We start from the raw sequence: 72,089 nt of genomic DNA on the forward strand, positions 1-72,089 counted from the left end.
TTACATTTGACCTAATAAAATGAACCACCTCAGACTTATCTGGTTTGAACTCCAGCTGCCACTGCTCAGCAAAGTTTTGCATCCTGTCAATGTCCCGCTGACAGCCCTCCACACTATCCACAGCTCTTTGACACATACGGGGTGATATGATAAGAACACACTCACCACCCCCCCCCCTACCACTAGACTGCTGAGTTTGATGGCCATGCATTAGGATTAGGGGTGGACTAGGACAAGCCCCCTGATGTTCTGCCTGTAACTGTCACTGAGGAAACTGGAGAGTTTATTCAATATTAAAATGTTTATTCATCACCACAGACAGACAGTTTCTTGGGGACCCTCTCATTAGAATGCGCCAAGCACAAACTACATGGAGAGTTTATATTTTTGAGGAGAATGGTAACAGTAGGTGATACAATATAATTTCACAAGCTACAGTGTCATAATTTACTTCAATATTCAGTGTCTGACAAATGCTTCTGTCACAACCACGGATTCAGCAGCGCGGCAGATTCGGCAATTGCGCTCGCGAATATGCACGTGGCAGCCAATTATTATTTCATTGTGATCGTATTTAACTACATTCGTCCCGTCGTAGTTTTTGTCCGGACTTGAACCTAGGACACAGCAACACTTCCCTTTCCGCCTTGCCTGTGAAATTGGACTGTTGAGTCACCTGAATCTGAAGACTAGCGGTCTTCGTTTAATTCTCACTTGTTCTTTTCAGCCGCAGTGTAGGCTTCGTTTTCCATTTGAGAGTTTTAGTTCACGGCCTGTTTGGCCGAGCGTTTTTGTTTGCTTTTCCCTTTGACATTGTTGGCGTTAAAGTCTGTGCACTGTCGAACTGCTTCAGTGTCTCTCGCTGCGCACTCTGGCCATGTCCGCACCGCTGTGACAGGTTCCTTTGAAGTTCATGTTTACAGTGGAAGCACAAATAATTGATAAGATACCTGTCAGGTTCAGTTACCTTTGTTGACCTACCAATGGTCTAAATATTAAATCTTTAATTTAATCACATTCTGTCACCGCGGGGATTTCACGTGTCTGACGTAAATGATTTGTAAATAATTAAAAAAATCTTTATTTTTAAATCTGTTGAAACCTGTCCCTGTGGACTCGCTAAATGGTTTTAAAAACCCAAGGCAAGTGCTGCCTCGACATGTCATTCCGAGAGATCACCTGTGGCACAGACGGATCATTGGACAGAGAAAATGTCTGCAATGCTGGATAGTTACAAGAGTGTGCAGAAAATATTGTTCGTGTTCATAGCCCTCGTTGGAGTTCCTGGTGAGTGAGCAGAACAATTCATGTTCGGTATTTCTGAGTGTTTACTGGTGTGAAGCTGTTTATGATCATTTAACAAGCTTTTAACTTGATGATCATTGTGTACATCTCCGTCAGAGGTATTGATCCTGTCAGTTCCATATTCTGATATTTTATATTTAACGACAAGCGGAACTAAACCGCTGCCTCTCCTCTAACTCACGGGACAGAATCGAACGTTGCTCTTGCCTTTAACGGGACGTTGTACAGAGTTTCTCCAGTGCTGGGGACAAGCAGCTCTCCGGGAGGGTGTGACGGGGAGGATTTCAGTGCAGCCTTTTCCAGAGCAGTCCCATTGCTGGGCACAGGCAGCTCCATAGAAAGGTGTGACAGGGTGGGTTTAAATGGGAATTTGTCCAGATTTTTCCCAGTGCGGGGGCAGCACCTTCCAGGGAAGTTGTATCTCGGAGGGTTTTACATCGTGAAGTTCCCAGTTACTGAGTTATTGATCAGAGAGAACCACTGGTCATGTGTTTTACGTCTCGTTACGAAGTCTGTCACAGTTCGATCCTACTGTCTGTTGGTCAATGATTTGGTCTGATCACCTGAAGCAGTGTTTACGGATCCGCTATCGTGTGATATCGAACTGAACTGCGCTGTAGAATTAATCCATTAACTCAGCCTCAGGTTACTAGCTTGACTCTGCTTTCCCTCTGAGACCCGTCGGGAATCGGGGCCCCGCTTCGTCCAGACGAGGGATGTCAGACCGAAACTAGAGTGTGTTCAATTCCATGGAAACTGCCTGAACTGCTGAGTTCCTTGAGTATTTTATGTGCGTTGCTCCCTTCTGTGTCGCTTCTCGGCCCCGTCAGATGCTGAGTTTCCAGAGACCTAGTCAGTCACGGTTAAATCAGTAAAAACGGCTCCATCAGCGTCTGGAATCGGGATCAGCACTGATTGTGTTGATCGTGCAGTTCATTTTTATCGCCGGTGTTTGCCCACACAGCGACTAAACTCCACATTGAAGAGGGCAAGTTAGAGACACTGTGACCCCTGTCTGATGTTGGATTAACAACGGTTCACAGACTCTCGCACTCCTGATCTTCAGATGAAAACCGATCCGTTGTAAATTTCCGCAGAATGTGTTCAGTAATGTCCAGTGTCTATCCTTTCTCTCTCTCTCCAGTGAATTTATTGGCGATTGTGATCCTGGCCCGGGGAAAGTGCGGCCTCTCTACCTGCACCACTCGCTACCTGGTGGCCATGGCAGCGGCGGATCTGCTGACGGTTGTTACCGAGATCATTTTATTTGAAATCAGTTGGTATTACTTCCGGTGGACTTTTCTGAGCATCACCCCTGTGTGCAGAGTTATCGCTGTATTCAGGTTCACAGCCACACACTGTTCTGTCTGGTTCACCGTCACTTTCACCTTTGACCGGTTTGTCGCCATTTGCTGCCAGAATCTGAAAACAAAATATTGCACCGGGAAAACTGCGGCTGTGGTTCTGACAACAACCGGTGTACTGTCCTGTCTGAGAAACGTTCCCCGCTACTTCACACGGGAACCCAAGGTGATCATTGACAATGTACCGTGGTTCTGTACGATCATGGACAATTATTTCACTGACCCCGGTTGGATAGCATATGACTGGCTCGATACGATTTTAGTTCCGTTCCTCCCTTTCGCTGTGATCCTGCTCCTCAACGCTCTGACAGTCAGACACATTTTAGTGGCCAGTCGGGTCCGTAAGGGGCTGAAGGGTCAGAACAATGGAGAGAACCGCAGTGACCCGGAGATCGAGAGCAGGAGGAGGTCTGTTGTTTTACTCTTCACCCTCTCCGGCAGCTTCATCCTCCTGTGGATGACACTGGTTGTAAACTTCATATATTATCAGGTCTCAGGGAAAGGATTCGATTTCAATGAATCTGAATGGATCTTTATGTACGTCGGGGTTTTGCTGATGTATTTCAGCTGCTGCACGAACACATTTATTTATGCGGTGACTCAGTCGAAATTCAGGGAGCAGGTGATCAGCGCGGTGAAATATCCGGTCACCTCTTTGCTTCAGTTCATCAATAAAGCCATATAACCATATAACCATATAACAATCACAGCACGGAAACAGGCCATCTCGGCCCTCCTAGTCCGTGCAGAACTCTTAATCTCACCTAGTCCCACCTACCCGCACTCAGCCCATAACCCTCCACTTCTTTCCTGTCCATATACCTATCCAATTTTACCTTAAATGACACAACTGAACTGGCCTCTACTACTTCTACAGGAAACTCATTCCACACAGCTATCACTCTCTGAGTAAAGAAATACCCCCTCGTGTTTCCCTTAAACTTTTGCCCCCTAATCCTCAAATCATGTCCTCTCGTTTGAATCTCCCCTACTCTCAATGGGAACAGCCTATTCACGTCAACTCTATCTATCCCTCTCAAAATTTTAAATACCTCGATCAAATCCCCCCTCAACCTTCTACGCTCCAATGAATAGAGACCTAACTTGTTCAACCTTTCTCTGTAACTTAAGTGCTGAAACCCAGGTAACATCCTAGTAAATCGTCTCTGCACTATCTCTAATTTATTGATATCTTTCCTATAATTCGGTGACCAGAACTGTACACAATATTCCAAATTTGGCCTTACCAATGCCTACAAGTATCTGGGAGTACAGTTAGACGAGAAGCTAGACTGGACTGCCAACACAGATGCCTTGTGCAGGAAGGCACAGAGTCGACTATACTTCCTTAGAAGGTTGGCGTCATTCAATGTCTGTAGTGAGATGCTGAAGATGTTCTATAGGTCAGTTGTGGAGAGCGCCCTCTTCTTTGTGGTGGCGTGTTGGGGAGGAAGCATTAAGAAGAGGGACGCCTCACGTCTTAATAAGCTGGTAAGGAAGGCGGGCTCTGTCGTGGGCAAAGTACTGGAGAGTTTAACATCGGTAGCTGAGCGAAGGGCGCTGAGTAGGCTACGGTCAATTATGGAAAACTCTGAACATCCTCTACATAGCACCATCCAGAGACAGAGAAGCAGTTTCAGCGACAGGTTACTGTCGATGCAATGCTCCTCAGACAGGATGAAGAGGTCAATACTCCCCAATGCCATTAGGCTTTACAATTCAACCGCCAGGACTTAAGAACTTTTTAAAAGCTATTATTAATGCTTTTTGAGATAGTGATTTAGATGCATATCATATTTTTTACTGAGTTAAGTATTGTATGTAATTAGTTTTGCTAATGTATGGGACATTGGAAAAAAGTTGAATTTCCCCATGGGGATGAATAAAGTATCTATCTATCTATCTATCTTGTACAATTTTAACATTACATCCCAACTTCTGTACTCAATGCTCTGATTTATAAAGGCCAGCGTTCCAAAAGCCTTCTTCACCACCCTATCTACATGAGACTCCACCTTCAGGGAACTATGCACTGTTATTCCTAGATCTCTCTGTTCCACTGCATTCCTCAATGCCCTACCATTTACCCTGTATGTTCTATTTGGATTATTCCTGCCAAAATGTAGAACCTCACACTTCTCAGCATTAAACTCCATCTGCCAACGTTCAGCCCATTCTTCTAACCGGCATAAATCTCCCTGCAAGCTTTGAAAACCCACCTCATTATCCACAACACTTCCTACCTTAGTATCATCGGCATACTTACTAATCCAATTTACCACCCTATCATCCAGATCATTTATGTATATTACAAACAACATTGGGCCCAAAACAGATCCCTGAGGCACCCCGCTAGTCACCGTCCTCCATCCCGATAAACAATTATCCACCACTACTCTCTGGCATCTCCCATCTAGCCACTGTTGAATCCATTTTATTACTCCAGCATTAATACCTAACGACTGAACCTTCTTAACTAACCTTCCATGTGGAACTTTGTCAAAGGCCTTGCTGAAGTCCATATAGACTACATCCACTGCCTTACCCTCGTCAACATTCCTCGTAACTTCTTCAAAAAATTCAATAAGGTTTGTCAAACATGACCTTCCACGCACAAATCCATGCTGGCTACTCCTAATCAGATCCTGTCTATCCAGATAATTATATATACTATCTCTAAGAATACTTTCCATTAATGTACCCACCACTGATGTCAAACTGACAGGTCTAGAATTGCTAGGCATACTTCTAGAACCCTTTTTAAACAATGGAACCACATGAGCAATACGCCAATCCGCCGGCACAATCCCCGTCTCTAATGACATCTGAAAGATCTCCGTCAGAGCTCCTACTATCTCTACACAAACTTCCCTCAAGGTCCTGGGGAATATCCTGTCAGGATCTGGAGATTTATCCACTTTTAAATTTCTTAAAAGCGCCAGTACTTCCACCTCTTTAATTGTCATAGGTTCCATAACTTCCTTACTTGTTTCCCACAGCTTACACAATTCAATATCCTTCTCCTTAGTGAATACCGAAGAGAAGAAATCGTTCAAAATCTCTCCCATCTCCCTCGTCTCCACACATAGCTGACCACCCTGATTCTGTAAGGGACAAATTTTATCCCTCACTATCCTCTTGCTTTTAATATAACTGTAGAAACCTTTCGGATTTACTTCCACCTTATTTGCCAAACCAAACTCGTATCTTCTTTTAGCTTTTCTAATCTCTTTCTTAAGATTCCTTTTACATTCTCTATATTCCTCGAGCAATTCCTTTACTCCATGCTGCCTATATCTATTGTAGACATCCCTCTTTTTCCGAACCAAGTTTCTAATATCCCTTGAAAACCATGTCGCTTTCAAACCTTTAACCTTTCGTTTCAACCTAACAGGAACATAAAGATTCTGTACCCTCATAATTTCACCCTTAAGTGACCTCCATTTCTCTATTACATCCTTCCCATAACACAACTTGACCCAATCCACTCTCTCTAAATCCCTTCGCATCTCCTCAAAGTTAGCCTTTCTCCAATCAAAAATCTCAACTCTAGGTCCAGTCCAGTCCTTCTCCATAATTATATTGAAGCTAATGGTATTGTGATCACCGGACCCGAAGTGCTCCCCAACACATACATCTGTCAGCTGACCTATCGCATTCCCTAACAGGAGATCCAACACTGCCCTATCTCTAGTCTGTACTTCTGTGTGTTGTTGCCCAAAACTATTCTGCACACATTTCACAAACTCTAAACCATCCAGCCCTTTTACAGAATGAGCTTCCCAATCTATGTGTGGAAAATTAAAATCTCCCACAATCACCACCTTATGTTTACTACAAATATCTGCTATCTCCTTACACATTTGCTCTTCCAACTCACGCTCCCCATTAGGTGGCCTATAATACACTCCTATCAGTGTTACTACACCTTTCCCATTCCTCAATTCCACCCAAACAGCCTCCCTAGAGGAGCTCTCTAATCTATCCTTCCAAAGCACCGCCATAAGATTTTCTCGGACAAGCAATGCAACACCTCCTCCTCTGGCCCCTCCTACTCTATCAGACCTGAAGCAACTAAATCCAGGAAAGCAACAAAAGCCGCAGTGTCCATTCTCGATCCCATAGAAACTAGAAAGTATCTTTCCTACCTTTACTTGCAGAGACCGTCCAAATTAAAATAAACTCAGAAAAGATGATACAATCTCCCCTCCTGATGTCCATGATTTCATCAAAAGCCCTTCCTTCCGTAAATATCATCTGCCTTTTCAATATTAAAAACACTGCTATTACAACTTTATTTAACAGCACTTCAACAGTATCAGTATCGTCTTCAAAACATAAAACTCTACTTAATGTCATTCTACCCTTCCTAAACCCACACTGATAAAACGATACATCACCTCTCTCTTCCAAAATATAATGCTAGATTAACAAACGTTGCATAAGTTTACGTAAATGAGACATTAACGGTATAGGTCCATAACTAGAAGAATCGGGAGGGGGACTTATATCGTTAACGTCTCATACATGTGCTTAAAACTAAACACTTTAATGCCCCTACACATTGAATGAATTAATTCTCCTACAGATCCCACATACGTTCCATTCAGATTCAAAAGTGGGACCTGTGCTGTCGGAGGGGTAATCAGTGTTTCATCACCCTCCGTCTCCATCCAGTCTCCTTCGGATACGAGTCCTCCAGTCCAGGAAACAAAAGTCGTTAATCCTTACTGCTCCTTTCCAGGTTAATCACGTCCTTCCTGTGGCGGCGACCCGAGATGCACACAGTACTCCGGCAGTGATTTCACCAGCATGGGACAGTACAGCAGGGGAACAGGCCGTTCCGCTCACTGCGCTGTTCCGATCCAATAGAACTAGTGTTTCATGTTTTACTAATGTTGCAACACACATCTCCTTAAACCATTCTGAGACAGGTTTAACATTGCATAAGCGAATTGTTCTACAGTAGCAGTGTCGGGAAAAGGTAGAAAACTACACGGAATTACAAACTAAATAAATAGTGCATAAACAAGGACTAATGAGGTCGTGTTCCTCTGTTCACCTTAAACGCTCGCCCTCTAGTGTTAGACATTTGCTCCTCAGTCTGTCTACGCTGTTTGTGCCTCTCATATTCCTATAAACCTCGGACCGCCTCCCTCAGCCTTTACCATTGCCGAGAAAATATATCCAGATTGTCCAATCTCTCATTACCCTGCCGTGTCCTCGTAAACCTCTTCTAATCACCGTTCAAAACCTCCACATTTTCCCAACAGTGGAATGCAATACTCCAGAAGATGTTCAACTAGAGATTTATAAAACTGTAAAACAACTACCTGATACTGGAACTGTGCGCTTCCACTACAAAAGACAAGGAGGCCCTAAATCGCCTTGAACAACCCACCATCGTGTGTACCCATTTCAGGGAGTTATAAATTAGGATCCAAAGATCCATTTGTATACCCAGAGAACAATCTCGTCCCATGGCACAAGACCCTCAAACTCTCCCACCAAATACTGAATCTCTTATGCAGTTTTCCAGCGTAAAATATCATTTTGTATATATAACTCTAACCAGAACTGAACGACTCCCTTCCCTTTCAGAATTGACATAGGCCCTTAGGCCCAACTCTTCCATGCCTACCTGGTGCCCAGCTAAATTATTTCCATCTGCCGGCGTTTGACCCATCTCCTACGGGAAAGGAATTAGCTTGAATGTACGTCACTGTTACATGGGCTGAAGGATCCTTTCCCTGCTCAAAGTCTCAATGACTAAACCTTCCCTGTCCTGTCCTTATCCACAATGTCTTTGCAATTTGTATAAGTACAGGGCCACTAGGAGATCGTGTTCAGTCAGTTAATGGGGGATATTTCCGCACAGTCTGGCGGGATATAATTCAGATTATTGGGAGAGGCAGGAAATGAAATTACAGTGGACTTAACCAACATGTTTGTGTTGTATCTAGCCACAATGAAGATACCAGGAAAACGGCGATAAATGTTATTCTCTTATTTAAGAACTGGAATGGATAATACTGGAGTAATGTAGACTGGTGAGTCTCATGTCTGGGTCAGGCATCATTTTCCAGCATAATTTTCCAGTGGTCCGGTATCGGCTCCCGCTTCTATTTTAAACATAGAACGCAGTATAGCACAATACAGGCCCTTTGGCCCACAATGCTATGCCGACCCTTAAACCTTGCCTCCCATATAACTCCTCACCTTAAATTCCCCCATATACCTCTCTAGTAGGCCCTTAAATTTCACTAGTGTATCTGCCTCCACCACAGACTCAGGCAGTGCATTCTACGCACCAACCATCTTCTGAGTAAAAAAAAACGTTTTCTAATATTCTCTTTGAACTTCCCATCCCTTACCTTAAAACCATGTCCTCTTGTATTGAGCAGTGGTGCCCTGGGGAAGAGCTGCTGGGCGTCCACTCTACCCATTCCTCTCAATATCTTGTTACCTCTATCATGTCTCCTCTCATCCTCCTTCTCTCCAAAGAGTAAAGCCCAGCTGCCTTAACATCTGATCACAATGCATGCTCTGTAAACCAGACAGCATCCTGGTAAATCTCCTCTGAACCCTTTCCAATGCTTCCACATCCTTCCTATAGTGAGACGACTAGAACTGAACACAGTACTCCAGGTGTGGCCTAACCAGAGTTTTATAGAGCTGCATCATTACATCGCGACTCTTAAACTCTATCCCTCGACTTATGAAAGCTAACACCCCATAAGCTTTCTTAACTACCCTATCTATCTGTGAGGCAACTTTCAGGGATATATGGACACCGTAATCACCTTGTTGAGTACACAGGTTGTGATGTAAAGTTGAAGTTCTATAGGACATTAGGGAGGATACACTTGGTGTATTGTGCGCAGTTCTGGTCACCTATCAACAGGAAAATATCAGTGAGGTTGAAAATTGCAGCGAATCTTTATAATGACGCTCCCAGGGCTTGCGGATCTGAGTTTCACTGAAAGATTCAATCGGTCCAGTCACACCCAAACAGAGGCTTTTCACCCTCAGGGGCAAATGAAAGGTGTGAAGGTGGATCAATCACCTGGACCAGGTGGTGTACACTGCAGGGTTCTGAAAGAGGTGGCTGGAGAGACTGTGGAGGAATTAGTAATGGTATTTCAGGAATCAAGTGATTCTGGCATGTGTCAGAAGGAATGGAAAATTGGAAATATTCCTCCACTCTTCAGGAAGGGAAAGAGAAGGAAGAAAATAAATTATAGGCCTGTTAGTCTGCCCGCAGTGGTTGGGAAGATGTTGAGGTCGTGGAGAATAAAGGGAACCTTTTCTGGTTGGTGCCTGTAAATTGTGGTGTTCCACAGGGTCTGTGTTGGGACCGATTCTTTTCACGTTATATATCAATGAGTTGGATGACGGAATTGATAGCTTTGTGGCCAGGTTTTCTGCATGTTGCAAAGATAAATGGAGAGGCAGATAGTTTTGAGGAAGTAAAGGGGCTACAGAAAGAGTTAGACAGATTAGAAGAATGGGCAAAAAGTGGCAGATGGAATATATTGTCAAAATTGTAGAGTCATTGTTAAAAAAATAGAAGGGTAGGCTATTTACCTGATGGGCAGAAAATTATAAAAAAAATATGAGGTGCAATGAGATTTAAGCGTCCTTGTGCAAGATTCTGTGAAGGTTAATTTGCAGGTTGAGTCGGTGATCAGGAAGGCAAATACTGTGTTAACATTCACTTCGAGAGGACGAGAATATAAAACCGAGGATGTAATATTGAAGCTTTATAAAGCACTGGTGAGGCCTCACTTGGAGTATTCTGATCAGTTTTAGGCCTCTTATCTTAGAAAGGGTGTGCTGACATTGGAGAGGATTCACAAGAGGTTCGCATAAATGATTCCTGGATTGAAAGCCTTGTCATATTAAGAGCCAATGTGGCTCTTCATTTGGTTTAAATCATGTGTAGAATCACGTGATCTTGTGAACACACACACACACACACACACACACACACACACACACACACCCGACACTGTCACATCTGCCTCCCCAGGGCTCACTCTGTTCTGTGTTAGTTCAATATTCGGTTGGTTTCAATGTGATTTCTTCCTCATTTTTCTAAACTTCACGAGTACAGGCCGAGAGTCATCAAACGCTCCTCATATGTTCACTCTTTTATTCCCTGTTCAACCTCCTCAAATGTATTGAGCAGTGTTACCAAATGTAACGTTTTAGAAACGAACCAGCAGCAATATATTACACCTGGAGCCTGGTTTTGATGTTAAAATCATTATCTTTATTAGTAACTACTTGTAACGTGGTAACTTAACCAAGATAAACAAAAGTTAACAATGTTATGTGTGTCTCTGTGTAAATATAACTCCCAACTATTGAGCTTGGTGGAATAAGAGTCTTGAGATGGTAAAGTAGGAAAGTTCAGTCATCCACGGAATAAATGATGGGGAAGAGATATTCGCAATGCACGTTGTACTGGAGAGAGAAGGCAAGTACCAAGTATTCCACAGGTTCCACGCTGGGGAAACGAGATAACAGCCGCCGTAGATCTTGTCCGTCATCGTTCCAAATCCACATACGAATTATCAACGAAAACGACCTGTCACAGGAATACCGTCTTCCAGAGGTTACCACACAACATACCCAGGCAAGGGTTAACACGTAAGTGGTCCGACAAGAGATCCGAAAATCCACTCCTGTGGATTATACGAAGTGACAATCACACATTCTGGATCAAACTTGCCCCGGTAGTTCGTAGTTCCAAGTATTGCGAAGACTGTGAGAGTAGCTGTTCTCCCTCTCTCTCTCTCTCTCTCTCTCTCTCTCTCTCTCTCTCTCTCTCTCTCTCTCTCTCTCTCTCTCTCTCTCTCTCTCTCTCTCTCTCTCTCTCTCTCTCTCTCTCTCTCCCTCTCCCTCTCTGTATTTTAATCTGCACAAACTGCGATAGCCTGTCACTGACGTCATAGTCCCGCCTCACTCAGGCGCTTACAGCGACAGTCCACAGTAAACGGAACCTGCGGGTTGGTAACAGCAGAGACTCTCCGAGATCTCCCCTCTTCAGAATAAAACCCATGATATTGCCGTATCCCTTACAAACAATGCAATGTTGTATAATTCCCCGAATCAGCGTACACACGTCCTTCTGGTGCCCTGAAGGGTTTCCTCAACACTAGCCAGGTGTGCAAAGTAGGCACGCTGTCTCGACAAACACAGAGTGCTGTCTGCTGGCTAGTATCTGACACAAACACACACAAAGACGGACAGACACACATGCGGACGGATATAATCACAGAGTGAAGCAGACGCACATAGATACTTTAATAATTAATACAGTTTGAAGTTAGAACATTTTAAGATGGAGACAGCTATTTTGTGAACTGTTTGAAATGATTCTTGCTCTGGGATAATCTAATGCGTTTGTGGGGATGCCAGCGGGTTTGGTAGTGCACATGGAAATGGGGCTGCACATTGATTTGCGGATGAGCGCAGATTTCAGTGTGTACTGGTGAATAAGGAGTGCACACGAATTTCGGAATGTGGGTAAATTTGGGGAATCACACTGCTTTGGGGATTGCATGTGCGTTTGAGGGTGTGCATGGAATTGGGAGTGCACATGGAGTTGGGGTTTTCACAGATTTGGGTGTGTCAGCGACTTTGGGGGTGCACACGGATTTGGGGTGTCTGTGGATGTGGAGGCGTGATGAATCACAAGGTTGTTGCATTTATAGACACTTCGATAATAAATACACCTCGAACTGTGAACTTTGTTCTTGCTATTTGATCTGAGGTAGAGGCAGCTATTTTGTGAATTGTCTGAAATGATTCTGGCTGTGGGATAATCTAATGTGCATGTAGGGGTGGCAGTGGGTTTGGGGTGTGCACAGATCCGGGTACGTCGGTGGATGTCGGGGTGTCGGCACGTTTGGGGGTACGCACGGATTTGGGGAATCTCACTGATTTGGGTGTGAACTGAGTTGGGGTTGCACGCGGGTTTACCTGTGTGCACAGATTTAGGAATGCGCAGAGATTTGCAGAGAGGCGCAGATTTGGGAATCCCGGTGTGTTGAATCTGAAGGTTGTTTCACTGATACAGACTTTAATAATAAATACACCCTGAGCTTTGAACTCTGCTCTTGCTGTTAGGAAGGGAATTCCATGATTTTGACCAAGCGACAATTAAGGAAAGGCGGTGGATTTCCAAATCGGGATGGTGAGGGACTTGGAGGCGGATTTCCAAGGTGGTGGTGATCCCAGATATCTGTTTCTCTCGTCCTTTTAGGTGGTAGTGGTCGTGCATCTAGAAGGTGCTGCCTTAGGAAATTTGGTGTGTTGTAGTTGGGCATCTTGTAGATAGTACACACTGCTGCAAATGTTGGTCGATGGTGAAGTGTTTGGATGCTTGTGAGGGTACCAATCAAATGGGCTGCGTTGTACCGGTTGGTGGCAAGCTTCTCGAGTGTCGATGAAGCTTCATTCGTCTAGGCGAGAGACGAGTATTCCATTACCCTCCTGACCTAAGCCTTGTAGATGGTGGTCAGGTTTTGGGGAGTCAAGAGGTGAGAAACACGCCGCAGGATTCCTAGCCTTTGAGTTGCTCTGGTAGCCGTGGTGTTTATATGGCTAGCCCAGTTCAGTTTCCTGTGAAGGGTAACCCCCAGTACGTTGATAATAGGGTTAGTGCTGGTGATGCCACTGATTGTCAAGAGACGATGGTTAGAGCCTCTCTTCTTGGAGATGGTCATTGCCTGGTAGTGCGTGGCTCGAATGCCTGGATATTGTCCGGGTCCTACTGCGTTTGGGTATGAACTGCTTCAGTATCAGAGGAATCATGGATGGTGCAGAACACTGTGCAGTCATCTGCGAACATTCCCACTTCGGACCTGCTGACGGAAGGAAGGTCATTGATGAAGGAGCTGAAGATGGTTGGTCCTCGGTCACTTCCCTGAGGAACTCCTGCAGTGATGCCCTGAGGATTGACCACCCACCACCACAACCATCTTTCTTTGTGTCAGGTATGATTCCAACCTGTGGAGGGTTTTCTTCCTAATTCCTATTGACTCCATTTTAGCAAGTGATGCCATACTCCGACAAATGCTGCCTCGATGTCGAAGGCCGTCATCTCACCTCACCACTGGTATTTAGCTCTTTGGTCCGGATTAGGTCCGAGGAGGTGATGAGGTCAGGAGCTCAGTAGCCCTGACGGAACCCAAACAGGTCATCCGTAAGCAGGTTATTGCCAAGTAGGTGCTGCCTGAGAGGACTGCCGATGATCCCTTCCCCATTACTTTGGTGAAGATTGAGAGTAGGTGATTGAGCGGCAATTGGCTGGGTTGAATTATTCCTGTTTCTTGTGTACAGGACATACCTGGGCAATTTTCCACATTGACGGGTAGATGCCGGAGTTGCAGCTGGTCTGGTACAGATTTCCTAGCGGCGCGGCAAGTTCTGGAGCACACGTCCCCGGTGCTATTGTTAAGTACAGGATGGTCATATCATCGACTCTTACAGCAGGGAAAAGACCCTTCAGCACATGTGCTCATGCGACCTGGATGTACATTCAAGGTTATTCCCGCCCCAGAGCAGCCAGATGGAACTAGATTAAATGGACACCAGGACAGAATGGACAGGTTGGGCCGAAGGGCTGGTGTCCACGCTGTATGTAGGGGTCTCGTCCAAACGTCGACTCTATTTCTCTCAGTAGATGCTGCGTGACTGGCCAAGTTTCCTGAGGGGTTGCATTCAGTTCTGCTCAGCATTCTATACAAAGGATGTTTTGTGCTGCAAAGGAGATTCATTATGATTGTGCGGGCCGGCGTCCATACAACCATAAGACAGAGGAGCAGAATCAGTCATCCAACCCACCTGTTACGCTTTCCATCATGGCTGATCCCAGATGGCACTCAACCTCAAACACCTGCATTCTCTCCATATCCTTCGATGCTCTGGTCAACTTCTGTCTTAAATACACCCACAGACTCAGCCCCCGCCGCAGTGTGTGGAAGAGCATTCCGCAGGCTCACTACTCTTGGGCTAACAAAATTCCTCCTTTCCTCTCACAAACAAGAGAAAATCTGCCGATTATGGAATCCATGCGACACAAAACTATGCTGGAGGAACTTAGCAGGCCAGCCAGCATCAATGGAAAAAAAGTACATTCGACATTTCGGGGAGAAAAAAGATGTGGAATAGTTTTAAAAGGCGAGGAAGAGGAGAGAGAAAGACAAGGTGATTGGTGAAACCGGGGGTAGAGAATAATGAAATAAATAGCTGGGAAGTTCATTGGTGAAAGTGATACAGGGCTAGAGAAGGGGTGGAAGGAGCGTCTGATAGGTGGGGATAGTCGACCATGGAAGAAAGAAAAAGTGGGAGGCGATGGGCAGGCAGGGAGTAAGGTAAGAGAGGGAAAATGTGATGAGAACTGGCGAAGGGGGGTCATTACCAGAAGTTCCAGAAATCGATGTTCATGACATCAGATTGGAGGCAACCCAGACGGAATACAAGGTCTTGTTCCTCTAACAAGATGGAGGAAGGGCAGCTCCTCTTTCTTGAAAAAGGAGGACAACTCCTCCGCTCTAGAATAAAAAGCCTCATCCTGAGATCAGATATGCTGGGGACGGGGGAATTGAGAGAAATGCATCGCGATTTTACAGATAACAGGATGGGAATAGTTATAACCCTGGCAGCTTTGAGAGTCCGTGGGTTTGCAGTAGACATCAGTGGATAAGCTGTCTCCTGAGACAAAGTCAGTAAAAACAAGGAAAGTACTGAAAGGTTGCGCCTCAATTTTGAGACTGCGCCCTCTAGTGCTGGATACGCTCACCAGAGGAAACATCCCCTCCACATCAACCCTATCCAGTCCATTCACCATTCGGTGGGTTTCAATGAGATCGCCCCGCATTCTTCTGAATTCCAGTCGGTACCGGCGCAATGCCGCCAAATGCTTCCCGTATGTTAACCCTTTCATTCCTGGAATCATCATGGTGAAATTCCTCTGAACTCTCTCCGAGGACAGCACTTCCTTTCTGAGATACCGGGCACAAGAATGTTGACGATACTCCAAGTACAGCATGACTAGTGCCTGATAAAGGCTCAACGCTATCCCTTTGCTTCTGTATTCATGGGCTGATCTACAGAGGGAATCCGAGTTCATAACTCCCAGATAGTGGTTCCAGTGTCAGGCAGTTATGTTGCAACTCTATCATTTTAACCACATCTGGAGAATTGCATTCTAATACTGGAATAATGCAGAAGCTTTGGATGGTAATTAGAAGACGCCTAACAAGATGCTGCCTGGATAAAGTAAGACTGGACAGTCTAGGGGTATTTGCTCTGTTCGGGAGAGGCTGTGGGAAGCCCTACAGAAGTTTATGGGTAAATGAGAAGCACAGACAGAGTGGACAGCCGGTAGGAAATGTCTACTACCAGACGACACGCACTTCAGTAGAAACGGGGAACAGTACTTCACTGGTCCTTTTTGCGATGTTTATTTATTTTGTAATTTAGTGCATTTTTCTCTCTTTTCATGACACTGCTGCTGTAAAACAAACCCCTTATATTAGACTGTAATGTTCAACTTGACCCTGAATGTTTAAAGTAGATGTGTGTTGCAACTTTTGTTTTTTTTCGGACTCATAGTGATGGTGTCTGGAAGGAATTCCAGGGGAGGTGGTGGAGGCAGATGTGGTAGAGGCTATTAGATATCACGTGAATGGTTGGAGAATGGAGGGATGTGGACCTTGTGTAGGCAGAGGGGACTGGTTTAGTGAGACATAAAGTGACCGGTCCTATTGGTCCAGAACAACACAGTGAGCAGAAGGGCCTGTTCCCCTGCTGTCATTGTTCTATGTCGGTGAGACCACGGCTGGAGAACTGTGCAACTCTGGCCGGCCGCCTCAGAAAGGATGTGATTAACCTGGAATTCGCAGTAAAGATTCACGACTTTTGTTGCCGGCCGTGGAGAACGGGAGTCAAAAGGAGACTCAATTGTGACTGTGCACTGATTCCAAAACTGAGCATGATGCACCACCGATTCTCCCCTCCACAGGCCCCATTGTCACGATGTAATTGTCGGGTTACATAAAGAGTGACAAATGACACAAATTGTTCAATTATAGAAATGGTTGTACATAAGTCACAAACACCCGCTTTTCATCGGAACTACAGCTCCCATCGGGCATCGCGCTCAGTCAGCATCAGCTGCCGAATATGCGAGGCCGCTGGGCCATCTGGCAGTTGTAGTCCAAAATCTCAGCTTCTCACTCGCTCCCTGCTTCAACACTATTCCTCAGCCATCACAAACATCTGTTGGAACAGATTCACCGTGACGTCGGAGGAGAACTGCGCATGTCGTTGTGGACGAAGAGGCCGGCAACCACCGATAACAGGAATTAGGGCAATTAATGCCTCACATTCACCACCCCACTCTGAATAAATTCCTCCTCATCTCTGCTCTGAGGGAAGTTTGGAACAAGTGGTGTACCGCAGGGTCGGGTGCTGGGACATTGGTTGTTTGTATATTTCTCAATGTGAGTGTGTGAGGCCTCCGTCGGAGAGAATCGACCATGGATTTTGCGTCCTAACTGTCCAGATATGCACCACAGAAGCCTCAGATAAATACTCCGGACATGGTCTGACCAGAGTGTTATAAATTACAGCATAACCTCCTGGCTTTTGAACTCAGTGCTTCACGAATAAAAGCCGGTATTCTGTAAGCCTTCTTCACCACCTAATCGACCTGTTTCGCCACATCCAACGAGCTGTGTACTTGCATCCCAAGAACTGTCTCTCCGCAACACTGTTCGGCATCTTGCGGTTGGCAGTGAACAAAGTTTCTACAGCACATTACAGGCCTTTCAGCCCACAATGATGTGCTGACCATGTCACATATTCCAGAAACTGTCAAGAACTTCCCAACGTGAGGTAACCAGAATTGGACACAGTACTCCAGGTGGGGTCTAACTAAGGCGTTGTTTTTCTGTAACATCACCTCACAGCTCTTGAAATCAATCCCACAGTTGATGAAGCCCATTACGCCATACGCCTTCTTAACAACACTGTCAACCTACGCAGCAGCTTCGAGTGTCCTGTGGACACAGACGCCACGATCTCGCTGATCTGGGTCATCGGACAGGGTTATGACTTGAATTATGATTTGTTCAGTGTTGCCACCTCCCCTGACCCCCGTCTCCCTGCCGGTCCCAACCCCGGGAGGGTGGGAGTTTATCTCAGTTATGAGTACGGGACAGTTTCATTTTACAACGCGGTGACCAGGTCCCATCTCCGCACCTTCAGTGAGAATAAATTCACGGGGAAACTTCATCCTTTCTTCTGGACTTGGGATGGGGGCTGTACTGACTGGAAAAAGGAGGTCATGTTGAATCTTGGAAAGACCGTAAGACATAAGAGCAGAATGTGGCCGTTCAGCCCATCGATTCTGCTCCGCCATTCTATCATCGCAGATCCCGGATCCCACTCAACCCCATACACCTGCCTTCTCGCTATATCCTTTGATGGCCTGATCGATCAGGAAATGATCAACTTCCGCCATAAATATACACACAGACAGCTTCCACCGCAGCCCGTGTCAAGGTATTCCACCGGTTCACTACTCTCTGGCTAAAAATATTCCTCCTTACCTCTGTTCAAAAACATCTCCCCTCAATGTTGAGGCTGTTCCCTCTAGTGATGATAACACCGTGAACTCCCTGGGCAGTCAGTAGGGTCTAAACAGCTGCTCCACATCTGGGCAACAAAGGATTGGAGCACATGCATATTCTTGGGGGTTGCACCAAGCATTGTTGACCATGAAGCATACCCCACCTCCTTTACTCCTCCCAGTGAGGGGTTTCCACCTGTCCACAGGGAACAGATAGCGTTCGATGGCGTTGTCCGGTGTCTCCTCCATCAACCAGGTCTCCGCAAAGCACAAAACGTTACATTATTTTGTTTCCCGCTGGTGAGAGATTCTGGCTGTCAGTTCACACAGTTTGTTGTCCAGGGACTGGGTTTTAATCACGCTGGGAATATGAGCTTGTTGGATTATGTAATATGTCCCACTGTCGCGTTCTTGGTAAACCCACATTGAGTTTCTCAATTCTTTTTAGGATACACGATTTAATGAAGTCGAAGGATTCCGTTCTGCTTGAGAATGTTGATTCGTCAGTATAATGTGGAAAATTATAATGATATGTTAAACATTGCTGCAGAGGAATCAAAAGATAACTTAACTGGGATTGTTTTTGTGCATGAATTACAGGTAATGATAAAGAAACAATTTACCTACCATTTATCAGTATATATAGTAGAATCTGTTTCCCTCAATTTAGGCTTACAGTGGGCGGTGGAAATTTGTTCATGTAAAGTTATAATTTGTTCAGATGCCTGTTCGGGTTTGTTGAGTCTTAAAAAATGTAATTTTGCAGAAGAACAGATTTACTCATCAAACATTATTTCATACGCAGTGTATTGGTTTATTTGTCCAATTCCTGTGGGTCCCTGCACACAGCGGTTCAGTTACAAAAGCTGTTAAAATTTCAACTAGCACATCAGAAGCTAAGGGGTTGGTAGGTTATGAACTATATCGAGACTGGTGGGATAAAGGACATCAAAGGAGACACCTTTACAGAATACATACCTGTTGGGTTTACGGGAGATCGGGGGTGAAACAGGAAGATAAGGAATTACATTGACTCGACTTAGAATTTGGCACACTATGCTTCATTATTCCTTCGTTCGTGTTGGAAAACATTACTCTGTGTCGTTTAGTTTTCATTTAAAAGTTTTCAGAAGTAATGGCAGTAATTTTTATTTAATTCGCGGTATTGTGTTTCGTTACGGACAACCTATAGGACTTTTGAGGGGTTATTTAGGTTTCATTTGAAAAAGGAAGCAGTGAGGGATTTATGTCCTAATTCTCTACACCACACTCCAGTACAGTTAGTGGAGTGTCAACCGTCGTTTATACAAACCCGGCCCTCGTTCTTCACGTTAGCCAATCATTCAAGCGGAAGGCGGACACTCGTGTAATTGACAGTGGATTAGCCAACCAGTATCTGACTAGACCGTCGCCATTTTGTGGGAACGTCAGGCTGCGAGTTCGGTGGGCGGGAATGGGAATAGATGGACATATGCACAGACCAATGAGCGAGGGGCATCTGGAGTAGTTGTTTGACTGACATCTGACGGACCCAGTGAGGTATTGACACTCCAGGACGATGCAATTACACTGCTCACCTCCTCCACCCACACTATCCCAATGTCCCGCCGCTGTTGGTCAAAGGGACAATCCGCCCGGGAATAACACCAGGGAGATCAGGCGGTGAATGTGAGGAGCTGGAGCCCGGACCGGAGACACAGCGGCCGCCAGTGGCGTGTGCTCAGGACGCGGCTTTATTAATGAACTGAAGCACCGAGGTGACCGGATATTTCACCGCGCTCATCACCTGATAACGTCTGACCCGCACAATCCCCACGGTTACAGATTGTGATTACATTAATGAGTTAATATTTAACCATATGTGGGAGTCAGCTGTCTCAACAAAGGTTGGGATCAATTGAATATGCTGCCACTGTAAATCTGCCTTGAGACTCGTCACAGCTCCAAATCTGCACACAGCCCCACATACACATTAAGTGCAAGAATCATTTCACGGAATGGCTGTCTCCATTAAAAAAAAACCAAAAACAGAGGTCAAAGTTCACATTGCATTTATTATTGAAGTCTGTATAAAGGGAAAAACCATAAGATTTGTAACACCTCGAAATCCACCGGTTCCCCCAAGTCAGTGTTCACCCCCGAATCCGCCAACACACCCACTCTTCACATATCTGCAAATCGGTGTGCACCCACAAATCTGTGCTCATCGAAAAAACCCCACATTCAACCCTCCAGTCAGTGTGCACCCCAAAGCAACCGACACACCTGTTACCAGCTCCTGTTTCTTAACTCTGAGTGTCACTTTCAGAGGCTGGAGCTGGTTTCTGAGTGACAGCCGAAGAGAGAGAGAATATTTAAGAACTGTGTTCACAAAACAGCTGCCTCCTCCTGAAAAGTAGCAAGAACAAAGTTTAAATTTCAAACACACGTCCACATGCATAGTCCCCATATTCTAGTTGACATCCCCTTAAATCTACGCTCCTCCCCAAACCATCCTCACCCCGGTGTCAGTGGGTGCCCGCAAATCCACCGACACCCCCATATTCACTGACAAACTCCTATGTCTGCGCAAATCCCTGTGCACCCCATATTCTCCAAAACATTTCTAAGTCAGCACAATCCTCAAATCCGCTGAGACACTCAAATCTGTGCGCAGCCCTAAATACTCCAAAATCCCCGTGCACCCTCAAATGCCTAAAGCAGTGTGACCCCCAAATTAACCGACACTCCAAAATCCATATTCACCAACATACCCTGAAACCTTCGCACATCCGCAAATCAATGTGCAGACCCATTTCCATGTGAACCCCCAAACCCGCCGACATCCCCACAAGCACACTAGATTATCCCAGAGCAAGAATCATTTCAAACAGTTCACAAAATAGCTGTCTCCATCTTAAAACGATGAAAACGCAAACTGCATTCATTTTTAAAGTATTTCTGTATGTCTGAATCTCTGTGTGTTCATATGTGTCCCCGTATGTGTCTGCCCGTCTTTTCATGTGTCTGTGTGTGTTTGTGTCAGAGACCAGCTCGCAGACGGCGCTGGGTCTTTGTCGTGACGGCGAAGCTACTGAGAACACACGGCTATCCCGTCTACTCCACATCCCCTCCCCCGCCTATTCTGTAGCACACAAAAAGGGAACAAACTGGCCTCTCCCGGAAACCACAAGCCTTCATCTCTGAGAGAACATTGCCGCTTTCCAAATAATGAAGAATTACACAACATCTATAATTCACTGTGAATGTCAACCGTCATCACTGTGCGGGGTGGGGGATGTGGGGACGGGTGGGTGGCCGGGAAAGCGGGCGACAGAAAACGGGGAAGATTAGGAAGGAATGTGTAGAGGAAAGAGTGGGGCAGTGTGGATGAGAAAGGATGAAGAGAGGAGGACAGGGAGAAAGAGATTGAGGCTACATATATTTAGTCTCTCTCTCTCTCCTCTCACCTCCACACTCCCTTCCCCCGCCTATTCTGTAGCACACAAAAAGGGAACAAACTGGCCTCTCCCGGAAACCACAAGCCTTCATCTCTGAGAGAACATTGCCGCTTTCCAAACAATGAAGAATTACACAACATCTATAATTCACTGTGAATGTCAACCGTCATCACAGTGCGGGGTGGGGGATGTGGGGACGGGAGGGTGGCCCGGAAAACGAGCTGCAGTAAAGGAGGAACTGGGGAGAGTGTGAGAGGCAGGGGAAGCTTTGGGTAGAAAGGGAGAAAGAGACAACAAGGTAAAGGAGGAGTGAGTGAGTGGGTAGGGTAGGGAGGAATGTGCTGAGGACAAGGGTGTGTCAGAGGGGAAGGGAACGGACGAAGAGAGGAGAGAGACAGAGAGTGTGTGGAAGAGAGGGAAATAGGTGAGGGGAGAGGAGGAAGAGAAAGAATGAGGGAATGGGAGACAAGAGATGGAGAGAAAGAGACAGTGAGGGAACGGGGAAGCAGAGGTGGCAAAAGTGGGAAGGGGTGAAAATAGGGGCAGGAGAGTGGGGAGAGTTTGAGCCAAAGAGGAGGAAAGAGATACTTTTGGGAAGTTGGGTGAACGCCAATGTGAAGTTGAAGGGAGTGTGTGTGTGTGTGTGTGTGTGTGTGTGTGTGTGTGTGTGTGTGTGTGTGTGTGTGTGTGTGTGTGTGTGTGTGTGTGTGTGTGTGTGTGTGTGTGTGTGAGTGTGTGTGTGGGGGGGGGGGGAGGTGTATGTGTTTGTTTGTTTTCAACAACTTTACAATCCCTGGCTCTGATCGCCACACTTTGACCATGGATGTCCAGTATCAATTCACTTCTATTCCCAGCAGGAAATCCTGAAAGCACATCGTTTGCTTCCCGACAACAGCCCCAACCAATTCCCCTTCATCGACACTTTATTTGGAGACAGAGAGCACTATAACAAACAAGCAAATCCTTTTTCCCATTTAGTCCGTACCGAATTGTTATTCTGCCGAGTCCCATAACCGCAGCTGGACCATGGCCCTCAATACCCCTCCCGTCCATCTAATGATCCAAACTTCTCTGCAATGAAATCCATAACTTCCACTGACAGCTCTTCCCACACCCTCAACACCCTCTGAGTGAAGGAATTCCCACTCAGATTCCTCATAAATATTTCACCTTTCACCCTTTATCTGCGACCTCCAGTTCCCATCTCACCCAACCTCAGAGGAAAAATCCTGCCTGCATTTACCCTGTCAACAACACTCATAATTTTGTATAAATCTGCAAAATCCCCCTTCATTTTCCAACATTAAAGGGAATAAAGTCCTCAGCTTTTCCTAAAGCTCGAGTCCTCAAGTCCCAGCAAACGTATTGTAAATTTTCTCTCCACTCTTTCAATGTTGTTGATAACTTTCCTTCAGGCCGGTAACAAAAACTACACACAATACTCCAGATTAGGCCTGACCAATGCAGTAAAGCCGAAACAGAGGATAACTTTACTGCACCACAACACAATCTCAAAGCCAGTGCTTGTATCACACCCAAACATAATAAAGTTGAGGATGAAGCTGATCGATAAACCACAACTATAATCAAGAACAGATCCAATTAAACAAATGAGATTGGTCAACAAATACTTTCATGTAACACCCTAGAATACCCGCAGGGATAACTGAGAATATTTAATGTTTCTTTATATTTATCAATTATTTTCTTATCCGGTGCTTCCATGTCAGCTTATTATCCGTCCACATGCCTGGAAATCTTACAACTGACACATTTTAAGGAGTTTGACCATATCAGTTCCTATCATTTCCAATCAAGTGCAGGTTCATTAACCCCGTCTGTAAAACACATAACTTGTCCCATCTATTTGCCGACTTTCGACCTTATTAATTGCGAATGCATCCTATATACAGTAAAATGGTAATTTCTACCTCTAATCAATAAACCTCCATCTTCTGCATATAGAGATTTACACAACGAAAAACCTATCTCAGAAAAATTTTTTAATTATAATATAAAATAATAAATACTGCCTGTGGGATCCCAGTTTCTATCTCATAACAACCTGAATATAACTTTCCCACCCAAACCTGACACAAAACGTTCAATTAAAACAACTCAAAGTTAGATGACAGCCCCTCCATCCTCATTTCCACAATTTCATAAAAATTCTTTCCTTCCATAAATACCATCTGCCTTTTGAATAGTAAAAGTACTGCTGTTACAACATCTGTATTTAAATGGCTTTACTAATACCATCTTCCAAATATAAACATGAATTCAATGTCATACTTGCCCATCCATACCTTTACAAGACGTACAAATAGAAACAATAAAAAAAATTGTACAATAGCCCTCTCAATTTCATTTCCAAAAATTTATCAAAAGTCCATCAATAAATATTATTTTCCTTTTCAATATCAAAAATATTGCTATTACAACATCTTTATTTAACAGTACTTTCCTAATATGATCTTCCAAACCCAAACTGATTCCAGTGTTATTTAAGGCAGAGATTGCTGGGTATCTGAGTAGCCCGGGTATCAAAGGTCATGGTGAGAAGGCGGGGGAGTGGGACTAAATGGGAGAATGGATCAGCTCATGATAAAATGGCAGAGCAGACTCGATGGGCCGAATGACCGACTTCTGCTCCTTTGTCTGATGGTCTTATTCTACCGTTCCAAATTCCCCTCTGATAAAACGTGAAATTACGTCCTTAATCGAAAATATAATTCAAACACTCGATTACCATACATTCCACAAGTTTACATAAATGAGACTTAAATGATATTGGCCTACAAGAAGGAGGATCAGACGGGGAGATCCAGGTTTTAGAATGGGAACTACTACAACCATTTTCCATGAGAAAAGTAGATGGCCAAACCTCCAAATACGAATCAGAAAGTTAATATTCTCACAAAAGAAAATTACACACATACCTGTTGAATCAAGATTTTCCACAAGTTCATGATACATTTTATTCCCATTCACAACGCTATTATCTGCCCCTTTCCTTATAAAACTGACAACACCACCCCTCTACCAACTAACCTGTCAAGCCAAACGACAATATAATCCTGCACAGGAATAAAACTTAAAATGTGCAGGTTTCCTGAACAGATATAACATCGGAAGAATCTGACAAATCAGAAATAAACTGCTTAAATTGTTGACCATGTAAAATCAGGCTTCTTGCATTTCACTTCAATATTTCAATCCTATTACATGTCTTCACAAGTAGCTGGGATGCAGAAACCCCTACAAATCAGAGCTTCATTTACAGCTTCCCCAAAAAAAAGGTACACCAAGATACCTTTCTGCAGATTTCACAATTATTTTAATTTCCTCAGCAGGATGAGATGTCTGAGCAGTACAATTCACCACATTGGTTATAAACATCACAAGCTTCATTTTATCCAGCAGTGAAGTATCTTTGGAACTGTGACGCCGGCATATATCCACTGACGTCACAGTCTGTTCTCTGAGTGGGGTCACTTTATCCAGTTTACCTGCTCTGCTTGCTGTACTTGTCCTTGAACAGGCCCTTCTGCTCACTGTGTTGTTCTGAACCAATTGAATTGGTCACTTCATGCCTTACTAAACCAAACCCTTCTGCCTACACAAGGATCACATCCCTCCATTCTCCACACATTCAGGTGGTATCTAATAGCCTCTGTCACAACTGCGTCCATCACCACCCCTGACATTCACTCCAGACACCCACCACTATGGGAATGAGAAACAAAACTTGAAACGCAAATCTCCTTTAAACATCTTGAGTCAGGTTTTTAACATTATTGTCTTTTCTAATTGCTTTTTTTTAACAGCAGCTATGCAGAGAAAAGATAGAAAATTACACTAAATTACAAAATACTTCAATAGTGCAAAAAGGTCCAATGAGGATGTGTTCCCCCTTTCTCCTGAAGTTCATGCCCACTGGCATTGGACATTTCCTCTTCAGAGAAAAAATCCCGGCTGTCCATTCTGTCTGTGACTCTCACATTCCTGTAAACATCTGTCAGACCTCCCTCAGCCTCTGCCACTCCGGAGAAAATTACCCGAGATTGTCCAGTCTCACTTTATCCAGGCAGCATCCTGTTAAGCGTCTTCCACTCACCATCCAATACCTCCGCATTATTCCTATATTCGAATGCAATTCTCCAGATGTGGTTAAACTAGAGATTTATACAACAGCAACATAACTGCCTGACAATGGAACCACTATCTGGGAGTTATGAACTCGGATTCCAAGATCCCCCTGTAGATCAACACAGTCCAATCTCGTCCCATGAATATAACAGCAAAGAGATAATGCTGAGGCTTTATAAGACACGAGTCAGGTCACACTTGGAGTATTGTCAACAGCGTTGGGCCCCATATCTCAGTCAGGATGTGTTGTCATTGGAGAGAGTCCAGAGGAGGTTCAGAAAGATTATTTTGGGAATGAAAGGGTTAAAATATGAGGAGCACTTGGCAGCTTTGACCCTGTGCTCACTGGAACTCAGAAAAATGCGGGGGCATCTCATTGAAACCTACCGAATGTTGAAAGGACTGGATAAGGTGGATGTGGAGAAGGTATTTCCTGTGGTGGGGTGCAGCCACAAAGTTGAGGGGCCACCTTTTCAAACAGAGGTAAGCAGCTTATTTGTTTTATCAGCCAAGTTGTATTTGATCTGTGGAATTCTCTGCCACAGACTGCGGTGGAGGCCGAGTGTGTGGGTATATTCAAGGCGGAAGTTGACCGTTTCCTGATCGGTTAGGGCATCAGAGGATATGGCGGGAGGTCAGATATCTGGAATTGAGTGCGATCTGGGATCAGCCATGATGGAAAGGTGGCTGACGAAATGGGCTGAATGGCCTAAATCTGTTCCTATGCCTTATGGACATGAACACAAGCCCCCTCAATCATGATGAATCTCCTTTGCACTCATCCAGCACAAAACATCTTTTGTACAGAATGCTAAGCGGAACTGAATGCAACTTTTCCAGAATGTTGTCAATTCAGGCAGCATCTGTTGAGGGGAATAGAATCGATGGTTGGGACAGAACCCCTCCCTTACGGCACTAACACAGGCCGTTCGGCCCAACCTTTCCATGCTGTCCTTCTGTCCATTTAAACTAATCCCTCTGCCTGTCTTTGACACAGAACACAGAAATCTACAGCACATTACAGGCTCTTCAGCCCACAATGTTGTACCGACCATGTAACCTACTCTAGAGACTGCCTCGGATTTCCTGATCGTATATCCCTCTACGTTTCTAAGCTCCATGAACCTATCTAAGAGTCTCTTAAAATATCCTATTGTATCCACCTCCACCATCGCTGCCGGCAGTGCATTGCATGCACCGACCACTCTCTGTGTAAGAAACTTACCCCTGACATTCCCTCAGTACCGACTTCCAAGCAGCTTAAAACTACATCCCCTCGTGTTAGTCACTTCAAGCCTAGGAAAATGTCTCTGGCTATCCACATGGTCAAAGCCTCTCATCATCTTATTACAATTACTTATGTACAGGTTAGGAGAAATATAGCTTCAACATCACCTCACAGCTCTTGAACTCAATCCCACGGTTGACGAAGGCCATCACACCAGACACCTTCCTAACAACACTGCCAACCTCCACAGCAGCTTTGAATGTCGTATGGACATGGACCCCAAGATCTCTCTGACCCTCCACACTGCCTAGAGTCTTACCATTAATATTATATTCTGTGTCCAAATTTGACATGCAGAAATGAATCTCTTCATCTGTGTTGAACTCCATCTGCCACTTCCCAGTTCTGCATCCGAGGCGAGGAAATAGATTGCTGAGCCTCTGGCTAGGATCATTATGTCCTCATTGTCCATGGGAATGGTACCGGAGGATTGGAGGGAGTCGAATGTTCTCCCCTTGTTCAAAAAGGGTAGTAGGGATAGTCCAGATAATTATAGACCCACTGTGCCTTAGATCTGTGGTGAGAAAGCTGTTGGAAAAGATTCACAAAGATAGGATTTATTGGCATTTAGAGAATCATGGTCTGATCAGTGACAGACAGCATGGCTTTCTGAAGGGCAGATCGTGTCTAACAAGCCTGATGGAGTTCTTTTAGGAGGTGACCAGGTATATAGATGAGGGTACTGCAGTGGATGTAATCTACATGGATTTTAGTAATGCATTTGATAAGGTTCCACACGGTAGGCTTATTCAGAATGTCAGTAGGCATGGGATCCAGGGATGTTTGACCAGGTGGATTCAGAATTGGCTTGCCTGCAGAAAGCAGAGAGTTGTGGTGGAGGGAGTACATTCGGATTGGAGGGTTGTGACTAGTGTTGTCCCACAAGGATCAGTTCTGGGACCCCTACTTTTCGTGATTTTTATTAACGACCTGGATGTGGGGGTAGAAGGATGGATTGGCAAGTTTGCAGAAGACACAATGGTTGGTGGTGGTGTGGATAGTAAAGGGAATTGTCAAAGATTGCAGAGAGATATTGATAGGATGCAGGAGTGGGCTGAGAAGTGGCTGATAGAGTTCAACCTGGAGAAGTGTGAGGTGGTACACTTTAGAAGGACAAACTCCAAGGCAGAGTACAAAGTAAATGTCAGAATACTTGGAAGTGTGGAGGAGCAGAGGGATCTGGGGTACATGTCCACAGATCCCTGAAAGCTGCCTCACAGGTAGACAGATAGTTAAGAAAGCTTATGGGGTGTTAGCTTTCATTAGTCGAGGGATAGAGTTTAAGAGTCGCGATGTAATGATGCAGCTCTATAAACACACACGGAGTACTCTGTCCAGTTCTGGTCACCTCGCTATAGGAAGGATGTGGAAGCATTGGAAAGGGTACAGTGGAGATTTACCAGAATGCTGCCTGGTTTAGAGAGTATGGATTATGATCAGAGAATAAGGGAGCTAGGGCTTTACTCTCTGGAGAGAAGGAGGATGAGAGGAGAAATGATAGAGGTATAGTTGATATTAAGGGGAATAGATAGAGTGGACAGCCAGCGCCTCTTCCCCAGGGCACCACTGCTCAGTGCAAGAGGACATGGTTTTAAGGTAAGGGGAGGGAAGTTCAAGGGGGATATTAGAGGGAGATTTTATACTCAGAGAGTGGTTGGTGCGTGGAATGCACTGCCCGAGTCAGTGGTGGAGGCAGATACACTAGTGAAGTTTAAGAGACTACTGGACAGGTATATGGAGGAACTTAAGCTTAGGGAGGCAGAGTTTAAGGGTCGGCACAACATTACGGGCCGAAGGGCCTGTACTGTGCTGTATTGTTCTATCTGTTTCTCGCTGGAATCTCTCTTTTAATTTATTTTTTTATTGAAGGCACGACACAGTGCAGAAAACGTAATGCATTGCATTTTCCTCCATTTTGCTTTTATACCTTACCCCGAAACAACACCACAACGTCATCAGTGGGGCCTTCTGGGAGTTGTAGTCATTGGTCCTCGCTCGCTCCCTGTCAAAGCATGTTTCGTCAGCCCCCACAGACGTAACCGAAACAGACCCACCGAGGCGCGAAGGGGAATCACACCCGTCCTTGTGGGCGCCGAGGCAGGCGACACCGACAGAAGCGACTCGCTGACCTCCGCCATGGCGATGGAGCGGAAGAGGAAGGGCTGATCATGGGCCGATTTCCTCCAGCCTATCGTAGCTCAGACGTAACACTGACCCCTGCTGTCAATGGCTGTAGTGCCTGTCGCTCAAATGGGAACTCAGAGGGTGATTAGTTTATGTGAACGTCAGTCAGCCTTCCTGTCTTTATGAGTTTGGATTTGGATTTCTAACGGGACAGGAAGCAAATTGGGAAAAATGTGAGTTTTTATGTGATGGTGCATCAGTTTCCGAGTGACATTATTAACAATAAAAGGGCAAAGGCCGTGGTGAGGAAGGAGGTGATTTACTGGAGGTTATATGGAGATAATATTGGAGGAGATACCGAACTTGGAATTGTTCGGGATATGATTTAGAAAATGGGGGAATTTGTGGGGATCATAATATTCTAGTGTTGATTAATGAGGGCAAAATGATTGTTACTGAAACAGAGAAGGTTGTGTTACTGGCTGGGTCATTTGCTGAGATTCATAATCAGGATAATTTAAGTGAAGAAGTTAAACAATGTAGGGATATGTTTTTCAGTGAAGTCAGCTGTAGCAATGATAGTATCACTGATGGAGAGATTTCTTTGTATGAATTTAAGAAGTCTATTAATAATGCAGGTCAGGTGTCCCCAGGACAGAGTGATATTTGAAATGGTAATTGTATATAATTCTCTTTTGTAAAAATATTACATGTTTGAATTGTGCATCTACTTTCCTCATGGAAAATGGAAATAGTAGTGCCTATTCTAAAACCTGGCAGATCAGCATTTGATCCTTCTAGTTCAGGGCCTATATCGTGAATATCTCATTTATGTAAACTTATGGAATGTATGGTAATCAAGCGCTTGAGTTATATTTTGGAAAGAGTGGTGATAAAGTGTTTTATTAGAGTGGATTTTGGAAGGGTGAAATGACATTAGATTCAGTTTTAGGTTTGGAAGATGATATTCGGAAAGCACAATTAAATAAAGATGTTGTAATAGCAGTATTTCTTGATACTGAAAAGGGAAATGATATGGACGAAAGGACTTTTGATTAAATCAGGAGTGAGGGGACATTGTATAATTTTTCTGAGTTTTTTACAATTAGTAGGTCCGACAGTGGGCAGATTGATGAGAATTTTAAGCTTTCAGTCATTAAAACACATTACGTGGTTTACAAACAGCATTAATAGACTTGCACTTGATTTTAAATTATATGATTAATATCTTGAGGAAGTGTCAGTGGTAAGATTTCTCAGTATGTGGATGGATAATAAGCTGACGTGGAAGCACCTATCAGTAAAATAATTGATAAATGTAAAGTACCTTTAAATTTCCTCAGACATCTATGTGGGTATTCTTGGTTACGACATGAAAATCTTTGTTGACCAATTATATTTGTTTAATTTGATCCGTTCTTGATTATGTCTGTGTGGCTTATGGATCAGCTTCATCTTCAAATTAAAAATGTTTGTATGTGATACAATTACAGACTTTAAGATTGTGTTCTGGTGCGGTAATGTTGTCTCCTGTTTTGGCTTTACTGATTGCAATGGGACAATTGCCCTCAAAGTAACAGAGGTTCATGTTGATGTCAACATGATTATTTGGGGGGGGGGGGGGGAGGAAATGGTCATCCTGTTAAAGGTGTGCTGGAGGACGGTTGGGGACATCACAAGAAGAGTGTTTTTTGTTCTGAGTGGCTGGGTTCTTACCACGCTGGGAATACGGGTGTATTTGATGATACAATATGCCCCACTGTAGCTTTCTCTGTAACCACACCTTGTTTTTTCCAATGACTTCAGTTGAGTTTAGGTTACACGATCGGATTCGGTTCTGTCTGAGAGTCTGTTGGTTCATCAGTATATTAATGAAAGTTATTATCATACAGTAACCATTTTTACAGATGAATCCAAAGATAAGTTAACTGGGGATGCTGGTGTGGCTGTTTTTGTGTGCCTGAATTGTAGGTAATGATAAAGAAATGACTTACAGCCATTTATAAGCATAGGAAGCAGAATTCTTTGCCAACAGTTTCGGCTTACAGTGGGTGGAGGAAATTGGTCCTTATAATTTGCTCAGAATACATTTCAGTTTTGATGAGTCTTAAACAGGTCATTCCGGCAGTAGGTCAGATTGACTGTTGGAAACTTGTCAAACGGTATTTCATATATAAAGTTTGATTTATATGTCTGCACATTATGGGCCCTGCACATCACACTGTTGAGGGAAATGATGATGTTGACTGTTTAGCACCAAAAGCTGTTAAATGTTAAGCTGTGGATATAGACCTTCCACTTAGCAAATTAGAAGCTAAAGGGTTGGTAGTGTTAAGAATTAGGGGCTTATGGCAAGACATAGGATAATGGACATAAGGACAGACACCTTTACAGAATACATAAACCTGTTGGGTTTATCGAACAAGGGCTTAAAACAAGGGAAGGAATGATATTGACATGACATAGAAATGTCCACACTATGCTTAATTATGCCTTGTAACTAATTGGAAAACTTCATTCTGTGTCGTGTACATTTTGTCATTATGAAACTGTCGAAACACATACTATTTCAATGTGAAGCGTATAAGGCTGAAGAAAAATCAAATGCATTCTTCAGTACAATCTTTGCAAGGGTAGATAGTTTTCAGATAAAAACTATTAAATTATGGGACTGACTTTAAATCAATTCACATTTTGAGCTGGAAAAGTCATGTAATAATTGTGTTAAACCTAAGGAAATGACATGTAGGGTAGCAAAGGTGGATTATTGGGATGCTCTTAAAATCCAACAAAAGGCAACGAAAAAAGCCATAAAAATGGTAAAGACGAAATATGAGGGCAAACTGGCCAATAATATAAAACAGGATACTGAAAGTTTAGTTTTCAGTTACATGAAGAGTGAAAGGGAGATTTAAGTTGATACTGGACCACTGGAAAATGATGCTGGTGAAGTAGTAATGGGGGACAAAGAAATGGCAGATGAACTTAATGAACAATCTTCACTGTCTTTTCCGGTCAGCACCGCCCCCACTTGTCCCATTTAACCTGTCTCATTACGGGTGGACTTTAGGACCCGGGGGAGTTCAGGACGCGCCGCCCTCAGCTGCTGCTGAATCCCCGGTGTTTCTGTTCGGTTGACAGATGCGGTGAACGAGTTAAAATTAATCGATCGACAATTCTTATGTCGTGTTTATTACACTCCATAGAACCATAGAACACTACAGCACAGAAAACAGGCCATTTGGCGCTTCTAGTCTGTGCGGAAACTTTATTCCGCTCGTCCCATTGACCTGCACCCAGTCCGTAACCCTCCAGACCTCTCCCACCCAGGTATCTATCCAATTTATTCTTAAAACTTAAGAGTGAGCCCGCATTTACCACGTCAGATGGCAGCTCGTTCCACACTCGCACCACTCTCTGAGTGAAGAAGTTCCTCCTCATCTTCCCCCTGAAGCTTTCCCTTTTCACCCTAAAGCCATGTCCTCTCGTATTTATCTTTCCTAATCTAAAGGGAAAGAAGTTATTCGCATTTACTGTCTATACCTCACATAATTTTGTAAACCTCTATCAAATCTCCCCTCATTCTTCTACGCTTCAAGGAATAAAGTCCTAACCTGTTCAATCTTTCCCTGTAACTCAACTACTGAAGACCTGGCAACATCCTAGTAAATCTCTGAACTCTTTCAATCTCTCCAACCTCTCCATGGATACCTCATGTCTGAACTTTCTGAACTAACCTCCCATGTGGGACCTTGTCAAAGGCCTTACTAAAGTTCATGTAGACAACATCCACAGCCTTTCCTTCACCTACTTAGTTGGTAACCTCCTCGAAAAACTCTTCGAGATGCATTAAACACGAAAATCCGATCTCTCAGAACATCTTCCAATAATTTACATACTACTGATGTCAGGCTCACTGGCCTTTAGTTACCTGGTTTTCTATTGGAGCCTTTTTTAAACAACGGAATATCATGAGCTACCCTCCAATCCTCCGGCACTGCACCCGTGGCTGAAGACATTTTAAATATTTCGGTCAGGGCCCCTGCAAATTCTACTCTAGTCTCTCTCAAAATCCGAGGAAATATCAAGTCAGGCCCGGGGGATTTATCTACCTTTATGCGCTTTAAGGCAGCAAGCACCTCCTCTTCTTTAATCTACAAGTGTTCCATGACTACTGCTTGTTTCCCTTCCATCCATATACACTATGCCAGTTTCTTGAGTAAATACCGATACAAAAAAACTGTTTAAGACCTCCCCCATCTCGTGAGGCTCCACACATTGACGACCACTCTGATCTTCTAGGGGACCAATTTTGTCCCTTACTATCCTTTTACTCTTAATATACTTGTAAAAACCCTTCAGGTTTTCCTTCACATTATCTGCCAAAGCAACCTCATGTCTTTTTTTCCTTCCTGATATCCTTCTTTAGTATTTTCTTACGTTTTCTATACTCTTTAAGTAACTCATTTTCTCTTTGTTGCCTCTACCTGCTATACACTTCTCTCTTTTTCTTAACCAGATCGCCAATACCCCTTGAAAACCAAGGTTCTCTATGCCTGTTAACTTTGCCTTTAATCCTGGCAGGAACATGCAAACTCTGCACCCTCAAACTTTCACATTTGGAGGCCTTCCACTTACTGAACACGTCCTTGTCAGGGAAAAAAAAAACTTATCCCAATCCACTCTTCCTAGATCCTTTTTCATTTCCTCAAAATTGGCCCTTCTGCAATTTAGAACCTCAGCTCGAGGATCAGACCCATCCATATCGATAACTAACTTGAAACTGATGACATTATGGTCACTGGACAAAAAATGTTCGCCCACACATACTTCTGTCACCTGACCTGTCTGGTTTCCTAATAGGAGATCAAGTATTGCATCCTCTCTCGTAGGTACCTCTGTATATTGATTTAGAAAACTTCCCTGAAAACATTTCACACACTCCAGGCTATCTAACCCTTTTACAGTTTGGGAGTCCCAGTCAATATGAGGAAAGGTAAAATCCCCTACTATTACAACTTCCTGTTTCTTACATCAGTCTACTATCTCTATACAGATTCACTCCTCCAATTCTCTCTGACTATTGGGCGGTCTATAATACACCCCTATTAGTGTGGTCACACCTTTCCTGTTCCTCAGCAGACCTCTGTAGACATAGCTGTGATATTTTCCCTGACTAGTAATGCCACTCCTCCCCCTTTCATCCCTTCCCCTCTACCACGTCTGAAACAACGAATATTTCTATCATGCACAAACTTTAGGTGGGAGGTTATCTTTTTGTATTAATGTATTAAAAATAAATTATAAATTCTACCAATGGAACCTCTTACTAAAGGATTCATATTCAAAATAGTAGCCAGCAAATCAGATTCTTGCATATATGGAAACTTAGATAATTATTTTTGTAAAAAATGTTTAACCTGAAGATATTGCAGAAAGTGTGTATGAGAGAGAGAATATTTGCTAATATTTGCTAATTAACTCTTCAGAAGTCATCAATCGACCATCACAAAATAAATGAAAATAAAAATAAATAAATCTGCAAAAAAACAGATCCCCTTAATCACTAAAGATTGGGAGAGAAAACTTAATATGACCTTTGTTAATGAAGATGGTCAATTCTGCTTTGTTATGTGCCAATCACTGTTTAGTTCAATTTGAAATTGTTCACCATTACTATTTAACAAAGGAGAGACTATCCAAAATATTTCCTAACATAGACAATTATTGCGATAGGTGTAAAATTGAAGTCGCCACTTTGTCACATATGTTCTCTTCATGTTCTTCATTAAAAATGTTCTCATCATGTTCTTCATTAAAATCTTTTTGGAAATCTTTGTTTTCTACAATTTCTAAAGCTCTGAATATTAATTTACAACCTAATGTACAAACCTTTGATTGCTGTCTATACATGCAGTCCTCGCATGACCTTTATCCTCCACCACCTCACTATCTGCTCTAACACTCTGGTTCCCCTCCCTCTGCAAATCTAGTTTAACCCCCTCTCTCCCCCCCCCCCCTGCAGCACAGGCAAATCTACCCGCAAGGATGTTAGTCTCCCTCCAGTTCCGGGGCAAACCGTCCCATCGGAACAGGTCCCACCTTCCTGGGAACAAAGCCCAATTGTCCAGAAACATGAAGCCCTCCCTCCTGCACCATCACCTTAGCCACGTATTTAGCTGCACTCTCCGCACATTTATATTTACAGGGACTTTACTCCTGACGCCGGTCCCGGGACCCGACCCGTTTACAGACCCGGAGCGGAACCGGAGCAGATTCTTAGCCACTGGTTTACAACCCAGGTCATGAAGAAAGGATAAAGTTTCCCCGTGAATTTATTCCCAGTGAAGGTCTGGAGATGGGACTTGGTCTCCGCGTTGTGAAATGAAACTGTCCCGTACTCGTAACTGAGATAAACTCCCACCCTCCCGGGAATGGGGCCGGCAGGGAGACGGGACTCAGGGAAGGTGAGAACACGGGACACGTCATAATCCCGATGTAACACGTCACCAACCCGCCCGATGACCCAGAATCCGGTCTCCGGACTCAGTCTGAACAATCCATTCCTCTTCACAGACTCTGCGGCGACTCCCAGCCACCAGTCCCGATTCCCCATCACCTCCACCTCCCAGTAATGTCTCCCCGATGTGAATCCCTCCGATCCCAGCACACAAGCCCGGTTTGTGAAACTCTTCCCGGTTTCAGGGAGATTCCTCCGGGTCCCGGTCCGTCTCACACTCTTCCGATCCTCAGACACCTCGAGAAACGGATGCGCCGTTTCCACATCCAGGGTGACAGAGACTGGGGGGAGAAGCAGAGAATTAGAGAGTCCCCGGGGATCGGGGGGGGGGGGGTGCTTGGAGACTCGGGCAGCGCGGCCCCGGGGATTGGGGGGAGACTACGGCAGTGCGGCTCCGGGGCCGAGGGAAAAATTGAGGTTTTCCGCTGGACGGAGAGCAGAGAGACCCCTGGCCCTTGACTCCTCAGACAGGGGAAACATCCTCCCTCACTCCTGCCTGTTGACGCCTGAAAGAATTTTGTGTTTCCATGAGATCTCCTCTCATTCTTCGAAACTGGGAACAGAGAACATAGAGCAGTACAGCAGAGGAACAGGCCCGTCATACAATGTTCACATTCATTTGTGAGTGTAAAGTGGGGGAGTGTAATGGTTTGAGACAGTAAAGGAGGTGATAATGGGAAACAGTAGGGGAGAGATGAATGGCAGATTGGACCAGGAGCGGGAGGGGTGGAAAGCCCGTGGGTGAACTGTGTGTGTAGACGTAATGAGAAGCTAGAGGGCGCAAAGATGGCAGATGAGGATGACTTTGTCCCCTTTCCCACAACCCCATCCCCCGCTGCCCCTCATTAGGACAGGGGATGAATTTGCAGGAACCCTTAAGCAACACAGGTCTTGATGAAGGGTTTCAGTCTGAACCGTCGACTGTTCACTCTTTTCCATAGAAACTTCCCGGCCTGCTGTTCCCCCAACAATTTGTGTGTGTTACTCTGCTTTAAATATACTCAATTATTTGGCCTCCACAGCTGCCAGTGGCAGATTCACTATCCTGTGGATAAAGGAATTCCTCCTCATCTCTGTCCTAAATGGGCATCCCTATAGTCGGAGGCTGTGCTTACCGTTCTCGACCCACCCACATCCTCCCAACATCAACTCTCTCCCGACAGGTGTCAGAGAGATCTGGCGAGACCCTTCATCAGGACCTGTGTAGTTTGGATTACCAGCATCTGCAGATTTTCTGCTGTTTGATTTTTAAAGCAGAAGTTAATAAGTAAACTTCTTGATTAGCCAGAGTCTCAAAAATTATGGGGGGGGGGAGGTGGGAGAATAGGGTTGAGTGGGATAATAAATCAGCCATACTTCTAAACTCACGTGAGTACAGACCCAGAACCAACAAACACTCCTCATATATTAACTCTTTCATTCCCGGAATCATTCTTGTGAATCTTCCGGAACCCCTCCAATGCCAGTACATGTTTTCCGATAGAAGGGACCGAAAACTGCTCACAATCCTCCAAGTGTGGTCTGACCAATGCCTTATAAAACCTCAGAATTACATCCTTGCTCTTGTACTCTAATCCTCTCGAAATGAAAGCAAACATTGAGTTTGCCAATCTTACCACTGACACAGACTGCAAGTTAACCTACAGGGAATCCTGCACAAGGACACCCATGTCCCTTTGCACCGCTGGTTTTTGAATTTCGCCATGTTTACAGAATTGTCTATGCCTTTATTCCTTCGACCAACGTCGTACCTGCCTGAGTTTGTACCTGCCAAACTCTACCTGTGCTACAAGATCCTTATTCCGTATACTGGTGCTTTCAAATAAGACCATAAGACAAAGCAGCAGAAGACGCCCATTTGACCCTTCGAATCTGTTCCGCCATTTTATCATAAACTGATCCATTCTCCCATTTAGTCCCACTCCCCCACCTTCCCACCATGACCTTTGATGCCCTGGCTACGTACATACCTGTCAATCTCTGTCTTAAATACACCCAATGACTTGGCTTCCACTGCCACAAGAAATTCACAGATTCACCACCCTCTGGCTAAAAAAAATTCTTCGCATTTCCGTTCTGAATGGGCGCCCTTCAATCTTTAAGTCATGCTCTCTCGTACTAGACTCCCCCACCATGGGAAACAACTTTGCCACATCCAATCTGTCCATGCATTTTAACATTCAAAATGTTTCTGTGAGGTCCCCCCTCATTCTTCTAAACTCCACGGAGTACAGTCCAACAGCGGCCAAATGTTCCTCATATGTTAACCCTCTCATTCCGGGAATCATTCTAATGAATCTTCTCTGAACCCTCTCCAATATCAGAAGATCCTTTCTTAAATAAGGAGCCCAAAACTGCACACAGTTTTCCAAGTGAGGTGTTACCATTGCCTTATAGAGCCTCAACATCACATCCCTGCTCCTATACTCTATTCCTCTAGAAATGAATGCCAACATTGCATTCGCCTTCTTCACCACCGACTCAACCTGGAGGTTAACCTTAAGGGTATACAGCACGAGCACTCCCAAGTCCCATTGCATCTCAGAACTTTGAATTCTCTCTCCGTTTAAATAATAGTCTGCCCGTTTATTTCTTCTAACAACGTGCATGGCCATACACTTTTCAACATTGTATTTCATTTGCCACTTCTTTGACCATTCTCCTAATCTATCCAAGTCTCTCTGCAGACTCTCTGTTTCCTCAGCACTACCGTCCCCTCCACTTATCTTTGTATCATCAGCAAACTTAGCCACAAAGCCATCTATTCCATAATCCAAAACGTTGATATACAACGTAAAAAGAAGTGGCCCCAACACGGACCCCTGTGGAACACCACTGGCAACCGGCAGCCAACCAGAATGGGATCCTTTATTTCCACTCTGTTTCCTGCCAATCCGCCAACGCTCTATCGACATATATAAATTTCCCGTAATTCCATGGGCTCTTATCTTGTTTAGCGGCCTCATGTCCGGCATCTTGTCAAAGGACTTTTGAAAATCCAAATACACAACATCCACTGCATCTCCCTTGTCTAGCCTACTTGTAATCTCCTCAAAAAATGTAAATGGGTTTGTCAGGCAGGATTTTCCTTCAATGAAACCATGCTGAGCTCGGCCTATCTTGTCATATGGCTCCAGGTACTCGGTAACCTTATCCTTGACAATTGACTCCAACAACTTCCCAACCATTTCTCAAGCTAACAGGTCTATAATTTACTTTTTGCTTCCTTGCCCCTTTCTTAAATACCAGAGTGGCATTTTCAATCTTCCAATCCTCAGGAACCATTGCCAGAGTCTATTGACTTTTGAAAGATCATTGCTAATGCCTCCGCGATCTCCACAGCTACTTCCTTCAAAACACGAGGGTGCATTCCATCTGGTCCTGGAGATTTATCTACCCTCAGACTATTCAGCTTCCTGAGTACTTTCTCTGCCGTAATTGTGACTGCGCACACTTCTCTTCCCTGACACCCTTGAGTGTCCGGTATACTGCTGATATCTTCCTCAGTGAGGACTGTTGCAAATACTCGTTCAGTTCCTCAGCCATCTCCTTATCTCCGATTACAATTTCTCCAGCATCGTTTTCTATCAGTCCTATATCCACTCTCACCTGTTTTTTACTCTTTATATACTTGAAAAAGCTTTTAGTATCTTATTTGATATTATTTGCTAGCTTCCTTTCATAGTTCATCTTTTCCCTCTTAATGGCCATCTTAGTTTCCTTTTGTAAGCTTTTAAAAATTTCCCAATCCTCTGTCTTCCCAGTAGATAGATAGATAGATAGATAGATAGATAGATAGATAGATAGATAGATAGATAGATAGATAGATAGATACTTTATTCATCCCCATGGGGAAATTCAACCTTTTTTCCAATGTCCCATACACTTGTTGTAGCAAAAACTAATTACATACAATACTTAACTCAGTAATAATATGATATGCATCTAAATCACTAACTCAAAAAGCATTAATAATAGCTATAAAAAAAAGTTCTAAGTCCTGGCAGTTGAATTGTAAAGCCTAATGGCACTGGGGAGTATTGACCTCTTCATCCTGTCTGAGGAGCATTGCATCGATAGTAACCTGTCGCTGAAACTGCTTCTCTGTCTCTGGATGGTGCTATGTTGAGGATGTTCAGGGTTTTCCATAATTGACCGTAGCCTACTCAGCGCCCTTCGCTCAGCTACCGATGTTAAACTCTCCAGTACTTTGCCCACGACAGAGCCCGCCTTCCTTACCAGCAAAATTTTTGTTTCCTTAAATGCCCTCTCCGTTGCTTTTACTTTGACTTTCTCTTCTCTTGTCAGCCACGGTCGCATCCTTTTTCTATCCGAAAATTTCTTCTTTTTTGGAATATATCTGTCTTGCACCTTCCTCACTTTTCACATAAACTCCAGCCACTGCTGCTCTGCCGTCCTCCCGCTAGTGTCCCTTTCCAGTCAAATTTGGCCAGTTCCTCTCTGGTGCCACTGTAATTTCCTTTACTCCACTGAAATACCGACACATTAGATTTCAGCTTCACTTTCTCAAATTTCACAGTGAACTCAATCATGTTACGATCACTGCCTCCTAACGGTTCCTTCACCTCAATCTCTCTAATCACCTCTGGGTCATTACACAATATCCAATCCAGTACCTCTGATCCCCTAGTGGGCTCAACAACAAGCTGTTCTGAAAAGCCATCTCGTAGACATTCTACAAATTCTCTGTCTTGAGAACCAGTATCAACCTGATTTTCCCAATCCACTCGCATGTTAAAATCCCCCACAATTATCATAACACTGCCCTTCTGGCAAGCCTTTTCCATTTCCTGTTGTAATTTGTAGTCCACATCACTGCAGCTGTTAGGAGGCCTGTAGATAACTGCCATCAGGGTCCTTTTACCCCTGCGATTTCTTAGCTCAACCCAGAAAGATTCTGCACCTTCCGATCCTATATCACCTCTTTCTAATGACTTAATATCATTTCTTACCAATAAAGCCACGCCACCCCCTCTGCCTACCTGCCTATCATTCCGATACACCGTGAATCGTTGGACGTTCAGCTCTCAGAGACATGCATCCTTTAGCCCCGTCTCAGTGATGGCCACAAAATTATACCTGTAGCTGTAAGACAAGATCATCCACCTTATTCCTTATGCTGCGTGTATTTAAGTATAACACCTTAGGTCCAGTATTTGATACTTTTTCTTTTGATTGCACTGTAACTCATCCCAGTGGCTGCAAATTTGCCCCATCACCTGCCTGTCCTTCCTGACATCTTTACTGCTCACTATCTTAGATTTATTTCTGTCCCCCCCCCCCCCCACACTCCATCATTCCGGTTTCCCATCCCCCTGCCAAATTAGTTTAATCCCTCCTTAACAGCTCTATTAAACATTCCAACTATGATATTGATCTCCTTCGGGTTCAGGTGTAACCCGTCCATTTTGAACAGGTAATACTTCCCGTTGAAGAGATCCCAATGATCCAAGAATCTGAAGCTCTGCCCCCTGCACCAGTCTCTCAGCCACGCATTCATCTGCCTGATCCTACTATTCTTGCCCTCGCTAGCATGTGGCACAGGTAGCAATCCTGAGATTACTACCCTGAAGGTCCTGCTTCTTAGCTTCCTTCCTAACTCCCGGAAATCTCTCTTCAGGACCTCCTCCCCTTTCCGCTCTATGTCATTGGTACCAACATGTACCAAGACAGCTGGCAGCTCGCCCTCTTCCTTCAGGATATTCTGGACCCGATCCGAGACATCCCGTACCCTGGCACCTGGGAGGCAGCACACCATGCGGGTATCTCTACCAGGCTCGCAGAATCTCCTGTCTGTTACCCTGACTATGTAATCCCCTATGACTACCGCATTCCTCTTCTCCCTCCTTCCCTCCTGCACAACAGTGCCAGGCTCAGTGCCAGAGACCCGGTCACCGTGGCCGTCCCCTGTCAGGTCATCCCCCTCAACAGCATCCAAAACGATATACTTGTTGCTGAGGGGGCAGCCACAGGGGTGCTCTCCACTATCTGGGCATTTCCCTTCCCTCTCCTGACAGTCACCCAGTTTTCTGACCCATGTAGCCTAGGGATGACTACCTCCCTGTAGCTCCTGCCTATCACCTCTTCATTTTCTCTAATAAGCAGTAGGTCATCAAGCTGCAGCTTCAGATCCCTAACACGGTCTCCGAGGAGCTGAATCTCGGTTCATCTGGTGCAGATGTGGCTATCAGGGAGGCTGGAGGTCTCCCAGGATTCCCACATCTGACACCCTGAACAAAGCACTAACCATGCAGACATGCTACCTAATTCTACAGGAATGAAACAAAGAAAGATAGGTCTACTCACCCACTTACTTCGCCAAATACACAAACTTTTTAAACCGTTCGCTAATGTGGCCTGCTGTTCCCCCGTCCGTCCCGGCCGATTTGCCAAGGGGAGAAAAAGAGTCGGTGCCTCGCTCTTGCCTCTTCCCGTTACCGCCTAAGCCCGTTGAGCCAAAGCCCTACACTCTGCTGCCACCCACTCCGCTGCCCGCTGTATAGGGTGGTCATCTCTTTAAACTCTCCGCGCTGTCCTGCGCAGTCTCGCCGTTCTTGTACGTGAAGTTATTTTTTTTAAACTGCCTTCCTTCAGAATTTAGCTCACATGCCGCCCTTCTTGTCCCAATCTAAAAAAACACCTTCAGTCCTGTATTCATCCGTCTATTCCACACAGTCCACATGAACTTAAACAAGGCCTTTGATGTCGATGATAGACCACACTTGGAGCATTGTCTGCATTTCCGGTTCCCGAATATGGGGAGGATGTCATTACACTGGACAGGAGGCTTCAGGAGGATGTTACCAGGACTGGGGGCTTGGGTTAAAAGTAGAGAGTGGATAAGCTTTGGCTATTCAGCTGTAGTGTACGATGTTCAGATATGACCCCTTATCGAGGTAAATAATTCATAAGGAGCTTAAATAAAGTTTCTTTTTCCAAGAAATTGGAGTACAGAACCAGAGGCCTCTGATTGAAAGTGAGACGAGAAATTTTTCTGAGTGGTCTATCGGGTAACATTCTCATTGAAAGGGAAGTTGGTAAACGGAATTTGCCCTCAAACACTGTAGAGACAGGTAAAAATAAAATATTTTAAAATAAATTTGGGCCGGTACACAGATGGGAAATGGTTAGAGGAATGGGGGGGGGGGGGGGGCAAACACACACAAATGGGCCATGCTCAAGAAGACATTTTAATCTTGCAGATCGATGAAGTGGGCCGTGAGTTCAACATCCATCAAACCCTCCCAGATCATCCTCCTGAGGGATCTCACCCCGGAGTCTGTCTGTGAAGTGTTGATGTGACGTCACGTCAGAGGGCAGCTCAGTGCCACAGAACAGACAGACTGGGTAAGGACGGCAAATTTCAATCCTAATTGGGAATTTGTGCCTATTTATGTGTTGACAATGTGTCACACGTGATTGAGTTGTTTAAATGAATAAATGACTGTCTCTGAAGAGATTGGATTCCAGGTTACTGAGGGAAATAACAACGTACATTGCTGAGGCTCAGACTACAATCTGCCAGTCCTTCCTGTGTATGTGTGTGAGGGAGCTTTGCCAGGCCGGTTATGCTGTGTGTGCTTCTCCCGAGATGAAATCTTGACCCATGTCAATGCTTGTTGTTGTGTCCGAGCTCATTCTCACAATGCTTCAATGTAGTGGTCTGATCACCATAAGACATAGGAGCAGAATTAGGCCATTTGCCTATCGAGTCTGCGCCGCCATTCAATCATGGCTGATCCTTTTTTTTCCTTCCTCAGCCCCACTACCTGGTCTTCTCCCCGTAACCTTTGATGCTGTGTCCAATCCAGAACCTCTCAAGCTCTGCCTTAAATACACCCAACAAGTTCCACAAATTCACCAGCCGCTGGCTCAAATTTCTACGCATCTGTTTTAAATAGACGCCCCTCTATCTTGAGGCTGTGCCCCCTTGTATTAAACTCCACCACCATGGGAAACATCCTTTCCACATCTACTCTGTCTAGGACTTTCAACATTCGAAAGGTTTCAATGAGATTCCCCCTCATCTTTCTAAATTCCAGCGAGTACAGACACAGAGCTATCAAACTTTCCTCGTATGAGAAGCCTTTCATTCCTGGAATCATCCTTATGAAATGAACCTTCTGCAATGCCAGCACATCTTTTCTTAGATGAGGAGCCCAAAATTGTTCACAATACTCAAGGTGAGGCTTCACCGTTGCCTTATAAAGCCTCAGCATCACATCCCTGCTCTTGGATTGAATGCTAACATTGGATTTGCCTTCCTCACCACTGACTCTACCTGCAAGTTAACCTTTAGGGTGTTCTGTAGAATGACTGCTAAGTCCATTTTCATCTCAGCTTTTTGGGTTTTCTCCCCATTTGAAAAAAAAAAATCTTAACATTATTTCGACGACCACAGTGCATGGCCATGCATTTTCCAACATTGTATATCATTTGCCACTTTCCTTCCCATTCTCCTCATTCAAGTCCTTGTGCAGCCTAACTGTTTCCCCAACACTATCGGCCCTTCCACCAATCTCTGTATCATATGCAAACCTGGAAACAAAGCCATCTACTGTAGGACAAGAGGGTATGACTTCAGGATTGAAGGACTTCCTTTTAGAACTGAGATGCGGAGAAACTACTTTAGTCAGTATGTGGAAAATCTGTGGAATTTGTTGCCACAAGTGGATGTTAAAGCGAAGTCATATTTAAGGCAGAGATAGATAGGTTCTTGATTAGCCAGGGCATCAAAGGGTATGGGGTGAAAGCAAGGGAGCGGGGATGACCGGAAGAATTGGATCTGCCCATGACTGAATGGTGGAGCAGACTCAATGGGCCGAAGGGCCTATTTCTGCTCCTATATCTTATGTTCTATTCCATCAGCTAAATCTTGATTTCCAGCATAAAATGAAGGTGTCCTAACACTGACCCCTGTGGAACACGAGTCACTGGCAGCCAACCAGAAAAGGATCCCTTTACTCTCATTCGCTGTTTCCTGCCAATCAGCCAATGTTCTAACCATGCCTGTAACTTTTCTGTAAACCCATGGCCTCTTAACCTGGTTACCACCTTCATGTGTGGCACCTTGTCAAAGGCCTTCTGAGATTCCAAATATACAACATCCACTGCATCCCCTTTATCTATCCTACTTGTAATCTCCTCAAAGAATCCCAACAGGTTTGTCAGGCAGGATATTCCCTTAATGAAGCCATGCTGAATTGTCCGATCTTGTCCAGTGTCACCAAGTATTCCATAACCTCATACTTTACAACTGACACCAATTTCTTCCCAACCACAGAGGTGAGGCTAACTGGTCAATAATTTCCTTTCTGCTGCCTTCCTCCTTACTTAAAGAGCTAAGTGACATTTGCCATTTTCCAGTCCTCTGGCACCATGCCAGGGTCCAGTGATTTTTGAAAGATAGTTTGAAATGCCTCCATAATTTCTACTGTGACCTCTTTCAGAACACTAGGGTGCAGTTCATTTGGTCCGGGTGACTTGTGTACCTTTAGGTCTTTCAGCTTTTTGAGCACCTTCTCCTTTGTAACAGTAACTGCACTCACTTCTCTTCCCTCGCACTCTTCAACACCGGGCACAGTGCTAGTGTCTTCCACGGTGAAGACTGGTGCAAAATATTTGGTTTATCTGCCATCTCTTTATCCCGCGTTATTATATATCCAGCCTCATTTTCTAGCGGCACTATATCCACTCTCATCTCCGTTTTTTTTTTACAATACTTGAAAAACAATTTGCATTGTTTGCTAACTTGTTTTACAAAGACAGTTGTGTAAAAAGGGCCTGAAGGATCTCTGGAGACCAGAGTCACCCCAACCACAATCTGTACCAGTTGCTACCATCCGGGATACGGTACCGCAGCATAAAAGCCAGGAGCAACAGGCTCCGGGACAGCTTCTTCAAACAGGCCATCAGACTGATTAACTCATGTGGACACAACTGTATTTCTATGTTATATTAATCAGCCTGTTGTAAATATTATTCATCATAAATTACTATAAATTGCACATTTCACAGTTAGATGGAGACATAACTTAAAGATTTTTACTCCTCATGTATATGAAGGATGTAAGTAATAAAATCAATTCAATTCAAATCAATTTCTTGTTTATTTTTTCCCACCCAATCATCCTTTTAGTTCCTCTCTGTAGATATTTAAAAGCTTCCCAATCCTCTCTTATCCTACTAATTTTTGTTTAGTTGTATCCCCTCTCTTTTGCCTTTACATTAACTTGTCTTCCCTTGTCAGCCACGGTTTTACTATTTTGCCATTTGAGTATTTATTTATTTTTGGAATACATCTATCCTTCACCTTCCTCATTTGCCCAGAAACTGACACCATTTCTGTTCTGCTCTCATCCCTGCCAGCATCTCCTTCCAATTTGCTTTGGCCAACTCCTCTCTCAGACCACTGTAATTTCTTTTACTCTTCTGAAATACTACAATGTCAGGCTTTACCGTCTCCTTATCAAATTTCAAGTTGAACTCGGTCATGTTGTGAGCTCTGCCTCCTAAGGTTTATTTTAACTACTCAGCTCTGGTTCAATACATAATACCCAATCCAGTAGAGCTGTTCCCCGAGTAAGCTCAACGACAAACTGCTCTAGAAAGCCATCACAATGCATTCAACAAACTCACTCTCTTGAGATCCTTTACCAACCTGATTTTCCCAATTGACCTGCATGTTGAAATCTCCCATGATTATTGTAACATTGTCCTTTTCATCAGCCTTTTCTATTTCCAGTTGTAATCTGTGGGCCTCAACCCACTGACTGTTGAGAGGCCTGTATATGACTGGTGTCAGAATCATTTTTACTTTTGCAGTTCCTTACCTCAACCCACATGATTCTACATCTTCCAATCCTATGTCACATCTTGCTGCTGATTTACCAATAGAGCCACACCACCCCATCGGCCTTCCTCCCTTCCTCCGATACATTGTGTAACCTTGAACATTCAGCTCCCAATTACAACCATCCGTCAGCCACGATTCCGTGATGGCCACAACATCATACCTGACAATCGGTAATAGTGCAACAAGATCATCCACCTTATTTCTCATACTCCATGCATTGAGATATAACACTTTGTGTACTGTATCTGCTACCCTTTTTAATTCTTCATCTCTAATGCATTGATACTCACCCTGCTGGCTGCAATTTTCTCTTCGCATCTGTCCGCCCTATCTGACAGTCTGACTGCATGCTATCTTTGCATTTTTACCATCAGTCCTATCCCTTCACTCCACTTCCAACCCCTCACCCCACCAAATTAGTTTGAACCCTCCCCGACAGCTCTATCAAACCTCTCTGTGAGAATATTGTTCTCCCTCGGGTCGAGGTGCGACCCATTCCTTTTGAGCAGGTCATTCCTCCACCAGAACAGATCCCAATGATCCAAGAACCTGAATCCCTGTCCCCAGCACCATCTTCTCAGCCATGTTTATCTGCCAAATTATCCTGTTTCTACCCTCACCAGCACGTGGCACAGGCAGCAATCCAGAAATTACAACCCTGGGGGTGCTGCTTCTGAGCTTTCTACCAAGCTCTCCAAATTCTATTTTCAGGACCTCTTTGCTTTTACTTCCAATGTCATTGTCACAAAATTTACCAAACTATCTGGCTCTTTTCCCTCCCTCTCTAAAATGCTGCGGACACGATTCGAGGCATCCCTGACCCTGGCACCCAGGAGGCAACATACCATTCGGGTGTCCCGTTCACATCAATAGATCCTCCTGTCTGTCCCCTGATGATTCAGTCCCCGATCACGACCACTCCCCTCTTCTGCCTCTAACAACAGTGAGAGATGCTGATCCGGAAGGGGGAAGACCTGCGTCAATCAGAGTCTGCACTCACAGTGCACATGAAGGACTTGTGTATTTTCCTGACAATCCCTGTCACCACACTGATACTTGCTTTTATTCCCTACAATATTATCATCAGTATTAAATTCTCAGTTCCTCTGGTAGATCCAAACTCATGTCCTGGTGTGTTAGTGCATTTGCCTGGGATTGGAACACAGTGGTTCATCTGCCAGTCCCGTGTATTGGTTGTATTGTGACCCTGTGCTGGTGTGATCAGGGGTCTGACATCTCCAGCTGACCATGTGACAGTGATGCCTCCCAGTCGGTGGGGTTGATGTGAAATAAACTTCAGTTCCCCTTCAGCCCTGTATTACAGACAATCTTTGCCTCAAATTGGAACTAAATTGAGCTTCATAAACAAGGAGAAATGAATCTTTGTAAGTTTTACCTCGATTAATAGCATCAAGCGTTTCTCTCAGCACTGTCTTCAACAAATAGAGGTGATCGAATTTTTCAACCGATAGGGTCTCATCTGTCACTGACAATTCCTGGACATCGTCATTAATCCTGTAAATATTAAACTGCTGGTTATAAATTGCTATTCTGAACTATTTTACAAATCCATTCAGGGTTTCAGTAAAGAGCCTGTCCTACCTCCTGTTCCGATGAGCTTCCTCCTGAAATAAATAAAACACAAATCGGATTAGACTTGGACTTACTGTCCACATCCTGAATTTCATCCAAATCATTACAAGGGCTTGTTTTGAGCTGAGGACGGGCGGATCTCGTTCTGTTATTGAGCGCAGCATTGCAGCTTACTTTACAATGAATTACCCTGAAGTTTCATTGATTCAAGATTGTATTTTGCTAATGAATGATCAAAAGCGTATCTTGGACATTTTGAAATGTCATTATTGGAGTGATGGGAGGGCGCATCATGCAGGTATAACAGCTTGTGTGAGGTCGCCAGCAGCGGCAATTGATTTGTTAGAATTGGCCGCTGTGCTGTGTTTATTTCAAATATACCACTGTTCATTTAGTGCCCTTTGACAGAAACAAATTGAAATATAATCCCTCACCTTGAGAAACATCACACTGTCTTTTTGATCCATCTGTTCCTTTAACTTAGTAATTTCCTCCTGAATACTCCTTATATTCTCTTGAATCTTAAGAAGATTTTTCTCCATTGTGTTGAGAATCCTCTTCTCTTCTTCCCTGAGATCCCTGAGTAAGCTCTGCTCTTTCTCAGTGATAATCTGGTGCAGTTCAGCAAACTGGGATGTGATGTGGGACTGAAGGCTGTGTGACTGCTTCTGTCGAATGAAAGGTGAAGATTAATATACTGCATTGCTGAATTCTGTTTCCTTTTGTCGTTAAGTTCGGTCTGTTAGACTCCATGCTACTTCTGAGTGCATTCCCGTCAACACCATCCCTCACGTTTTCCTGAAACCTCACTTATTGACCCATAAACCCCCATCTGATTCACACACACGCTCCCCGCCTTTACAGGGTTAACGGTAATTAGCTATTCATCCGGCATGTCCTTGGAATGTGTCTGAAACTGTCATGGTCACAGGGAGAGCATGCAAACTCCACACAGACAGCAGCCGAGGTCAGGATCGAACCCAGGTCGCTGGAGCTGCGATACTCTGCTATTCTGCATTAAATGGAGTAAAACTCGACAGTAATATCAGAAATTCCGCTCAGGAAGCCTCACCCGAACTCCGGAAATCTTCTCTTTCTGTTGCTGCTCCTTTTCCTGGAAGTCTGATTTCTTTTTTGTGAGAGAGTCTAAGGAACATTTTCGCTGATCCTGGAAGTCAGAGAGTCAAGGAAATAGAAACAAAGATGCATCAAAAGAAACAGGTGATCAAACCCGATTATCACACAAAATGCCGGAGGAACTCAGTGAGTCAGGCAGCATCTATTCAGGGTAAATAAACAGCCGGTGTTTCGGGATGAGACCCTTCATTAGCTCTGGGAAGGAATGGGACAGAAGCCAGAATAAAAAGGTTGGGAATGAGAACCAGCTGACAGGTGACGGGTGAGACAACATGAGGGGGAACTTGGGGGAGGGTGATGAAGTGAGAAGCTGAGAGGGGACAGGTGGAAGAGGTAAAGGGCTGGAGAAGAAGGATTCTAATTCGAGAGGACAATCGACCATGGAAGAAAGGGGAGGAACTGGGCTGCTTGCGGCCCTGAATGGTGACGAGGGAGGAGGTTAGGAGTCAGGTGTAGCACTTGTCCCGCTTGCAGGTGTCAGTGCCAGCAGGGAGATCAGTGGGGAGGAGCGAGTGGATAATGGAGTCATAGTACGTAACTTACGATCCTTACAGAGCGTGGAGAGTTGTGAGGAGGGGTGGGTCTGGGCTGTTGGAGGGAGAGATGTATTTGGTGGTAGAATCCCGTTGGAGATGGCGGAAGTTGTGGGGAATGATGTGTTCGATGTGAAGGCTCCTGTGGTCCCAGGCAGAAAAATGGAGGATAGAGTGAAGATCAAATTCGGGTTAGTTTTACCTTGTAGATTTTAACAGCTTCTTTAATCGGCATGAAGCGGTGCTCTCTGTGTTCCTGCGCGTCTCTACAGACCAGACAGATCAGTGTCTTGTCCGTTTCACAAAACAGCTTCAGTTCTTCCTCATGTTCCTCGCAGTGACGTTTACTTTCCTTCCCTTTCGGGTTCAGGCTTAGATTCCGAACTTTTTGTGTCAGATTTGCTAAGGCCCGATTCACCCTGAGGGTGCGGTCAGCAAACACCTCTCTACATTCCGGGCAGGGGTTTCTCTTCTCCCTTTCCCAACACCGTGTGATACAAGAGCGACAGAAGTTGTGTCCACACTCCAGTATAACCGGATCGGTGAAGAAATCCAGGCAGACGGGACAAATTACCTCCTCGCTCAAACTCTCGGCCTGTCCTTTCGAAGCCATGTTAACTCCCAGCACTTCCTGATTCAGAATGCTTTCACTTTCGGGGAGCTGCTGATCCCCTGCAGTACCACGATTGTCCACTACACGCGCTGCAGTCTCAGGGAATGAACATTCTGCTGCTGGATGTGTTCAATGGGAAGTAATGGTGGTAATTTCCATCGCAGGGTGGGATCAGCAACACATTAAACAGCTCAGAACAGAAATGAAAACTCAGCCATGGACTGCCTAAGCCCGGCTGCGAAAGGAGCGGGCTGGCCCTGGGTTTGTAACTTCATCCCGAAAAGTGGCAGTGCACAGAAATGTCAAATGAACCTCCAAAGGCCTCATCCCTGGGATCGGAAGGACCTTCCCCTGGAAGACGATTGAAGTCGTGCGGAGAAAGGAGAAGCCACAGGGCCGGTAACCTTCGCCCTGGACAGGGGACTCTGACGAGCTGCTGTTGACGGCCTGTGTCCCGGTAGGCGTGATGGGCTAAAGAAGAAGCAGAACAGAAATGAAGCCGGAGAGAAGAGCCTGGTTCAGTCTGAGGCAGGACTGAAAGGGACAAGTTCTGAAAAGAGAGGCACAAGAGACTGCAGATGTTGGAATCTCGAGTAACAAACTCCAGGGACTGAGCGGGCCAGGCAGCATCTGTGGAGAGAAATGTAAAATCGACTTTCAGGTCGAGATCCTTCAGCTGGACTGTCTCAACTCGAAATCTCGATTGCCATTTCCCTCAGTCTAGGGGTAGAAAAATCTCCCGGACCAGATGGAATGCACCCTCGTGTTCTGAAGGAAGGAGATTGCGGAGGCATTAGCAATTTCCCTCTCCCCCAGGTAAGGTTTGGCACGATGATCAAAGTATTTAATCGCCCTCCTGATGAACCGACACAAGGTATTGTTTTCGGCCCGGTGCATCCCGGGTGGATCCTCCCAACCACTGAGCACATCGACATGAAACGCTGTCGAAGTAGAGCAGCATCCATCATCAGAGATGCTCACCACCCAGGCCAGGCTCTTTTCTCGCTGCTGAAATCAGGTAGAAGGTACAAGAGCCTCAGGACTCGCAACACCAGGTTCAGGAACAGTTACTACCCCTCAACCATCAGGCTCGGGAACAACACAGGATGACTACACTCACTTACCGTCCATTGAGATGCTCCCACAACCAATCATCGCACTGGGCCAGTATCAAAATGAGTGAAACCGGAGTTGGTTTGACTGAAACTGATCGCATTGGACCTGTCTCAGAATTAGAGAAGTAAAAGGGACAGGCTCAGTCTCACAGGATATTGACAGGGTTGGGCAGGAACAGCAGGACTTGTTCAAGTATATACAAAGACACGTGAGAGCAGATACAGGACAGATGATGGAGAAATTGTAATGGGAGATAAGGAGATGGCTGAGGAACTGAACGAGTATTTGCATCAGTCCTCACTGAGGAAGATATCAGCAGTATACCAGACACTCAAGGGTGTCAGGGAAGAGAAGTGTGCGCAGTCACAGTTACGACAGAGAAAGTACTCAGGAAGAAAATAGTCTAAGGGTAGATAAATCTCCAAGACCAGATGGAATGCACCCTTGTGTTTTGAAGGAAGTAGCTGTGGAGATCGCGGAGGCATTAGCAATGATCTTTCAAAAGTCAGTAGATTCTGGCATGGTTCCGGAGGAGTGGAAGTTTGCAAATGTCACTCTGCTACTTAAGAAGAGGGCAAGGAAGCAAAAAGGAAATTATAGATCTGTTAGATTGACATCGGTGTTTGGGAAGTTGTTGGAGTCGATTGTCAAGGATGAGGTTACGGAGTACCTGGAGACATATGCCAAGATAGGCAGAACTCAGCATGGTTTCCTTGAAGGAAAATCCTGCCTGACAAACCTAGTGCAATTCTTTGAGGTATTTACCAGTAGGCTAGACCAGGGAGATGCAGTGGATGTTGTGTATTTGGATTTTCAGAAGGCCTTTGACAAGATGTCGCATATGAGGCCGTTAAACGAGATAAAAGCCCATGGAATTACGGGAAATTTACATATGTGGATAGAGCGTTGGATGATTGGCAAGAAACAGAGAGTGGGAATAAACGATCCCATTCTGGTTGACTGCGAGTTACCAGTGGTGTTCCACAGGGGTCCGAGTTGGGAGCTGCTTCTTTTTACGTTGTATATCAACGATTTGGATTATGGAATAGATGGCTTTGTGGCTAAGTTTGCTGATGATACAAAGATAAGTGGAGGGGACGGTAATGCTGAGGAAACAGAGAGTCTGCAGAGAGAGTTGGATAGATTGGGAGAATGGGAAAAGAAGTGGCAAATGAATTACAATGTCGGAAAGTATATAGTCATGCACTTTGGTTGAAGAAATAAACGGGCAGACTATTATTTAAATGGAGAGAGAATTCAAAGTTCTGAGATGCAATGGGACTTGGGAGTGCTCCTGCAGGATATACTTAAGGTTAACCTCCAGGTTGAGTCGGTGGTGAAGAAGGTGAATGCAATGTTGGCATTCATTTCTAGAGGAATAGAGTATAAGAGCAGGAATGTGATGTTGAGGCTCTATAAGGAACTGGTAAGACCTCACTTGGAATACTGTGTGCAGTTTTGGGCTCCTTATTTAAGAAAGGATGTTCTGACATTGGAGAGGGTTCAGAGAAGATTCACTGGAATGATTCAGGGAATGAAAGTGTTAACATATGAGATCCATTTGACCGCTCCTGGACTGTACTCCTTGGAGGTTAGAAGAATGAGGGGGGACCTCACGGAATCATTTCGAATGTTGAAAGGGATGGACAGAGTGGATGTGGCGAAGTTATTTCCCATGGTGGGGGAGTCTAATACGAGAGGACATGACTCGAGGATTGAAGGGCACCCATTCAGAACTGAGATGCGAAGAATTTTTCTTTGTAGCCAGAGGTTGGTGAATCTGTGGAATTTGTTGCCACGGGCGGCAGTGGAGGTCAAGTCATTCGGTGTATTTAACGCAGAGATTGATGGGCATCTGAGTAACAAGGGCATCAAAGGTTATGGTGAGAGGGCTGGGGAATGGGACCAAAGGGAAGATTGGATCAGTTCATGATAAAATGGCGGAGCAGACTCGATGGGCCGAATGGCCGACTTCAGCTCCTTTGTCTTATGTCTTGTCTTATGGACTGAGATGAGGAGAAATTTCCTCACCAGTGCAGCGAATCTTTGGAATTTCCTCCACAGGGTTTCTAAATTTAATAGACATATTTTGGGGCTCAGCTCTGATGGGGACATTGCAGGAAAGTGGTGTTGAGGTCATAGGTCAGACATGGAGTGGGTTCGGATGAATTTCACAAGGATGATTCCAGGTATGAAAGGGACGTGTGATGGCTCTGGGTCTGTACTCGGTTGTATTCAAAAGGGTGAGGGGAATCTGACTGAACACTTTTGAATATTAAAAGGTAGACAGAATAGATGTGGTAAGGATGTCTCCCATGGTGTGAAAGTCTAGGACAAGGGGGCGCCCTTTCAAAACAGAGAATCGGAGAAATGTCTTCAGATAAAGCGTGGTGAATTTGTGGAATTCGTTGCCACATGCAGCTGTGGAGGCTGGGTCGTTGGGTGTATTTAAGGCAAAGATTGATAGGTTATTGACTGGACATGACATCAAAGGTTACGGGGAGAAGGCCAGGTACTGCGAGTGAGAAGGGAAAAAAAGGATCGGCCATGATTGAACGGCGGAGCAGACTCGATGGGCCAGATGGCCTAATTCTGCCCCTGTGTCTTATGGTCTTATACTGTTATGTTCCGAGTGAAGGGCAGAACAGGCGCAAGGGGCCGAATAGCCTGTTTCATATTTTCTAAATCACGAGTTTACCTTTGTGCCTTGTTCTGCCCTGGTCTTCAGCCTGTCAGAATGCACAGAAGAGCGGTGAGAGCTCCGGAGATCCGCTGGCAGCCGCTGCGATTATTTTATGATCCTGTTATTTGTTGCTATTCATTTATGTTTGCATTTGCACAATTTGTTGTCGTCCGCACTCTGGCTGATCTTTCACTGATCCAGGTATAGTTACTATTTTGCAGATCTTCTCTGTGTCCGCAGCAAAATGCTTCTCGGTGTTGTATGTATGTGGTGAGTTATCCGTACTCTGATAATAAAATTTACATTGAAGTTTGAGTTTCGGGAAGTTCCTTCGATTCCGAGAATAAACTGTGACTGACATCTCCAGCTCCCGTTAGCAGCCGTCCTCAGACACACTCACAGCCAATTAGCGGCATCGCTGGAAGAGTCTTGCTCCCATTGGCTGAGGAGTACCAGTGGGCGGGATGCTGAATGTTCGGAGCGGTCCGAGGTTTGAAGCTGAGAGCGAGTGGACCCGGGGAGAGGCCGGAGATCGGGAGCTAAATTTCGAGTAAAGGTTGCAACACCGGCCGGGTGAATCCTTCCCATGGCAGAGATTCCGTGAGATGTTTCAGCTGCACGGAGGGTTCCCGGCCTTTCCCCGCCGAGGATCGGGGCCTGTTTTCTGGACTTTCCTCCCAGACCTGTCTCCGGCTGCTGGGAGCCCGGATCTGACCCGCAGCCGCTGCTGATGGATCTCCGGTGCAATGGGACAGGCTGAAGGCCAAGGGAGCACCAGGCACAAGGTCCCAGCATCGCTCAGCCCTTCAATATGCCTTTTGAATTTAGAAAACTTGTGGGGAAAAAATCCAAATGTTCTCCGCACTCCTCATCTGAGTCCTGTCAGCTGACATCGGATTCTGAATCTGTGTCCTTACTCAACACCCAGTGAGGAAATATGTCATTGCTGCCCCCACCCTGTCAATACCCTGTGAGACTGTGTCTGTCTCAGTCAGACCACTTGTTATTTCTCTAATTTTGAGACAGGCCCAGTCAGTGTAATCTCTCTGAGGACACTACCGCACCCCCCAAATCAATCTCTGAAACCTTCTCTTCATTCCCTTCATCCCACAGGCTGACTCCGGGAGGGAGACCAGACCTGTGCACAGTGTTCCATGTACACTCTCACCAGGACCCCAGATACCTTCAGAGGAGATCTTTATTCTTCTATTCAAACCTTCCTTCCCATTCAATGCTCTTCATTTAATATCGAACTCAAACAGTGAACAGACAAAACACAGCCTCAGCCATGAATTTAAAGGGCAGGTGTTGCAACAGTTTGAGCTTCATACCGGGGGCCACGGAGCAAGCAGGGTGTCACAAAGGGAGGAATGTGGGAGTGTTGTATGTCTGAGCCCAGCTGTGTGTGTTTGTGTATCAGAATCAGGTTTAATATCACCGGCATCTGTGGTGAAATTTGTTGTTTTGTGACAGCAGTAAATTGCAATACATAGTAATAAAAAGTATAAATCACAATAAGTATTTATAAAAGTAAATTCAAAACGTAGTGCAAAATGAGAGGGAAAATACTGAGGAAATGTTCTTGAGTTCATTGTCCATTCGGAAATCTGATGGTGGAGGGAAGAAGCTGTTCCTGAACCGGTGACAGTGTCTCCAGGGTCCTGTACATCCTCCTTGATGGTAGCAATGAGACGAAGGCATGTCCTGGGTGATGGGGGTCCTTAATGATGGATGCCACCTTTTTGTGGCATCATCTTTTGAATGTGTCCTGGATGCTGTGGAATCCAGTGCCCATGACGGAGCTGGCTGTGTTTACAACTTTCTGCAGCATTTTCTGATCCTGTGCAGTGGCCTCTCCACACCAGGCAGTGATGCAACCAGTTAGAATGCTCTCCACAGTACATCTGCAGAAATTTGCAAGTGTCTTTAGTGACAGACTGATTCCCCTCAATCTCCGAATGAAATATAGCCGATTTTGTGCCTTCATTGTAACCGCATCAATATGTTGGGCCCGGGATAGTTCCTCAGAGATGTTGACAGGCAGAAAATGGAAACTGCTCACCCTTTTCACTTCTGATCCCACGATGAGATCTGGTGTGTGTTCCCTCGACTTCCCCTTCCTGAATCCACAATCAATTCCTTTGTCTTCATGATGCTGAGTGCAAGATTGTTGCCGTGACACCACTCAACTTGCTGATCTATCTCACTCTTGTACTCCTCCTCGTCACCGTCTGAAATTCCTCCAACAATAGTTGTGTCATCGGCAAGTTTATAGATGAGCCTGGACACACAGACGTGGGTGTAGAGAGTAGAGCAGTGGGCTGTGCACGCATCGTTGAGGTGTGCCGGTGTTGATTGTCAGCAAGGAGGAGATGTTATTTCTGATCCACACAGACTGTGGTCTCCTGGTGAGGATCCAGTTGCAGAAGGAGGTACAGAGGCCCAGGTTTTGGAGCTTGTTGATTACATTTGAGGGTCTGATTGTGTTGAATGCTGAGCTGTAGTCAGCAGCCTGACTTGTGTATTGCTATTGTCCAGGTGATCTAAGCCTGAGTGGAGAGTCAGTGAGATTGCATCTGCTGCAGATATATTGTGGTGATCGGCAAATTGCAGTGGGTCCAGGTCCATGGACAGACAGGAGTTGATTCCAGACATGACCAACCCGTCAAAGCTCTTCATCACAGTAGATGTGAGCACCACTGGGTGATAGTCATGGAGGCAGCTCACCCTGTTCTTTGTGTTTGTGTGTGTGTGTGTGTGTGTGTGTGTGTGTGTGTGTGTGTGTGTGTGTGTGTGTGTGTGTGTGTGTGTGTGTGTCTGTGTGTGTGTGTGTGTGTGTGTGTGTGTGTGATGCTGCAGCTTTGCAAACTTCAAAGGAAGGAGAGGCACTGCCGTGCTTTCTTCGTAATTGCACTTGCAGTGCTTATAAAAAGTATGCGGCCAACTTGGAAGTTTTCATCTTTTATTGCTTTACAACATTGAGACAGAGTGGATTTAGATTTGTTTTATTCACACTGATCATCAGAAATAAATACTCTCTTCTGTCAATGTGAAAATAGATCACCAAAAAGTGAAAAAAAATTACAAATATAAAGTAGAAAATAATTTAAGTGCGTAAGTATTCACCCCGTACATGTCAGTATTCTAAACCTTGCAATCCCATTTCACCAGTTAGAAGATTTGATTTTATTTTTACATATAGAACCTCCCCACCCCTCTGCCTACCTGCCTGTCCATTCAGTACAATCTGTATCCTTGCACATGAAGCTCCCAGCTATAATCTTCCTTCAGCCACCATTCAGTGATGCCCACAATGCCAATCTGTAACTGTGACACAAGTTCATCTCCCTTACTCCATGTATTGCTCACATTCAAATATAAAACCTTCAGTTCCGTATTCATCACCTTTCTCATTTTCTCACCCTTTTGCATTGCAACTCATCCCGCCCACTGAAATGTTGCCCTATCGTCAGCCTCTCAATGGTGGCAGTCTCACTACACACTGCCGCTGTTTGAAAACTAACAACATTCTCCTCAGCCCTATCACTCCAGTGCAGATCTGCTGCCAAATTAGTTTAAAACCTCTCGGACAGCTGCAGCAATCCTACCCGCGTGGATATCAGCAGACACTGACCCTCCCCCCACCCCCACCCCACAAGTTCAGGTGTAAACAGTCCCTATTGTACAGGTCCTATGTTCACTAATGATCCCGGACCCTGCCCCTCCGCACCAGTTTCACAGCCACACTGTCATCTGTCAATCATCCTGTTCTTACCTTCACTGGCACGTGGCTCAGGCAGAATCGAGGCATCACTACGCTTAAGGTCTCTTTTCAGTGTTCTACGTAACTCCCGAATACGTTTGTGTATCTATTGAGGACCGCACCTTTCCTACCTATGCTATTGGTCCAATATGCACCAATATTTCTGGTGGCCACAGTTGCCGGCTCCTTCTGCTCCCCTCCCCAGTGTGATCAATTGGAGACCCCTCAGAGGTCATTGAAGTAGCTGCAGTCGTCCAACAGCGGCCTCGATAACCACCTGCCGAGGCTCCCTCTGCATCGGCTGTTGATTACACGCCCGGAGGGCTCGGGACGGAACGGTTCCCCGAATTAACACCTGTTAGCCGGGGACAGACAAGGCAGATAACCAAATCAAAGGGAATAAGATCTGAGCCAGCAGATAGATCTATCGGGGAAATTTCAGACAGTTTCCCCGAATAATGGTGGGAGATATTCCAATTTCAAAGCCCTGGACCCCAATGAGATGTGGAGTATGATTAGTGATGTTTCTGACCCGCCAGAAAAACCAATGGCATTCCATAATTGGCTCACACAGGCTTGCCAAACTCTCCGGACCCTGCCTGGGGACTTGTATGCACTCCTCAGGGTTATATATGGAACCTCTCGGGCAGGGACAGGGAGTGGGTTCCCCTTTCCAGACCCAGCCCGGGGACGTGCCACTCCTCAGGGTTATATATGGAACCTCTCGGACAGGGACAGGGAGTGGGTTCCCCATTCCAGACCCGGCCCGGGGACTTGTGCCACTCCTCAGGGTTATATATGGAACCTCTCGGACAGGGACAGGGAGTGGGTTCCCCTTTCCAGACCCAGCCCGGGGACTTGAGCCACTCCTCAGGGTTATATATGGAACCTCTCCGGCGGGGACAGGGAGTGAGTTCCCCTTTCCAGACCCTGCCCGGGGACTTGTGCCACTCCTCAGGGTTATATATGGAACCTCTCCGGCGGGGACAGGGAGTGGGTTCCCCTTTCCAGAACCTGCCCGGGGACTTGTGCCACTCCTCTGGGTTATATATGGAACCTGTCGGGCAGGGACAGGGAGTGGGTTCCCCTTTCCAGACCCTGACCAGGGACTTGTGCCACTCCTCAGGGTTATAAATGGAACCTCTCGGACAGGGGCAGGGAGTGGGTTCCCCTTTCCCAGGCAGATACCCGAAGGTGACCGGAAACCACCAGAGGGGCTGATGTAATACAAGCCATGGCACGGTGGGTCACTGAGGTAAGGGAACCCATTTGAATGACAGCCCGACTGCATGCGGATTTTGCTGAATTTACCCGATAACTACAGAAAAAAGGAGAATCCCTTGCATACTTTATAGCTCGTTTTAAGGATACGTGAGAGTCCAATGCCGGCAAACCCCTGGACAGATCAGTATGTCCAGATGGCAGTGCAGACTTTTCTAAACTGTCTCAGACCCAAGCCTGCCCACTCCTTTAAGTTAACTGATTTCAATTTGCTGTGTCAGACCTGGCCCCAGGGTGACATAAATTCTGATGAATATTGAGCGCAATTGACTCTTTAAAGGAACTGGGGAAAAGCGAGAGTGTGCACAGAGAACAGGTAGTGAGGAGATGGAGTTCGGGTCCCGACGAAGAACCCAGAACGGGTGGCAGAATCGTGCGGACGGTGCAGATGAAGAGGACACTTGGCTAAGGACAGAAACGGGGTTTGTAGAAAGAGGGGACATTGGAACCGAGATTATCGCACTGAATCACAGAGAAGAACAATAAAGGGCAGGAATAGAGCCCAGATCACAGTAATATTCGACAGAGAACCACATTTACTCTCCACAATCCCTTTGGTCACGGATAGGGCAGGCCAGAGGGGACGGATCACAGTAATAATCGACAGAGTACCACATTTACTCTCCAGAATCCCTTTGGTCCCGGATAGGGCAGGCCAGAGGGGCGGATCACAGTGATACTCGACAGAGTACCACATTTACTCTCCATAATCCCTTTGGTCCCGGATGGGGCAGGCCAGAGGGGACGGATCACAGTCATAATCGGCAGAGTACCACATTTACTCTCCGGAATCCCTTTGGTCACGGTTAGGGCAGGCCAGAGGGGACGGATCACAGTAATAATCGACAGAGTACCACATTTACTCTCCGCAATCCCTTTGGACCCGGGTAGGGCAGGCCAGAGGGGACGGATCACAGTAATAATCGACAGAGTACCACATTTACTGTCCTCAATCACTTTGGTCCCGGATAGGGCAGGCCAGAGGGGACGGATCACAGTGATACTCGACAGAGTACCACATTTACTCTCCTCAATCCCTTTGGTCCCGGATAGGGCAGGCCAGATGGGACGGATCACAGTGATACTCGACAGAGTACCACATTTCCTCTCCACAATCCCTTTGGTCCCGGATAGGGCAGGCCAGAGGGGATGGATCACAGTGATACTGGACAGAGTACCACATTTACTCTCCACAATCCCTTTGGTCCCGGATTGGGCAGGCCAGAGGGGACGGATCACAGTGATACTCGTCAGAGTACCACATTTACTCTCCACAATCCCTTTGGTCCCGGATTGGGCAGGCCAGAGGGGACGGATCACAGTGATACTCGACAGAGTACCACATTTACTCTCCTCAATCCCTTTGGTCCCGGATTGGGCAGGCCAGAGGGGACGGATCACAGTGATACTCGACAGAGTACCACATTTACTCTCCACAATCCCTTTGGTCCCGGATTGGGCAGGCCAGAGGGGACGGATCACAGTGATACTCGACAGAGTACCACATTTACTCTCCTCAATTTCTTTGGTCCCGGATAGTGCTGGCCAGAGGGGACGGATCACAGTGATACTCGACAGAGTACCACATTTACTCTCCTCAATCCCTTTGGTCCCGGATAGGGCAGGCCAGATGGGACGGATCACAGTGATACTCGACAAAGTACCACATTTACTCTCCACAATCCCTTTGGTCCCGGATTGGGCAGGCCAGAGGGGACGGATCCGAGTGATACTCGACAGAGTACCACATTTACTCTCCTCAATCCCTTTGGTCCCGGATAGGGCTGGCCAGAGTGGACGGATCACAGTGATACTCGACAGAGTACCACATTTACTCTCCATAATCCCTTTGGTCCCGGATTGGGCAGGCCGGAGGGGACGGATCACAGTGATACTCGACAGAGTACCACATTTACTCTCCTCAATCCCTTTGGTCCCGGATATGGCAGGCCTGAGGGGACGGATCACAGTGATACTCGACAAAGTACCACATTTACTCTCCACAATCCCTTTGGTCCCGGATAGGGCAGGCCAGAGGGGACGGATCACAGTGATACTCGACAGAGTACCACATTTACTCTCCACAATCCCTTTGGTCCCGGATAGGGCAGGCCAGAGGGGACGGATCACAGTGATACTCGACAAAGTACCACATTTACTCTCCACAATCCCTTTGGTCCCGGATAGGGCAGGCCAGAGGGGACGGATCACAGTGATACTCGACAGAGTACCACATTTACTCTCCACAATCCCTTTGGTCCCGGATAGGGCAGGCCAGAGGGGACGGATCACAGTGATACTCGATAGAGTAACACATTTACTCTCCACAATCCCTTTGGTCCCGGATAGGGCAGGCCAGAGGGGACGGATCACAGTGATACTCGACAGAGTACTACATTTACTCTCCACAATCCCTTTGGTCCCATCTAGGGCAGCCCAGAAGGGACGGTGATACAGACGGCTGTGATCAGGCTCACCACACAGGCAGGCTCTTTTCTCACAGCTGTAATCAGGTAGAAGGTACGAGAGCCTCAGGACTCGCCGCACAAGGGTCAGGAACAGTTACTACCCCTCAACCATCAGGCTGTGGAACAACATAGGATAACTTCACTCACTTGTCCATAGGGATGCTCCCACAACAAATCATCCTACTGGGACTGTCTCAAAATGAGTGAAATAACAGGTGGTTTGACTGAGACAGATCACATTCCTGTCTCAGAATTAGAGAAATACAATGTCACAGGATATTTACAGCGGAAGGGCTGGAATGATGTTTCCCATAAGGTGTGGAACCACCTTGAGGCACGGACTCAAACCTCAGCACGACTGAGATGAGGAGAAATGTCCTCACCCAGAGTGCAGTGAATCATTGCAATTATCTCCACACGGTTTCTAAATTGAATGGACATATCCTGGGGCTCAGCGGTGATGGAAAGTTGCAGGAAAGTGGTGCTGAGGTCAAAAGTCAAGCATGTTCTTATTGAAGGGCTGAAGAGGTGCAAGGGGCCGAATGGCCACGCCTTCTCATTTCTTATTTTCTGAAACACGAGTTTACTTTGTGCCTCACTGTTTCTTGTCCTGTCAGATTGAACAGGGAGCGCTGAGTGTACCGGACATTTATCGTTAGCCGTTGCGGTTATTTCATCTTCTCGTTGTTTATTTGCATTGGCGAAGTGTGTTGTCTTCTGCACTGTGGCTGATCTTTCAGTGATCCAGATATAGTTACCATTCTGTAGCTTTTCTCTGTATGTTTGTAGGAGTTGTATGTGGTGACTTATACCTACTCTGTTGGTTTTTGGAATAGTCGCTTGGGGAATCTGAGGTGGAGGAGTATTTGGGGCTTATTTAAAATTATAGATAGATATTATCCAACCAATGTTTATTTGGCAAGGGTTAATTGAGATATTGAAACTAACTGTTCTTTTTGTGGTTTATATCCAGAGGATTTATTTCATCTGTTTTGGGATTGTGAATAATTTAAAACATTTTGGGTTAATGTTTGGCAATTTATAGATCAATATATTAATGTGGATTTTACTTTTTGTTTTCAAAATGTCTTATTTGGGTTTACTAATAACACCAAATCTCATAGGGATCATTTCTTTATCATAAATCTTTTGTTAATTTACAGCAAATTTTATATCCATAAATGCAATCACAGCAATAAGAAACCTTCATTTATATTTTAACATCAGTCTTCAAACTATACGTTTATACTCTGAAAAATTCCCATAACCAGAAAGCTGTAAAGACTGTACAAATCTGTGAATGTTTTGGGTTATCTCTGTAAATGTTCCTGTTTTGTGACTCCTTTTAGATACAGTTCCTTCTGTCCAACAATATTTATAGCGGAGTTCCTTGTTTATTTGTATATTTAAAGGTAATAGCTATATATTTGTTGCTGCTTTTGTGTGATTCCCTGGCTTTGTTAGCATATGCTTAGTGTTTCTGTTTTTGTTTGTGCTTAATAGAAATAAACAAAATGAAAAAAAATAATAAAATTTACTTTGAACTTTGAGCCTCAGGGAACTTGCTTTGATTCTGAGAACAAACTGTGACTGACATCTCCAGCTCCCGGCAGCAGCCCGCCCTCGGATAACCTCACAGCCAATCAGAGAAAACCGCTGGAAGACTCTTGCCTCCATTGGTTGAGGAGTGTCAGTGGGCGGGACGCTGAGCGGACCGAAGTTTGGAATCGGGAACGAGTGGACCCGGTGAGAGACCGGAGATTGGGAGCAGCTCCCCGCGTAAAGGCTGCAACAGATTCGGGCGGAGATCCCGTGAGATGTTTCAGCCACACAGGGGGTGCCCGGTCTTTCCCCGCTGTGGATCGGGGCCTATTGTCCGGAGTTTCCTCCCAGTCCTGTCTCCTGCTGCTGGGATACGGGAGCTGGCCCGCAGCGGCTGCCGATGGAACTCCGGTGCTGTGAGCGCTCCCCTGTGCCAAAGGACAGGCTGAAGGTCAAGGGAGAACCAGGCGCTAAGGTAAACTCGGACTTTAGAAAAAAAAGAAACGGAGCAGGCCATTCGGGCTCTTGCGGCTGTTCTGCCTTTCACTCAGAATATGCCTGATCTTTGACCTGAGCGCCACTTTCGCGGAAAGTTCCCAGCACCGCAGAGCCCCAAAAGTTCTCCTTCGAATTCAGAAACCTTGTGGAGATAATTCCAAAGATTCACTGCCCTCTGGGTGAGGAAATTTATCCTCATCTCAGTCCTGCTGAGGTGAACTCGGATTCGGTAACCCCCATTCCTCACCACAGCCAAAGGAAACATCATTCCAGCCTCTACCCTGTCAATACCCTGTGAGACTGTGTCTGTCTCAGTCAGACGACATTTTATTTCACTAATTTTGAGACAAGCCCGGTCAGTATAATCTCTCCGAGGACACTACCTCACCTCCTAAATCAATCTGCGAAATCTCCTCATTCCCTTCATCCCACAGGCTGACTCCGGGAGGGAGACCAGACCTGTGCACAGTGTTCCATGTACGCTCTCACCAGGACCCGATATACCTTCAGAGGAGATCTTTATTCTTCTATTCAAACCTTCCTTCCCATTCAATGCTCTTCATTTAATATCGAACACAAACAGTGAACAGACACAACACAGCCTCAGCCATGAATTTAAAGGGCAGATGTTGCAACAGTTTGAGCTTCATACCGGGGGCCACGGAGCAAGCAGGGTGTCACAAAGGGAGGAATGTGGGAGTGTGGTATGTCTGAGCCCAGCTGTGTGTGTTTGTGTGTCAGAATCAGGTTTAATATCACCGGCATATGTGGTGAAATTTGTTCTTTTGTGTCTGCAGTACACTGCAATATTTAGTAATAAAAACAACAGATTACCATTAGAATGTGTAAAATCATATTTAAAATGTAGTGCAATAAGAGAGGGAAAATACTGAGGAAATGTTCTTGAGTTCATTGCCCATTCAGAAATCTGATGGTGGAGAGAAGCAGCTGTTCCTGAACCGGTGAGTGTGTCTTCAGGTTCCTGTACATCCTCCTTGATGGTAGCAATGAGACGAAGGCAGGTCCCGGGTGATGGGGGTCCTTAATGATGGATGCCACCTTTTTGTGGCATCATCTTTTGAATGTGTCCTGGATGCTGTGGAGTCCAGTGCCCATGAAAGAGCTCGCTGAGTTTACAACTTTCTGCAGCATTTTCCAATCCTGTGCAGTGGCCTCTCCACACCAGGCAGTGATGCAACCAGTTAGAATGCTCTCTACAGTACATCCGTAGAAATTTGCAAGTGTCTTTAGTGACAGACCGATTCCCCTCAATCTCCGAATGAAATATAGCCGATGTTGTGCGTTCATTGTAACTACATCAATATGTTGGGCCCGGGATAGTTCCTCAGAGATGTTGACAGGCAGGAAATGGAAACTGCTCACCCTTTTCACTTCTGATCCCACGATGAGATCTGGTGTGTGTTCCCTCGACTTCCCCTTCCTGAATCCACAATCAATTCCTTTGTCTTCATGATGTTGAGTGCAAGGTTGTTGCTGCGACACCACTCAACTTGCTGATCTATCTCACTCCTGTACTCCTCCTCGTCACCGTCTGAAATTCCACCAACAGTAGTTGTGTCATCAGCAAGTTTATAGATGAGCCTAGGCACACAGACGTGAGTGTAGAGAGAGTAGAGCAGTGGGCTGAGCACACATCGTTGAGGTGTGCCAGTGTTGATTGTCAGCAAGGAGGAGGTGTTATTTCTGATCCACACAGACTGGGATCTCCTGGTGAGGATCCAGTTGCAGAAGGAGGTAGAGAGGCCCAGGTTTTGCAGTTTGATGATTAGAATTGAGGGTCTGATTGTGTTGAACGCTGAGCTGTAATCAGCAGCCTGATTTGTGTATTGCTATTGTCCAGGTGATCTAAGCCTGAGTGGAGAGCCAGTGAGATTGCATTTGCTGTAGACATATTGTGGCGATCGGCAAATTGCAGTGGGTCCAGGTCCATGCACAGACTGGAGTTGATTCTAGTCATGACCAACCCCTCAAAGCTCTTCATCACAGTAGATGTGAGCGCCACTGGGGGGTACTCATTGAGGCAGCTCACCCTGCTCTTTTTGGGTTCTGCTATGATTGTCATGTGTGTGTGTGTGTGTTTGTAACAGTGAGAGATTCTCACTGATCATTTCGTGTTCGATTGAGGAATGTTTCCAGTACCTGCGGTGCCTCTAAAGAGGGCTCACAGTGACAGGACTACCATTCAGATCAGAACAAAATTATTTACCCAGCCAATGGTGAACCTTTAGAGCGGACAACCCAATCTGGTGTTTGAGATAAATCCTCACAAATTCACACGTCAGTTTAAAATGTACAAAGTAAACGTATTATCAAAGTACATGCATGTCCCCATGTACAATCCTGAGATTCGTTTTTCTGTGGGCAAACTCAGTAAATAAAAGATCCACAACAGAATCCGTAAAAGACTGAACCCAACAGAACGGACAAAAGAAAAACAAAACAAAACAAAATGCAAAAAACGGACAAAAGAAAGAGGAAACAGCATACAAACAAACAACAAACTATGCAAATGCAAAATTAAAAAAAAGATAAATAAATAATAAATATTAAAAACATGAGATGAAGAGCCTCGAATGTGTTTCCAAAGGTTTGAGGTTGGTGACCCTCTCCACCTTTAATCCCCGATGAGGACTGGCTCATGAGCCTCCTGTTTCCGCCCTCTGGGGTTAATAATCAGCTCCTTGCTCTTGCTGACATTGAATGAGAGTTTGCTATAAGACCACAAGTTACAGGAGCTTAATTAGGCCATTCGGCTCATGGAATCCGCACCGAAATTTCATCATGGCTGATTCATTATCCCTCTCAGCCCCAATCTCCTGCCTTCTCCCCGTATCCCGTCATGCCCTGACAAGTCAAGGATCTATCAACCGCTGCCTTAAATATTAATAATGACAACCTCCACAGCTGGCTGTAGCAAAGAATTCCACATCATCAATTCACTCATCCCTGGTTTAAGAAATTCATCGCCATTCCAAAAGGACACTCCCACAGCCTCTGCACAGGCCTTCCAACACTCGATATGTTTCAATTATGTCACTCTCGTTCTTCTGAATTCCAGTGAATCCCGGCCCAGAGCCGTCAGAAGCCCTTCAAATGACAAGCCGTCAAATCCCGGAATCATTTTCGTGACCTTCATTTGAACTCTCTTCAGTTTCAACACATCCTCTCTAAGATAAAGGACTCAAAATGCTCCCATTCCTCCAGGTGAGGCCTCACCAGTGAGTTACAAAACCTCAGAATTGCATCCTTGCTTTTATATTCTGGTTCTCCTGAAATTAAATGCTGACATCGCACTTGCCTTCCCCACGATAGACTCAGACTGCAAGTTGGCTTTGGGGGATGCTGCATAATTACTCCCAAATCCCTTTAATCCTCAAATGGTTGTGTCTTCATTTGGGGAAAATACCAACGCGTTCATGTCTTCTGCCTAAGTCATGACCATACATTTCCTGACATTGTATTTCATCTGTCACTTCTTCGTCCATTCTCTTAATCTGTCTAAGTACTTCTGTGGCCTCTCTATTTCCTCAAAATTATCTGTCCCTCCGCCTATTTTCGTATTGGCTGCAAACTGTGCTCAAAACAATCAATTCATCCAAATTACCGACATAACACAAATCCCTGTGGAACATCACTAGTCACCGGCATCCAAGCAGTAAAGGTTCCCTTTATTCCCACTGTTTGCCTCTTACCAATCAACCACTGCTTTATCGATGCCAGTATAATCTCTGTAATACCACGGGTAAGTAGCCGCTTCTGTGGCACCTTGTCAAAGGTCTTCTGAAAATCCAGATACACAGCATCAACCGATTCTCCTTTGTCGATCCTGATTGTTATTACTTCAAAGAATTCCAACAGATTTGCCAGATCTAAGGTTGTCCCTTGAGACGAAACGAGCAGCTGATTTGTGCAGCGGACCAACAGTCCTCGAGGTTCTTGTAGTCTTGTGATGATATAAAACACATTAACCAGAGAGAGAGAAACAAAACACCTTTAGTTTGCCCCAAGAGGACGCAGCGTTCAAACGCTTTGCCAACTTAATGATGGCTCCAGGCCTGGACTTGCAGAGTTCAGAAGAATGAAACATATCAATCATTGAAAGCACAGAAAACACAGTGGAGAGCTGGAGAGGGAGATGTGAGAGTTGTTTGTGTGTGCATGTGTGTGTGGTGCATGCGGTTGTGTCTCCTTTTGTGTCTGTGTGTGCCTGTGTCTGTGTGTGCATGCGTGTGTTTCTGTCTCTGTGTCGTCTCTGCGTGCTAGTATGCGTGTGAGTGTCTGCGTGTGTATTTGTGTCTGTGTGCGTGTTTGTTTCTATTAATGTGTGTCAGTGTGTATGTGCTGTATATGTGTTTGTGCTTGCACGTGTGTGTATCTCCATGTGTGTGTGTCTGTGTTTCCTGTGAGTCTCAGGGCCTGTGTGCACATTTATGTCAATGTGAGCCTCACTGCGCGAGAATGTGTGGCTTGGTGTGTGAGTGTGTTTTTGTGAGAGTGTATGAGTGTGTGAATGTGTGTGTGCGTGAGTGTGTCTGTGAATGTGTGTGTGTGTGTGTGTGTGTGTGTGTGTGTGTGTGTTTGTGTGTGAGTGCGTGTCTCACTCTTCCTCTGGATGGGTGTCTGTGAGTTTTTGTGCCTTTGCTCACATTTGAAATGAAACTTATTCTGACAGTACGGATACGTAACCACATACAGACATGATATTCATTTTCTTGCTGGCATCCACAGTAGAACAGAAAAATACAATAGAATCAATAAAAAACTCCACACAAAGACTGACAAACTGATCATTTTGAGACGATGAGTTGCAGAGGCCTGGAAAATGTGTCCACACATGTGGGACCTGCTTCCCCAGGGCAGCAGCGAGAAGAGAGCGTGGTCTGAGTGGGTGGGGATGGTTATCATTGATGCTGCTTTCCTGTGGCCGCGCTCCTTGTAGATGTGCTGAATTTCTCTTTGCTGGGCTGGGAGGTGTCCAACACTTTCTGTAGATCTTTCCGTTCTTGGGAACTGGTTTCTGTCCCGGGTTGTGATGCAACCAGTCAGGATATTGTCTATCATGCGTTTACTGAAGTTTGACAAAGTTTTGGACAACAAGCTGAATTTGTGCAACTTCTCAAGCAGTGGAAGCTCTGTGCCTTCTTTGTGACAGCACTTACGTGTCAGCCGTCTGAACTGGTAGCACCAAGGCATTTAAAGTCACCGGCCCTGTGGAAGAACATTTGTAATATAAAGTCAGAAGAGCTGTGTATTGTTAAAGTTTTGAGGCCTTGTGGATTGTTCACAGATATAATCACAAGCTGGTTTCCCTGTAACTCAGAGGGTGGGGAGTGGAGAGAGGGGGAGGGGGCAGAGAGGGTTAAGAGTTGTTTTCTGTTAAAAAATATGACTTTGTCGATATCCTGTATTTTTCCAATTCAGTTGCAAGTCTGCAGAACTAAGATTATTGTACTGACCATGACCCCTCAGTAGAGCGATAATACAGCTGTACAGATGAGATAAGTGTAGACGGGTGGGAATGAACGTTTTGAACTGACTCCTCTGTTCTGACAAGGTCACACACACTTGTCCGCTGCTGGATCCAAACACGAGCTGATTTCCCTCTAACTCAGAGGGTGGAGAGTGGGGGTAGGGTGAGGGAGAGCTGGGGTAGAGATGTAGAGAGAAGGTGAGGGTGGCACAGAGAGAAGGGGAGGGAGTGGGGAAGAGAGGGTTAACAGTTGTGTGCTGTGAAGGCTCTGTGACTTGACAGCCTGTATTTATCCAGTTCAGTTGCAAGCCTGCAGAACTAAGATCACTGTGCTGACCACGACCCCTCAGTAGGGCGATAATACAGCTGTACAGATGAGATAAGTGCAGACGGTTGGGAAAGAACATTCTGAACTAACACCTCTGTTCTGCTAAGGACACACACACTTGTCTGCTGCTGGATCCAAACACAAGCTGATTTTCCTCTCACCCAGAGTTCCACAAATGTGGAATCTCAATGATCTTGTGGTAAAATAAATGATTTTCCACAATGACTGTGTGTTTCCTTTGTTATTGCTGCATCGGATCCGGAGTAACAATTATTGTCTTTGGCATCAAAGGCAGGTTCGCTGAGAAACACACTTGCAGCAGCGTCACACCACACATGGCAAAGCCGCGGTCACAACAACATCAACACAAGTTATTCAAACATTTTACAGGAAGGAACTCAAATAGAACAAAAACATTTAGAGCACAGTGGTCACAGTGTTCACAGTACAACATCGCACTCATAGTCTTCAAAACTAAAGTGTCCAGTTCCAGATAAAATGGTAAACCAGCTTCCTGTCCGGAAAAATGAATGCAACTGATTGTCACAGACAGGAGAATATCTGCAGATGCTGGAAATCCAAGCAACACACACAGAATGCTGGAGGAACTCAGCAGACCAGGCAGTATCTATGCGAAAGAATACATTCGACGTTTCGGGCCGAGGCCATTCACAAGACTTGACTTTAAACCATCCAATAGATTCAGCACTTCTGATATCAGTCTCACCGGCCTATAATTGCCTGGCTGAGATCAGCAGGTGGTGAATCTGTTGAATTCGTTGCCACAGGTGGATGTGTTGGCAGGTGATGGAGTGTAAATATGGCGGAGGCTGATAGGTTCTCGATCACTCAGGGCATGAATTGTTCCGTTAGGAGGCAGAAGAATGGATTCGGGAGGGAAATTGGTCAGCCATGATGAAATAGCAGAGCATACTCGATGGAACGAATGGCCTGATTCTGTTCCTATGTCTTGTGGTCTAAACACAGATTTACCTTCCCTCCACTTTCCGGTTTCTGCAGAAATCGCTCCCATCTTTTCTCCTTTTCCACATATTCTTCCTGGCCCTTATCCCTGAAAGTGAGAGAAATACTACACCTGCCCATTCATCTCCTCCCTTACTCCATTCATCGCCCAAAGAGGTTCTTCCAGGTGAGACAACGCTTCCTCTATTGCATCCGCTGCTCCTGATGCAGCCTTCTGTATATTGGTGAGACCCGGTGTAAATTGGGGGGATCGTTTTGTCTCGCACTTCCTTTTCAGCCGCCAAAAGTGGAACTTCCCTGTGCCCAAACAATTTTATTCCTATCCTCATTCCCGTTCCAACATGTCGGTCCATGGCTTCCTCTTATGTCATGGTGAAGCCCCCCCCCCCCTCCGGCTGGAAAAACAACACCTTATATTTTCTTTATATAACCCCCAACCAGATGGCATGAGTAGCGATTTCTCCTTCCAGTCAACTTTATCCTTCCCCCTCCCTTCATCTTCTTTCCCCCAATCTGGCTCTTACCTCTTCTTCTCACCTGCATATCACCTCCCACTGTTGCCACTCTTCCTTTCCTTTATTTCATGAACTACCCTCTCCTCTCCAATCAGATGCCTTACTCTCCAGCACTTTATCGTTCCCACCCAACGGACATCATCAATCACATCATATCTTTCCTCCTTCTTCCGCCCGGCATTTTTATTCTGGCCTTCCCCCTTCCATTCCAGTCCTGGAAAAGCGTCTCAGATCGAAACGTCAGCTGCTGATTTATTCCCATAGACGCTGCCTGACCCGCTGAGTTCCTCCAGCAATTTCTGTGTGTAACTTTCCCACCTAGTGATGTCCTGCCGGAATGGTAGGTCCTCTGTGCGGAGCACTCTCACCCGGAGGGTTTCTGCCGCAATGGCCGCTCCCTTGTTGACAACACTCCCACCTGCTGGTGTCCTGCCGGAATGGCAGGTCCTCTGTGCAGAGCACTCTCACCTGGACGTTTTCTGCCGCGCTCCCTTGTTGACAACACTCCGACCTGGTGGTGTGCTGCCGCAATGACAGGTCCTCTGTGCGGAGCACACTCACCTGGAGGGTTTCTGCGGCAATGGCCGCTCCCTTGTTGACAACACTCCCACCTAGTGGTGTCCTGCCGGAATGGGAGGTCCTCTGTGCGGAGCACTCTCACCTGGAGGTTTTCTGCCGCAATGGCCGCTCTCTTGTTGACAACACTCCCACCCGGTGGTGTGCTGCCGCAATGACAGGTCCGCTGTGGACAACACTGAATACAATTTTGATTTTATCACTCCCTCAGAGACTGCAAGCTGTCCAGGCCCTGACTCAGCAAAGCAGTCCC

At 45.4% G+C, this 72,089-nt stretch overlaps 1 protein-coding gene across 1 annotated transcript; it reads right to left on the reverse strand.

The window, feature by feature from the left end:
• Nucleotides 1-27,703: 27,703 nt before the first annotated feature.
• LOC140720204 (zinc-binding protein A33-like) lies at nt 27,704-50,294 on the reverse strand. Its single transcript, XM_073035091.1, has 7 exons — nt 50,181-50,294; nt 49,381-49,476; nt 48,743-48,976; nt 48,318-48,340; nt 48,112-48,230; nt 36,222-36,392; nt 27,704-27,723 (listed from the first exon to the last, which is right to left on the reverse strand). The coding sequence occupies exons 1-7, from the start codon at nt 50,211-50,213 to the stop codon at nt 27,704-27,706; spliced, it is 696 nt and encodes a 231-aa protein (XP_072891192.1). The 5' UTR covers nt 50,214-50,294.
• Between the last annotated feature and the right edge of the window lie 21,795 nt (nt 50,295-72,089).

This window comes from Hemitrygon akajei, unplaced genomic scaffold (genome assembly GCF_048418815.1).
Source record: "Hemitrygon akajei unplaced genomic scaffold, sHemAka1.3 Scf000038, whole genome shotgun sequence".
NCBI lineage: Eukaryota > Metazoa > Chordata > Chondrichthyes > Myliobatiformes > Dasyatidae > Hemitrygon > Hemitrygon akajei.

Coding starts and splice junctions, on each gene's coding strand:
- LOC140720204 (XM_073035091.1), bottom strand. CDS start 50,213: ATGCCGATTAAAGAAGCTGTTAAAATCTACAAG. Junction 48,977..49,380: donor AGAAGATTTCCGGAGTTCGG/GTGAGGCTTCCT, acceptor TTCATTCGACAG/AAGCAGTCACACAGCCTTCA. Junction 36,393..48,111: donor GCTTGATGCTATTAATCGAG/GTAAAACTTACA, acceptor CTCTGTTCCCAG/TTTCGAAGAATGAGAGGAGA.